The 58955-nt window shown below is 40.5% G+C and overlaps 3 protein-coding genes, 1 long non-coding RNA gene and 2 pseudogenes across 4 annotated transcripts; 4 read left to right on the plus strand and 2 right to left on the minus strand.

Annotated features, from left to right (window-relative positions):
• Positions 1-228: 228 nt before the first annotated feature.
• Positions 229-8150, minus strand: LOC108954246. The gene is made up of 2 exons (XR_005545517.1): positions 7494-8150; positions 229-550 (listed from the first exon to the last, which is right to left on the minus strand). It is a non-coding gene; the product is annotated as an uncharacterized LOC108954246 (long non-coding RNA).
• A 9709-nt stretch (positions 8151-17859) lies between these two features.
• On the plus strand, positions 17860-18702 carry LOC120287163 (annotated as a pseudogene).
• Positions 18703-26126: 7424 nt separating this feature from the next.
• On the plus strand, positions 26127-28079 carry LOC104414098 (L-type lectin-domain containing receptor kinase IX.1). Its single transcript, XM_010025117.2, has one exon. The coding sequence runs from the start codon at positions 26127-26129 to the stop codon at positions 28077-28079; it is 1953 nt and encodes a 650-aa protein (XP_010023419.2).
• Positions 28080-31314: 3235 nt separating this feature from the next.
• On the plus strand, positions 31315-38381 carry LOC120287164 (annotated as a pseudogene).
• Positions 38382-39794: 1413 nt separating this feature from the next.
• Positions 39795-45462, plus strand: LOC104443069. Its single transcript, XM_039299872.1, has 9 exons — positions 39795-40509; positions 40608-40752; positions 41070-41154; positions 41387-41574; positions 41624-42398; positions 42498-42588; positions 42793-42899; positions 44469-44639; positions 45319-45462. The coding sequence occupies exons 1-9, from the start codon at positions 39795-39797 to the stop codon at positions 45460-45462; spliced, it is 2421 nt and encodes an 806-aa protein (XP_039155806.1).
• Positions 45463-48214: 2752 nt separating this feature from the next.
• Positions 48215-50164, minus strand: LOC104416944 (L-type lectin-domain containing receptor kinase IX.1). The gene has a single exon (XM_010028275.2). It carries the CDS (start codon positions 50162-50164, stop codon positions 48215-48217), a length of 1950 nt encoding a protein of 649 aa, XP_010026577.2.
• Positions 50165-58955: the final 8791 nt, after the last annotated feature.

The raw sequence follows: 58955 nt of genomic DNA on the forward strand, positions 1-58955 counted from the left end.
AATATTTCGCGCCTCCGGATGAGTTAGGCACTGCAATTTTTTACCTTGTCATTAAATTTGGTTTCTACATCCTTGCATGCATCGTTTAGATGTGGCTCTCATTTTCCATTGGAGATACCTTCCGAGATCAGATAAATTGTTTGGATAAATTTTAAGTCACCATATAGTTTCTTTGGGGGATCAGGTTTACGAGAGAGAGAGAGAGAGAGAGAGAGAGAGAGAGAGAGAGATGTAAGAGTGTTTCAGGAATTCTTTGATTTTGTAAGTGTTGTAATGCACAACAAAATCTCAATGATCCGGGGAGATCGCTAAGAAGGAAGGTTAAGTTCTAGCCCATCAAGATATTTTGTTGAACAAGAAAGTCTGCTGCCTTCTGTCTTCTTTGGGCGGCTGCTCTCTTCCGAAAGAACCTACAAAGTCGTTCCACAGAGAAGAAAAGTCAAGATGTAAAAATCCTTTCTTTTACTTTTCCTTTCTCTGACTTCTCCTGGATTTACATATATGGAATAAGTGGTCACTTCTTTTCGTATGTATCCGAAAGTGCCTCCCCCTGTACGCAACATAAGGAAAGTCCAATAAGTCAAAGGGTCAAAGATAACCTTCTTCAACGGAAAACAAGGTCAACTTCCGCGCCCAAAGACTCCAGATTTGCGCAGGATTAAAAGACTACACCAGATTTAAAATATAAAATATCCAATCCCCTAAACGTGTTGAGTTTCTTCAAACTCAAAATATAATTTAACAATTAAGGGATAAGTGAATAGAAGTCCTAAAACTTATAACGAAAATGCAATTGAGTCATAAAACTTGTAAAAAATGCAATCAAGTCCCGAAACTTGTCAAATTATTTCAATCGAGTCATAAAGTTAATACTGTCAACCTTTTTAATAGAAAATGTTGACGTGACACGGACGTGACATTTAAAATGAAAATTTATTTAAATGTGGCTTTTTTAAAATTGTTTTTTATTTAAATTAGATTTAAAAACTAAAAAGAAAAGCTAACCATGGCGGTTGCCAGCCCCCTCTGTGATGGGCGGCGGTGAAGGAAGCGCCGGCCATTTTTTTTTTTTAAATTGATTTGTTTCTTAAATAAATTTTAGCTTTTCTTTTATAGTTTTTAAATCTATATTTTTAAAAAAAATTGAATAAAAAATAATTAAAAAGAGCCATGTGGAAAAAGAAAAATTATTTAAAATCCACTTCTGCGCTACGTTAGCATTTTCCGTTAGTAAGTTTGATGGTGTTAACTTTAAGACTCGATTAAAACAATTTGACAAATTTTAGGACTTGATTGCACTTTTTGCAAGTTTTAGGACTCAATTGCATTTTTATAACAAGTTTTAAGACTTCTATTGCACTTATCCCAACAATTAACTATGATATGTCTTCCATATCTCGATTCCAAGAGTTGATTACATTAGATCCTTACTCATTGTCTCGCCCAATCTCTCTTGGTGATTTTTCTCCTAAAAGAATTCATAGAAAGGACAATAGACACTTAAGATGTTACGTGTAATACGAAAAGACAGGCCAATTGGAATGTTTACATGTAAACATCGAACAGATCTTGGCATATCTGGTACTCTGGCACATATGCTAATTGAATCTATTTTTTCTATCCTTAGGTAATATCTTTCCTTAGAGCCTCGAAGTTAAGATGCAGTATTTTCAGATTCCATATTGGCTTTATGTATTTATTTTGTTAGTCTCCGGGTCTTCAATGAAACAAACATTAATTGCATTGTCCACAATTGAGTCTGAGTACATCACTCTTGGTAGATGTTCGCTCCAATTCTTCGGATGAGGTGACAATCAAGGGATTACAAAATTTCAAAATTTCCATAAAATGCAACGATACACGTGCTATAGATTTGATGCTCGATACAACATTTTTGGACCAACCATATCAGAGTTAGACACCATGTCATTGGAGAAAAGATGTCTAAAAAATCTTAAATCTATTACACTTTTATCAATTTAATTTAAAATTTTTTAATTTTATCAATTGAGTCATAAACCATTTCATGTTTTTGCCCATTGAGCCAATTTTAGTCAAAAATAGTCGACGTGAACATGGGTCATTCTATGTGACAAGACTGATGCTAACGTGAAATTTTAATATTTTTTTATTCTTTTTTAATTTTTCCTTTTCTTCTTTACTCTTTTTTTCTTTTTCTCTTTTTCCTTTCGCCAACCACCGCCATGCCTAATCAATGGTGGGCGAAGGTCGCCGACCTCAAGCAAGGAATGCCTAGGCCTAGGTTGGCAGGAGGTGCCCTTGCCTGGGCAAGGGCAAGGGTTGCCCTCACTTGCCTAGGCGTCACCGACCCTCGCCAACCCTGGCCCTAGTGTCCCTCACCCGAGGCCGGTGAGGGCATCCCACGTCCAAGACAAGCAACCTTCGCTGGTTATTAATGAGACTCAATTGGCAAAACGTTAAATGTTTTAAACTAAATTAGCAAAAATGTAATAAGTTTATGGTTTTTTTAGACAATTTTCCCTTTTATTATGGACCATGTGCATAACCATAGTGTGCGCACTGAGTTCGTAAGCATGATCCAGTTTGCCAGTTTTCTCACTAAACCTCTTGGTAATAATAGGCTCTATTTTCCAGGGATGAAATTGGTTTTTGTGATTCCGTTGGTTGATATTTCTTTTCCTATATGCTTTTAATCCCTATGTAGAAGCTTGATAGAAATATGGAAGGTCACTTAGTTTTATCAATTAAGTTCTGCACAAGACCGTTTCTCCATTTGCCACCCAGAGTCGCGGGTTTGCCCCCTTACATCCCGGGTTTCCTTTGTCCTTCGTTTTGGCAAGAACTCAGTCGATTTCCCCATGAACCTCGTTGACAGTGATTGATTAGTATTTTCCTTGTGGGTGTTCACACGATCCAGCTGTTTTCTTACCCACGAAGGGTCAAATCACGCAAAATCAAGAACCCTGAAATCACACGTCTTCCCCTGATCTGTCCCGCGACGATTCTCCTTTACAATAGCCAGCCTTTCAGTCAATTCTAGCATGCCGTCCACTCCATTTCCTCGCCAAAGCTTGAATGGAACAGCCGCGTCTGATTCCAGTCTTAAATCAAACTACGATTCAACCAACCCTCCACGCTTGACCAGATTAGCGTCTCTTACCCATCTCTCAACTCCTTTCACCTCTGAGCAGATGATTGATCTCTGACCCCATGATCAAGGAGACCGAGACCGCCACTCATACAACTCACAGAATAGTATCTAGAAGTCGCAGCGAGAGAGGATTAGAGAGAAGGCGTGAAGTGGCCCGTTGTGAAAATGAAAGTGGGAATTGGGGAGGCTTGAAGAAGAAAAAGGGCAGTGGAGACAGCGAGTTCGATCATCTCCAAGTCCAGAGCCACTCCCAGATGATAATCCTCACGAACATGAAGATTCTTAGGAATACACAGTAGAAGCCCGATATCTTCTTTTGAGAAGATCACTAAAAAGGAGTTCAAATTTGAACTTGTCAACGTATCTAATCGGACCTATTTCACACAAAAATTTAAGTTAATGATTTATAGGTTAATTATGATATATTAACTACTCTATAGCACATTAATTTTTTTACATGAGACTTCTTTCTAACATAACTCATACATACATCCCAACAATCTTCCCCTCATGTGTGAGTTATAGTGTTGAGTATGCTCCCTCTTAATTTAGGTATCTTTTTACATAACTTATCTCAACTTGAATATTTAAGTCATTGCAATGAACAAACAACTAAGCTTAGCAACCAACCAACATGAACTGCTAACTTGGGATTGCATCACCCATGGTTTAGTTTAGGTATCCTTATCTCCAAGTCATTACAATGCACCTGCAACTATGCTTAGCAACCAACCAACATCAGTTGCTAACTTGGGATTGCATCATCCATGGTTTCTATCTCATGTTACTAGACCAATTGTTTCCCCTTCACATGTGAGCTCTAGTGTTGAGTATGCTCCCCTTTAATTTAGGTAATATTCTACATCAACTTATCTCATCACCCATGGTCTTTACCTTGCATTACCAGACCGACTGTCCATGTTCTTTCTCTTGCGTTGCTAGGCTAGACCAATTGTCCATGGTGTCTTTTCTCGCTACACCAACCGTGATGGGAATTTTCACTTGGAACAAGTGTTGATAATAATATTTCCTTTTTGAGATATTTAATAAACATCAGAACATATTCGAGGCCTATCAATTAACCATTGGCTTTGATACCATTTGTTGGGATGACACATCAAAAGTATAATACATTCTTCTAAGGAGATCATTGAGAGGGAACCCAAGTTTGAACTCATTAATATATCCAGTTGGATTCACTTTCACTTAATAAGCCTATGAGTTATGGACCGATTATAATATATTAATTGCTCAACACCACACAAATTCTGTGACGTGGGACTTCTCTTTAGCACAATTTACACGTGTATCCTAACAATAAATGGCTACATGTTTTCTCATGTCTTAGTTAAAAAGGTATTATTTTGACATTATTTCAACATAAATTATGTTGTTTTCCCTAGTGTGTGTCCTTTCATAAGGCTTATTTTCACTTTAAATTTGTTTTTAACTAAATCCTTAAACATTTGCTTATAATCAAGTTATAGATAATTAAATTGTTGGGCCTTAGAAAAGTATTACTTTGACATTATAACAGCGGAAAATATGTTATTTTCCCCCATTGTGTGTCCCTTCATAAGGTTTACTTCATTTTAAATTTGTTTTTAATAAATCCATAAACATTTGCCTATAGTCAAGTTATAAAATAATTAAATTGTTGGGCCTTAGGAAGAAATGTCACCATTCCAATGTTGCCGTCCAAAAATATGGTGTTAATTCTTTTTGCGTCATTTATCACGATCTAAAAAAAAATCTTAAAATGACCTCGCATAAACTTTTTCTCTTATTTGTTAGCTGAAGAAAATGATAACTTAGCCAACATCGCTTGCTATTAAAAAACATGGAAATAACTGGAAAAATGAAAAAGACAGTAAAAAATTGAATGTCATTTGTCAATATCAAAAATTTCTTGTTGACATTTGAATTGGATGACCAAGGTCAAATGCAGCAATAAGAATGCCTTTTGCGATCAATTAAAAGGTCGGGAATCTTCAATTTTCACAAATTCAAAATTAACGTCATGGTCATATTCTCTCGATGTCAAAGTTCGTCGTCTGCATCCATCTCCTTAGATTCGATGACAACCCAAAAATTAACCTATCAGTCACAATAGATTGACAGAGAAACGAAGAAATTGACAAACGGATTTTGCAATGAGTAAGCGATTTCGCCTATGTTTACAAGTGGAGGAGGATTTGTTTACCATAATCCTCAAGATAGGAACTAAAAGAGAATTATTAAAACTCTTTAGACCCAAGTATCAAAGGACAGATCAGAAAGAGGTCAAGTGCTTTCCAAGAACTTATTGTTTAAATATGTTTCTAGTTTAAAATGAAGTGTGCATGGAGAACCAATTATGAATACCAAATGAAGGGTTTGGAGAGAAAGGCTCATTCAATACAAAATATTTCATCTTTGACAGCGATTATTTAGTATTTTAGTAGCGATTCTAATCCCTACTACAGAAGTTAGTAGTAATTTGCATAATGGCTACTATATGCTGGTAAAGTGTTCTATAATCGCTGCTAAAAACTGCAAAGTCATAGCGATGATTGCAACGGCACTAAATATCATTCCTTATAAGAATATATTAAATATCATATATACGATAATACTATCATCATCATCATCATCATCATTGGTTGAGGCTTTTTTCCAACTCGCAAATGGCTAAAGCATAATATTTTAGAGGTGATAGACTGCATAACCCTCTAAATACTAAATAAATTGAGTGTCGCGACCTAACCTTCTCGCGAGAAGGGAGCTTGTTAGGTTTAGGAGTATTGTCAACTTCGGGCTAACGGTTTTTCATTAAGTTGAGCTCTCTCAAGTCCATATCTTTTACAATATTGGGTGTTCAAATTTTTAATTAATTAAGCATATGTAAATTTTGACTAAAGAGTCATCACTAACCTTTTTGTCGGCTAGAAACCAAGTAAAATGTGAGAGGATATCTTACTATTTACGCAATTAGAGATTCTAGACTTAGGGACTTCATTACGTTACCCCTAAGATTAACGCCTTTTCAGTACCTACTTGGTTGTGTGCTAACTAACGTCATGACAGCCTATCAAAGAAGTCTAGGTATTGTCCTAACCATTCTAGATTTGAAAATAGCATTGAGGATATTGAAAAGCGCTATCAAATACAATCACAAAGGAAAGCACACAAATATTCTAATATTCTCCCTAAAAAGAAAAAGCAATTCAGGACAAAGAACCCTATTGTAAAACCCTAAAAAGCTTATCCAAATTCTGGGTTTTAATATTTTTATAGAGTTTTCAATTTTCTAAAATATTATAATTTTTTTTATAATTTTATCAATTTTTAATGATTTTTCTAATTTTTAATTATTTTCTGGATTTTCTGATTTTATTGATTTTCTGAAATTTTTAATGAATTTTTGGAATTTTCTAGATTTTTAGGAATTTTCTTTTTTTAATATTTAAATGTTTTCCAAATTTTCTATTTTTTATGATTTTCTCAGATTTCTAATTTTTCATTGATTTCAAATTTTCTAAAATTTTTATTATTTCCTAAGATTTTTATCAATTTAATTCTTTAATAGTTTTCGATTTTGTAATAAATTTTTTAAAATTTATATCATTATTATATTGGTGGAACGCATTCGGGCCATTTACCCGATCCGAACCATTGACCGGACCCAAACCCAGATCCGACCCAGTCGGATTAAAATAAAATCCATTTTTTAGTTCTTTAAATTTTTTTTTATTTTTCTTTCCTTTTCTCTTTTGGCTTTTTCTTTATTTTGTCCTTTCCCCCACCAACCGTCTACTTCCTTTGGCCTTCTAAGCCGAACATGAACCCCTGCAACTCGTTTTTCCAGAATCATAAGTCCCGACGCTGCAACCCTCCGGCCACCGGCCTCCGTCCTTCGCTGCCACAGAAACACGACCACCTGCTGGTCATCTATTTCGACGGGCGTTGACTACTGCCGGCTGCCTACTCCGGCGGCCACAAAATCTCACAAAAATCCATATCAAAACGAAATTTTAAAACCAACAATCCAACGAACAAACAAGCATGAATACATAAAAATGGGGGAAAATAGCGTAACTAGTGCGGCCTCGAACCGATGGCTTAGGATTCGACGAATGTAAATGCAAATATGAATCGACTTCAAGTTTAGACATGAAAATTTCTGGGTGTTCTTTCGGGATACGCGTTTCGGACAACAAGCTTCAGATTCATGTTCATGGTGAGATGAGTTTCAAATCTCAACACATAAAAACATAAACCAACAATATAGATTATAGATCAATCTTATCACTATATCAAACGTCTATGATCCTTCAAAGAAGCAGGACCGAAAAAATGATGTTTGAGAACGAACTCCTACCTGATTCGTGGTGGAGCTTTTGGGGTCGTACGGTCACCGGCAAAGCTTCGATGGACAAGAAACAACTTCCCTTACAGTGTAGGGATCGAACCTACGGCATGAGCACCTCCGTTCAGCCACGGTCAGCAACGATGTCCGGCGACGGTACGAGGTGTTCTTCCAGCTAGATGAGGACGACTGATCGGAAAGGGCTTCATCTTTAGCAGAGAAGCTTGACAGGACGGCCGGGGCTCTCCTTTTCCTCCGGCGGTCCTTTAAGTCCATTGGAAGATGGCGTTTGAAAGAACCCAGGCGGGTTTTGCTCAAGCTCAACGCTTCACTGCTCTCTTCCTGTCTCTCTTCTCCTCCACCCGCGGATTTATCTCTCGTTCTTCTTCACTCCCGTCAAGCTTCTCCCCTCCCTCTCGAAAACCAGCCCCTCTAGCCCCCGCCGGTTCTCTCTGTCTACCAAAAACCAGCGAGCCCAAGAACCAATTTCCCCCAAAATCGTTGAATCCCCTCTCCTTCGGTGAACTTCGAGCCCCTTCTCCTATGGTCGACCACCTCCTTGCTCGACCTCTCCCCTTCTCTCGGTTTCTCCTCTTCTGCCTTAGGTCGAGCACGGTCGCGTCACTTGCTGTTTCTTTGCTCTCGCTCCTCTATGACCCGGTCAAACGTTCTCCCCACGCTCACAAGTTAAAATAACACTGACACTTGACATGGACATACCATATGATATTACACGACGCTCACATATCATTTTTTTTAAATAAAAAATTTCGATTAGTTAGGACATATTATAAATTAAATGAATATTTTTATTTTTAATTAATTTGATAAATAATAATAAAACCTTAAAATAAACCTACACTAATAATATTAATAAATCTATTCATAAAAAATTCGAAAGACATATTCATAGTTAATGTGTACCCATATTTGAGAACATGTTTCTAAATTTAACAAAAATTATCGATGAAACTAGTGATTTACAAAATATTAGAATCAATTTATTTAAATAAATCTATGATCTTCTATAATGATCAAAATTTATTATTATTTAACATTTAGTATTTTTATTTTTTAAAATCACTTTTTAGCCTCACTTATTTATTTTTTTGACAAAAAGAGCTCATCCACCCAAATGATATTTCTCTCCCTCATTCCATCCCCCAAAATTATTTCCCTTCCTCATTTCTCTCTCAGCCACCCCACTCCAACCCTCCCGCACCCGGGTTTCTTTCCCTTGTTTCTTTCCCCCATTACTTGTCATTTCCCTTGTTTCTCTCCCCACACCACCCCACACCACCCCAACCCCCTCCGCCCTCGGTTTCTTTCCCTCGTTTTCCCCCATCACCTATCATTTCCTTTCTTGAAAATTGAAGTCATCCCCCACCCCACTCCTTCCAAAAAGGAAAAAAAATCACGCCAAGTCCCATCAAAATCCCCATTTAATTTTTTTTTTCTCCAAAGAGGAGAAAATCATGCCAAGTCCCATAAGAATTGCCATTTTAAATTTTTTTATTTACTCTTCTCGCTAAAATCCTAACTCCGACCTCCTCCTCTTTCTCCTCATATGATCCTCTTCCTCTTGATTTTTGCTCTCTCTAGGTCGCCTCATCGCAATCGCTTGCCACCTTGCCTATGGCCCTCCCTCCTTCGCAGCTACTGCCTCACCTTCGACCCTCCATTGTGGCATTGCGGTCGCGGCCCTCTAGGTCACCTCAGTCTTTACTCTTCCTCTAGCCTTCCTTTTAGTCGTGGCCTCACTGTCACACATGGCCTCACCTATGCTCCGTCGCCCTTGCCTCCACCCTCTATCTCCTTCTTCAATAATTCTTTCTCCCTTCGCACTTGCCGACCCACCTAGAAACCACCATGCCTCTCGCAATTCCCGAACACGCATGTCGCAGCTTGTCAAAAAAAGTTGATGCTTGTCAGATTTTCAGACACATCTTGACCGTGTGTTGGAGCAACTAGATTAGTTACGGCAGATATGCTATCCCACACTAGGAAAAATTTATTCAAGTCTTCAATGAACTATCTTTTAGTTGTGAAATACTCATAAGTTTAGTTTAGAGCATAGAGACACTCAAAGATGTCAAGATAGTACGTGTTGGGGTGTCTAACACATACCAAAGCTCCTAGAATGTGTTCGTGCTTCATTTCTCATAGGCGTGAGCTTGTGCAAAAGATGGGAGAGAGGGCTTGGGCTCCTTGCTTGTCTTCTTCGACTCAAGTTGTGAGCTTAAAGAATTAAATAAAAATGGGCCGAAAGAGAGGAAGGGAAATGGGGAAATGGGGAAATAGGTCAAAGGGGTGAGCCGAAAGCTTAGACAAGTGGGCTGACAGCACCACCCCACTCTATTTTTTTCAATTCAATTAAACTTTTGCTCTCTTTTTTTTTCTTTATTTTTTTTCTTGTATTTTTATATTTTTGCAAAAAATGGACACTTAAACGTGTTGACAAAATTCAGGTGTCAACACCGAGTATTTTGATATTAACTGTCTCTCTCTAGTACTACTAGTCACCAAAGTGCCATAAATTTTTTTAAAATCTTCTTGTAGTGCAATGAAATATTGAAATTTGCATAGAAAGTGAAATCAAATAATTCTATCAATTACACCACCTCAAAAATATTTTGACTATCTCCTTAATAAATCCACTTAGTCTCTTACTCCCCCCAAGAAATTGCTTTATCCGTCTCCTATTTATTTTGAGGAGATAACGTCACTAGGGATGAGTCCTTAGTGCTGTCTTGCTCGAGGAGGTGATGATTGGTTTCTCAGCTGCAACTGCCCATTACACTAACGTCACCAACTTAAATCTTGGTCCTTCAGTTTGAACCTCGAAGTCAAGGAAAAGCAACAAAATGCCAAAAGGACCAAGTAAGTTGTTGGCTTAGCGGTTCCACTAGGAGTCCTATCTGCAGCATGGTGGTGATATTAGCAATTCTCTCGAGGAGGAAGAGGAGCGAGGATTGGAGATGGCAAAGTTAATGAGGGAAGGGCCATGGAGGTTTACGTATGCATACCTCGTTTCGCTACCAACAACTTCGCCGAGGAGAGGAAGATGGGTGAAGGTGGGTGCGGGGCGGTCTAGGGGATATCTCGGTTGGCCTTGTTGTGTTTTAGATTCGGGAAACAGTCCCGGAACAGGTAATTCAACACAGTCGAACACAAACGTAGCGGAAGTGAACCCAATAAAATTCATGAATCACCGATCCTAAGTCACGTCACATAAACGAACGTACCTTGTTTCCACAGACTAAACCCCGGTGTTGCGAATCAAAGAGGGATAAACCATGCCGTTCTTCAGAGAATAAACTGTTCTTCGGGAGAGAGCGGTCTGAAAGGACGTAAGTTCTTCTTAGAGAGGACGTGCGTCAAAGAGCGAACGTAAGTCGAGAGCGCGAGAGCGTAATCTTTCTTCATCCTATTAGAATACGTAACCCTTCAATCTCTTATTAACCGCTTCTCTGATTTTTCTTTATTTTTAAATAACTTCCTCCATGGGCCCTTAACTCACGGGCTGGGCCTTTTGGACCCAACATGGGCGGACGGGCCAACTCAGGTCCATCAAAAAGAAAAATCCATCATCTCCCACTCGCACATGGTGGTTCAAAACCAACATGGGCAGACGGGCCCTACTCAGGCCAATCAGAGAAAAATCCATAGACTATCATAGACTCCCACTTTACATGGTGGGCCGAACAAAATCCTCTTTTCCTCACTGCAACATTCATACTAGTGAATAGTCCGTGCGACCAGCATACTTTGAGAGCTTGTTGCCATACATACATTAGGAATATATAGCAGCTCATAATGGGCATCATATCCTGAGTAGATTTAGTATGCAGTACCCTAGATCGATCGATCACATTTATATTTCTTTTGATCTCTTTTAAACAATGATATATATATATTCACAATTATGATTATCACAAAGACAGTCATAATTGGTTAATCAGTGAATACAAAACTACAACGTGATTCTCCAAACTCGATCTTCCTCTTTCCTTCAAACTCTCAATTTCAATTCAGCTTGCTTTTCTAGAAATGTCCCATTAGATCGAATCAACTCATGACCATTGGCAACATTCTAAGATATCAAACACTAAATAGAAATCTTGAGAATAAGTAAAAGTTATGAGGGGACTAAAAATGAGAAACTCTTTTCCTCAAGAGTCTCATACGGCATAAAAGTTGAGATTAAACTTTTGCCACTCTTATTGGTCGTCTCATGCATACGTAATATGAAATACGTATTACAGTATTAACTCATTTCCCATGGAGCGTATGTCTATACCTTCAATACCGTACAAATGATAGTTCAGACATACCCAATGTCTAACTTGAGTTCACATATCTACTCATTCACAAAATTCATCAGAACTCACATCTGGCATCATGGACAGATAAAGTAAAATATGTGGGTTATTTTACTTTCGGATATAGTAAATATTATGTACACTCAGTCAAGGCGACAAATATATTTTAAGCTTAAGCTCTCGATTATCACCTAGATAATAAGCTTAAAAACAGTCTCATCTCTATTTATCACATAGTAAATAGAGGCAATTACCCGTGTGAGTGGGCTAATATTGTATCTGTCCGACATACTTTTTCAACTTAAAGTAATGCACTGAGCATTAAGATGCATAAAGATCAAACAAAGATTCATAGGCATTAATGATGAAAACACAAATTCATCAAATGTGAGCATTTAGGGAAATTACAATATTCAGTACATCGGTCTCTACGCAATCCTAGAGATTTCACATGGCCACAAAACACATATCTAGGTATTGGCTTTGTCATAGGATCTGCTACCATTTTATGCGTAGATATGTACTGTAAATTCACATCCTTTCGTGTAACCATATCTTTGACAAAGTTATACTTGATATCTATATGTTTGGTCTTGGCATGATATTTTGGATCTTCGGTGTACGCTTTTGCTACTTGGGTTATCACAGTTAATTAACAATGAATATGCAGCTTTCTCAATAGCACCTAAATGATCCAAAAAATCTTTTAAGCCAAACACTTTTTTATACTGCTGCTGATAATACCATGAACTCAACTTCCATCGTGGACAAGGCTATACACGTTTGTTTCTTGCTGCTCCAACATATGTCGCCATTATTTAGTAAGAAAACAAATCCAAAGATAGATTTCCTTTTATCTAAATCTCCTCTCCAATCAGCATCAGAATAGCCTTAGAGTCGTAGATCCTTTCCTTGATAACTTAACATATAATCAACGGTTCCCTTTAGATACTTTAGTATTCTTTTAACGGCTTTCAACGTGCTTGACCTGGATTGAATTTGTATATACTCACCATTCCACTGCAAAACATATGTCGGGTCTTGTACACATCATAGCATACATCAAGCTCCCAACAACACTAGCATAAGGAACATGTTTCATTTGTTCATTCTCTTGAGTCATTAGACACAATCTGTGGCTCAATCCTTCACCTTTTCTAATAGGAGTATCTATGGGTCTTCTATCTTGCATACGAAATCGTTCAAGAACCCGATTTTTATATGTTTCTTGCGAAAGAGATAATGATCTCTTCGAATGATTTCTCGAAATCTTAACTCCAAGAATGTATGTAGCATCACCCATGTCTTTCATCTCAAAGTTGGAAGATAACCAACTCTTCACAATATTAACAAACTCCATATTACTTCCGGCTATTAATATATCATCAACATATAATGATATGATCACAAATTGATCTTTGAATCTTTTGATATATATACAATGATCCTCATCTATCATTGTAAAATCATATGCCATTATGACATTATGAAAACGTATATACCATTGTTTTTGACGACTGCTTAAGGCCATATATCGACCTCAAAAGTCGACATACTTTTTCTTCTTGGCCTTCTTTAATGAAACCAGTAGGTTATTCCATATATATTTCTTCATCTAATTCTCCATTGAGGAAAGCAGTCTTTACATCCATTTGATGTAACTCAAGATCCATACTAGCCACTATTGCCAGAATAATGCGAATCGAGGTAAATCTCACTACAGGAGAAAATGTTTCTTCATAATCAATTCCTTCCTGTTGATTATACCCCTTCGCCACAAGACGAGCCTTATGCCTTTCTATCGAGCCATCAGCTTTTTGCTTTATTTTGAGAACCCACTTGTTCCCAATAACTTTGTGTCCTTTTTCCAAACTTGGTTTGATTTCATTGACTCCATCTCCTCTTTCATTGCATAAATCCATTTTTCCTTACTAAGGCAATTTAGAGCCTCATTAATATTTCTTGGCTCATCCTCATCTTGCGGAGCAATCATAAAAGTTTCCCCTTCAATGTCAAAACGTCGACGGGGAATACTTTGGCGACTTGTTCGCCGTATGGGAGATTGTACACTTTGCACATCATTCCCCATTATGCTCCCACTAGGATTAGATAATGATAACGTCGTCTCATCATGTGGTTGCAATTGAGAATGAGTTGAATTTAATTCATTACTTCTCATATTACTCCCACTTGGACGAACTCCACTAATATCATTATCTTGATCCAAGGTTTCAAATAGGGGGTAATCTTCCCCTATTTTGCCTTTCTTAGGAAATTCATCCTCTAAGAATGTGACATCCCGTGATTTAAATTCAGTTATACTCCCACTTTCCTGCTCACCTATGAACACATACCCTTTTAAGTGTTTAGAGTATCTTATGAAAATACTCTTCTTTCCTCTGTGACCATATTTCCCAAATTTGTGAGAGGACTCATGAATATAGGCAACACAACCCATGGCTTAAGAAAACTTAAGTCCGGTTTCTACCTGTCCATAACTCATATGGAGTGGAAATAACTGATTTGGAAGGCATCCGGTTAAGTACATAGGCAGCGTTAACAACGCATTACTCCAAAAAGTGATAGGTAAGTTAGCATGCGCCATCATGTACCTAATCATTTCAGTAGGTTTTGTTTCTTCTCTCCATGCAACACCATTTTGTTGATGAGTATATGTAATAGACAACTGTCTTTCTATTCCTTTTTCATCACATAATTTTCTGAACTCATCAGATAAATATTCTCGACCTTGATCGGATCTAAATACCTTTATTTTCTTATCTAATTGATTTTCTACCAAGTTCATAAACCTTTTGAAACAACTTAATGCTTCAAATTTATGAGAAATCAAATAGACATATCTGAATCGAGTATAATCATCTATAAAAGTGATGAAATAAACAGCCCCATGCCTTCCTCTCGCATTCATTGGACCACAGACGTCAGAATGGATTAAATGCAGAGAAAATTCAGCTCTTTTACCTTTTCCAAATGGTTTCCTTGTCGTTTTCCTTATTAGGCAATGCTCACATCTAGGCAAATCGCCTTTTCAATGTTGTCCAACAAGCCCTCTTTGGCCAGTCTATTCATACGTTGTTGGCCAATATGACCAAGTCTAGCATGCCACACACTCACATCATTATTATATGAAGTAGAAGACGTGAAAAGGGAATAACAAACATTGACATCACCACAGTCAACATTTAGTACAATAAAACCATCCAAAAAATGACCACAGCCATAGTAGTTTGTATCCAAATACAAATCTACACCTCTATTACGGAAGTTCACATTAAAACCAAGTTTAACCAACACCAAAACAGACACTAAATTTTGACGAGTCTTCGGAGCATATAGAACATCATGTGGGAACAAGGTGCGTCCATCACGCATGTTCAATTGGCAGGTGCCAATCCCTTTAACTTCAGCTCTGGAGTTATTTCCCACATAGATTCACTTAGTTCCAGTTGGTATCATTGGAATTCCACGAATGATTCTCTATCCTTCGCTACATGGTCTGCTCTTGAATCTACAGTCCATAAAGGATTGGATTCAGCCAATAATACGAACTTGACACATAAGCAAAGTTCTCAAATGTACAAGAGGTGTTTACCTTTTTCGGCTCACAACAGTTGCGAGCATAGTGACTTTTCATGTCACAATTGTAACACCTCACCTTTGACATTTTCTTCACTTGAGGATGTTTTCCTCTCTTGTGTTAGTTAACTCTTGATTTCTTGCAATAAGGACTTGATCATTTGCATTTCCACATATTGAACGAATCAATATGCTTGTGTTTAGAGCTCAAAGCCCTTTCGAGCTAGAACTAGCATTACAAATATCTATTTTCGGCTCAAATGCCGTTATGCGGTCCTCTACTAGCTCAAGGTGGCGCACGTCATCCTCAAGATCTTCCATAACATGGTCAAGAGCTCCTAGTGCTTCTTACTTTTCCAGCATATATTGAATCTTCATATTCAATATTTCACAATTGTTGCCGTTTATATCAGTAATTACGTTCTTAGTTGCTGAAACCATCGATCTGAACACATCAGACATATATGCACGCATAATTAATGCCTATCATTTATGCATCCATTTTGCACAGACCCATCATATCAATGAACAATTTCAAGTAAGGTTTCAAAATCAAAATGTCACTATGTTTTCAATCATCCTCCAAAAAATCCTAACTTAAAACTATTATTAATATAATTGTCTTATGCAAAATAAGTTCTATGAAGTTACAAAAACTTCTATGAACTATGCATAGCGATCAACAATAATCGAAAGCAAATAATATTTGACATCCAATAGAATAATAATGTTTTCACATAATACAATTATCAATTACACTAAGTAATATACACAGAGGAAAATATCAACATAGAAAGAGATATTTACACCCAAAACATCTCAAACTAATATAAGAAATAAATAGGGAAAGTCCATTCTAATCTATCAGTCAAAATATTTAAGAAATTTGAAGGCACATTTGCCAACTGTGGAAAAACTTTGGAGAGCACTCATGTCACCTTCAAGGCGCATTCACTCTGCGCCATGTGGCGCTCAATCTAAGGGTTGAAGTTTTGGTTAATTCAATCTTATAGTACTCTTTTACAAAAGCTTATACTAGTCTCCTATAACCCGGGACCACGTTGACCTCCCATAGGCAATCTAACACTGCTTGCCATTCAGGTGGAAGAGTGTTCATCAAAGTCGGCACCTTCTCAAAATTCGGCATAAGATAACCATTCCAAATGATTTCCTGTATTATCTGATTGACCCTGACCATATGTGATACTAAATCACCGTCATGCCACCGATAATTAGCCAACTTTGTCATTAACCTTTTAAGTCTTGCTCTTCCTTCGCCTATTCTCGGGAATGCAGGTATCCGTGCATAACACATCATAGTTCTTGCAACAAATGCAGAACTAAAAATGGATTACTTATAATCCATAATGAACATAAGGGAAAATACATAATTTTCCATGATTCATGCAACAAATGCAGAATAAAAAATGGATTACTTATAACCCACACTGACATAATTGAAAAAGAAACAGATTTTTTTTTGTCAACGGTCAAGTCAACGGTCTAGTCAACGAGTTAACGGGTCGGAGTCAACAGGCGGTGGGTCGGGTCGCCGGGTCGTCGGACCGGTTGGGCCGGGTCGGACCGACCGACCGGCGCGTGCCTCGCACGCGCCAGTGACCGCGAACGCGCACGTGCGCGCGTCGGTCGCCCACGTGCGTGCGACGCACGCGCGCCGTGACGCGCTTCGCTCCGGCTGCGCGTGGGGCGCGTCTGGCGACCGTTGACGGCGTTTCGCCACTCGTCGCGATCGTCTTGACAAGCCCTTCTATCCTACGCCATCAGAAATTGATTTTGAATTACAGAAACTCGAAAAAATGGATGAACAGTGCTCGGGTGTTGGGATTTTTCGCTCCGATCCGTGTCGGCCGATTATTTTCACGAAAAATCAATCAAAAATCATTCATAAACATGAAAAGGGTCGGGAAAACATGAATTAGGCTCTGATACCAATGTTGTGTTTTAGATTCGGAAACAGATCCCCATAACGGTAATTCGACACAAAGTCGAACACAAACGTAGCGGAAGCGAACCCAATAAAATTCATGAATCACCGATCCTAAAGCACGTCACATAAACAAACGTACCTTGTTTCCATAGACTAAACCCCGGTGTTGCGAATCAAAGAGGGATAAACCACGCCGTTCTTCAAAGGATAAACTGTTCTTCGGGGGAGAGCAGTCTGAAAGGACATAAGTTCTTCTTAGAGAGGACGTGCGTCAGAGAGCGAACGTAAGTCAGAGAGCGAGAGAGCGTAATCTTTCTTCAGCCTATTAGAATATGTAACCCTTCAATCTCTTATTAACCGCCTCTCTGATTTTTCTTTATTTTTAAATAACTTCCTCCATGGGCCCTCAACTCACGGGCCGGGCCTTTTGGACCCAACATGGGCGGACGGGCCAACTCAAGTCCATCAAAAAGAAAAATCCATCGGCCTGGACGCGGCAGTCACGGTGAAGCAGATATCAAGAGGTTTGAAACAAGGGAACGAGGAGTTCATAACGGAGGTGAAGATGATCAGTAGCTTGGGGCACAGAAATTTAGTGCAACTTATAGGTTGGTGCCACAAGGCCAATGAGTTCCTGCTTGTCTACGAGTTCATGCCGAACGGTAGCCTCCACAGGCACCTCTTCGGCAAGAGGAGGCTTCTAAGTTAGGCTGCCTGGTACAAGATTTCGGTCGGGCTTGCCTTTGCGCTCTTCTATCTCGGGAGTGGGAGCAGTGCGTGATGCACCGGCGCATCAAGTGGAGCAATGTGAAGCTAGACTCGAGGTTCAAAGTCAAGCTTGGAGACTTAGGGCTGGCCCGCCTCATGGACCACGAGCTTGGGCCGCAGACGACCAGGCTAGCCCACAAGTTCAGATACCTGGCCCCGGAGTACATGAGCACAGGGCGAGCGAGCAAGCAGTCCTATGTGTATAGCTTCGGGGCGGTTGCGCTCGAGATTGCTACGGGACGGAGGTCCGTTGATCCAATGGAGCAATCGTCGCAGATGAATTTGGTGGAGTGGGTGTGGGACCTCCATGGGAAAAACCGGGTCGTTAAGGCTGTGGATGAGAGACTCAAAGTGGATTTTTGATGGGAAACAAGTGGAGCGGTTGTTGGTCGTGGGCTTGTGGTGTGCTCATCCTGATAAGGGCTTGAGGCCCTCCATGAGGCAAGCGCTTCAGGCCCTTAATTTTGAGATTCCGGTGCCTGTTCTTCCTTATAAGATGTCACCTGCAGTGTACCCCGTGCAGTTGCCGCCGTCCATCAGCTCCAGCGAGCCTCTCATCGCCGATAGCCTCCGAGAGGGTCGTTGAGCTTGAGGGTGGTTAATTTACTATTGGAAGGATTGAATAAGAATCATGTTGCAAGTGCTCTTAATTTTTCTCAAGCTTCGGAACAATGAAGTTTGTCGTAAACGTTTTTCTCATTTTTAAGTAAATTGAATCTAAGTGAATTCTTGTGTGACAACTCAATTCGATGCTGAAAACTCAACTGGTCCTATCTTGGGGTTTCTAGTATTCACTTGTTCTGAATTCCAGATGTTTAGTTCGTTTTGAAAGATGTGAATTGATGCCGCGGCTAGTAACTGTTTAAAAGCGTCCGTTCATCCACAGGAAACCGTCATTGGATTTCTTTTTTATTTTATAGGTCAAGTCATTAGATTTCATTATTAAGAAAATTAATGAAATTTTCCCAGGAAAAGGACACCAAGTGCCACAACACACGTACGGTACTCGTTTAAAGGTTTTAACTCTTTTTTTTTTTTTCAATCACGTGAGTACCAAAACTTTTTGAATTTTCCACTCTATTACTTTATTGCTGCAAGATGATAGAAATTCTTAATTTATTTTTCTCGATTTTTATCAATTAGAGTCCCCCCCATATTAGATAAGATATGTGGCATTATATCCGGATTTATCCGGTTTGGAGAACGTCACCAAACACCATATATAATAATTTGTTTTCCTATCTAGCTCAAATTGAGACTGCCAAACAAAACCTAAAAATTAAGTCGTTTAATAATTACTTCAGAAATCAGACAATGTTAAGAAACTTAAGTGATGTAATGAGCTCCTGCTGTACTAATTTATCTCTTGGCCTGTCAGTATAATGACCACTGCTTATTTTATGTGATTCATGATAATGAATGAATTGACCTTTCAAACAATGTCTAGGATAGTTTTGCTCAAAAAAAAAAAAAAAAAAACAATGTCTAGGAAAGTAGCCGGGCCATAATTAAGGACTTAAATACAAAACAAAGACTACCTATTTTAAATTTATGAAAGAAGGATGAAGTACCGTAATCTGATACTTACTTTAGCACCAAAACTTTTGATCACTCACTTGGTAACACTTTTGGAAAAAAATAATAATTATTTCATAGTCATCACAAATTTATGTGGCTGGAAATCTCCAATGTGGCTTGCTGGCAAAGTGAAGTAAGCATGATTGGACCTAAACAATGTCGTTTAACACAATATTTACCCTAAATTAACGAATTGATTCTAAATCAGAGGCGTTCTTCAAACCCTAACCCTAAACTAAGGATTTGGGGCAAAGAGGAAGGCGACTTCAAACGAAAGAAGTTGAGGAAGCTATTCCAAACCTCTCGACGTGAACCGCCAAAAAAAGCAGGCGGATTGCAAAGCGGGCGCAAATGGTTCCTGTTGTGGGGTGGCAACTTCCCCTACACAAGCCCTTTGAATCCATACTGGTGGCAACTTGGTTTTCTCAATCAATTATGTATTCAAAATTTAATTTAGTAGTCCCCGCTAACTAATTATGGGTTGGTTAGAAGCCCGAGTAAGGTAAGGGTGGGTTAGAAGCCTGAGTAAGGCAAGGGAGTCTATCTTATTTTTTGTGAACCACAAATTTATGAGTTCAGCAATTTAGTTAAACTAGATGGATCTAAAGTCTTTTCAGTATATTTGCTCTTTTATTGAAACAAAATATTACGTGCAATTTTCATGAGTTTATATTCCTAAGCCACTAACATATAAAAGGTGATCATGCATGATGCAATAAACAAAAAATTATGGAGCAATAAATAAATTACTAGAAGAATTAAAGAACCTGGATCATGTTGAGCGACTCAAACAAAGCTTTGCTATAAAGTCCCAGAGCGCGACCCCTATGAACTATGAATCAAAAAGGTAAAGATTCAATCCTTTAATCTATGCATTACCCAAATGAGATGCCTAAAGCATGTATGATTATGCATAGACTATCGGTCTCGGAGTTAATAATCGTTATGATGAAAGACTGCTATATGCAACCTAATCTTTTTGCTTTTCCTAGTTTTGAGTATCATCATAAATTCGAAATTGTTCCTAAGAAAGCTACACGAACATGACTAATGCAAGCATAATTTAAATCACATAGTGACTTACATAATAAATTCCATGACGCAACAATCAACTAGACATGACATAAATGAGACATTAAGCTAATTTTGGGTTTTGTTGATTAATTAAAAATTAAAATAATAGAAAAAAGGACAATACAAAGGCCATAACTCTCGTATGTCGCTTATTTAAGTGTCATAACAATTTTTTTTCAATAACTTAAATGTCATAACTTATGTACGATGTTCACTTAAGTGAGATGTGATGTAACTTTTTTTCCATTTACTTAAAGTTTCTATAGCTTTAATCAATCATTTAAGTGCCCTAACATTTTTAAAATGTTCACGACAAGGGGCATGCCACATTGGATTTTCGGCACTTTGGGTGAATGTTTTTAAAAAGTTATAGTACATAAGTGATCAATTAAAAATTATGGTACTCAGGTGACCATTTTTTTAGGAGTAACGAAATTCAAGTGGTTAGAAAAAAAAAAAGTTATGATTATCGTGACCTACATTTTCAGTCCAGAGGGGGAAAGACAAAGGTTTAAGGGTATCGCCTAAAAGGCGAACCTATGGTCCTCATTTAGGTGCGAGTTTTTCTAAGCCTATACCTCATGTGACGTTATTTTTCAATTTTAGGTTCAAATTGATGCTATAAAAATTTTCTAATGAAAAGTCGCTACTGGCTTATTGAGGTCTATTAGAATTCAAGTGAGCTATGGAAATATACCTCATTTCCTATGGAATCAAAGAATTTATAGTCAGGGACTTGGTTACACTAATTAATTAACTAATGCTCTTTTAGTACCTAAATTTGTTCATTTTGAGAAAATGTTTGTCAAGCATCTTGAATTGATTTTACACCAATCTACTAACATGTGAGGCAATCATGCGAGTGCATAATCGTTATCTAACACTTGAAAATCAAAAGCATTAAATTGCAAGAAGAAGATGGAATTACTCACCTTAAAGCAACGTAAGTATCACAAGGTTAATTAGAAAAACACATATTCAACCTAGTGATAATTTTTAATTAACACAAAATTTCAACCAACTATTTTTGGGTTTTTGCTTGTTTAATGAAAACTATGCTCCATGCAATATGACCTCACTCTAAATGCAACGACGTAGAAAAATGATGATATTCATCCACGTGTCCTGATTCACTGTGTGGCAACAACAGAGGAACCAATCTTATAGCAGGTGAACTGTAAAATAAACAAGTTCTATCCAGAGCAGAAAGAGGGGAATAGGTGAAAGGAGAAGGGAATCGCTATAAATCTCTATTTTGATATTCTCCATCTCTCTTTCTTTTTTATTGCATTTTTTTTTTTTTGGGTCACTCTTGCTATTACATTCACACCATTTTTAAGAAGATCCAGAGTTTACAGTTTATAAAAGCGTTAATAACTACACTTGCAGAGAAAGAGTTTGCAATCTATAGTTAGTTACATTTCAACCAATTTATCCCTTTTGTTTGTGATATCTGGATCTAATAATAAGCGGTTGTCAAATAGTGGATTCCTAATATTAGTAGCCTTTATTTTCTAGAAAATTACCCAATTAGTCAATTTATGGAAAAAATTCAAATAAGGGCCCAAAATGAATGTGTTTTCTTAAAAGAGGGCTCAAAGTAGACATTCTCTTATATAAGGATGTGAAGTGACCGATTCAGTCTCAAATAAAGATCTCTGATTTTACTGGTTGGCCAAATCTTATCTCTTACCAGGGGCATTTTCATCCAAGTAAATTTTTTTCTTTAATTATATTTTTCCTTCTTCTTTCTCTCTTTCTTTTCTTCTTGTTCTTTCATCTTCCTCATGCTTTAGTTGCCCCTACCTGCGAGCTCAATGAATTACCAGGACCAGGATGAGGACCAGCTAGTCATCTACACCTCCATCTTCCACATTATCATTACTCTATCAGCCCCCCTCTCTCTCTGCCATCTCGTCTCATGACTAGGACTAGCTTTTCTTCAACGCAAGCCATTACAACACAACCTAGCTCATTGAATATTTTAAGTTACATTCCTCAAAATCGTTCATAAAAGATCTCACAAAGCCAAAAGTGACAAGCTTACAATATGATTCTTTTATCCCGACGACCATTACAAGTTTCCAGTTTGAGTTGATTGTCTTTCTTAGAGGCACGCCACGTGCCCAAAGATGTTCGATGAAATGTTTGAATGGGTTTATTTTGTTTTAACAATGGATAATTAGAAACTTCTTCCTTTTTTATCTGAGGGCTTCATTATATCAAATTGCTATGATGTCGAGAAGGTGTTGAGCCAAAAAGGCCCTTGCTAAAGCTGATAAAGAGGTTTATAACTACTAGGAGCTGTAGAACAAGAAGTTTGAGCAAGAAGCTTAGAAGCTGCAGTTTAGGATGAGGAATGAGTTCATTGTGGAGCTCAAGAATAAAAGGGCATGATATTGCGTGAATTAGGAGTGTTTGAGAACATGTTATGAAGCAAAAGTACTATGAGCAAATTGTTAGTGTTGAATTTGCTGACAAAGTTTGAGCACTTTAGGGTTGGCCTCTTATCTAGCTTTTTGCATCTTCGGTTTGTTTGAAACCGTTGCTCTTAATAAAATTGCTTCAGTGTCATCTAGATCTTGATTTATCTTGACCTGTAAATTTGAGCATAAATGTTGCAATCATACAAGTCCTCCGACATCATGTTGAATCAGGTGCGGTGATTTAATAGAGTGCATATCATTTGCCTCAGTATCAAATGCTTTGAAGTTGTTGCGGTGGTGCTACAAATTTGACACAACTTAGATCATATTCTCATGTTATTTTCATCATCAACCATCATAAGTTTTTGCTATTAGTGGAATGAAAAATCCATATATGTTGTGCTGTGATTTCTTTTTCATAGATTACAAATTCAGCCGCACAACTAATATGGGAATGAATTGACATTGTGTTGAATTGAGTTCAATTACACAAGCTTCCACCATTTGTTTTTAGGTTGTTGAGACCATCCTCTTGAATGTCGGAATGAGTTGTACATCTCATTGAGACAATGCAAGATTGTAACTTCTTGAATATTCTCTTATATCTTATGTGTAAAATTTTCTTCAGCGCCAAGTTTATGCAATTGTTTGTCCTTCTATCATCACAGCAGGATTGAACTTTGAACTTTGAACTTTGAGCTTTGAAGCACTCAATAATCATACAAGGAAGATTGCTCAAATTAAGTGATTCTTTCCAAAATTCCTCCAAGCAGACAGCCTACATAAATCCTTAGCATAACTCCTCTTAAGCCTCTGGCTAATATTACCAATTGGTTAATCTTCTTGGCAATACCTTTTTGCTTTTGCCGAGACTCTACAATCGCCGAATTGTCCAAACCAATCCCTTTAGCAACATATGTTCTCTCACCTCGAGAGCACACCAAACTTCACATATTCCACGCCTTGCACCAACCCAGCAACTGCAATTTTTGCACTGATTTTGGTCCTGCTTGCTAACAACAGAAGTAACATTATTCACACGTCGCCAAATCATCTTGTTTGACTGACTTAATTAGGCATCTGTTTCAACCTTGGCAACGTTTTTGCCTCATTAATTTCAAATTCAGACCACATTGCTGCCAATGACAAGTCCTATTCGAGCCCTCAACCTTGTTCGCCACCACCTTTGAGAGAAACTTTAGAACCGTTGTCATCAGATGGAGGTATATCTGAGCCTAGGTCTAGAGAAGGCGACCGATAGCGTATAACTTCAAGCTTGTAGGGGGGGAGACTACAACAAAGGAGGAGGCGTGAGAAAAATGAAAGAAAAGAAAATGAAAAGAAAGAGAGAAAAAAGAAAGAAAGAAAAAATAAAGAAAAAGTCCATGGATGATAATACACCTCACTATAAATAAGATTTCATCATCTAGCGAGTTTAGGCCCTTATTTGAGACTTAATTGGTTACTTGAGACCCTTATTTGATATAATGTCTACTTTAGGTTCTCTTTTAAGAAAACACCTCCACTTTAGTTCTATATTTGAAATTTTCTACAAATTTATTGTATAGATTCCAATTTAATTTTGAACTTTTAATTTTGTCAATTTATTTCTATACATTCATGTGAAATTCTAATGTAATCATTTTGTTCAATTTTTGCAAAAGATCGATAACGTGGTAGTGCGGTCATCGCTAGTCATTCCTACATGGCATACCACTTTGTTAGTGATGTTCGGCGAAAATCAACAGAAATGACTGTATTAGAATTTAGAGCAAAGATTTAAAACTAAATTGATAAATTTAAAAAAATTTAGGACTGAATTGGTATTCGTACTATAGGTTTATGACCGAATTGATAATTTTCCCTTCCTTTCCTATTCTAGCCTTTAATTATGGCCCCACTGCTTTCCTGCACCTTGTTTGAAAGGTCAATTCGTTCATTTTTACGAATCAAATGCTAAAGTATCGTTCATTAGATTAACAGGAGATTAAATTAGTACAAGAGGTCATTAAATCACAAAAGTTTTCTCGGATGAGTGAGAACGGTGGTCGTCGTTGCTTTCGGACAATAACCATCACAAGGTGGCAGTAGATCACAGACAGAGAGAGAGGCCCCAGACCAAGCCACGAGGTTACGAAAAAGTTTGCAAATTGGTACAATCAAGTTGGCGATTTTTCACCTCCAATGAAAAACAGTCCGATCTCCCATTAAAAGGAATTCTTGATTGTCTTTTTGGGACTTCAACTCCTACGCAAAGTTCTTGCTTTGATAATTCAAAAGAATCTTTTTTTCTTATTAATCTATATAAAATAAGAATCATTACATTTCGGATCCATTTTTCTATCAAAGCACCGAGTTTTAATTCTCAATTTCTGGAATTCCTTTGACAGCAAGTTAAATATATATGATGTGTGTGTGTATATATATTAATGGATTCTGCCAGCGTGCAGCCATAAGTGAGAACTAATTTTAGCGAAAAAGACTAATTGCTGTGGGCAGGCCTTTAGATTTCTTCTGTTGAAATCGTCCAACAGTCTTTGTCTTATTCTTATAGCTGCCTCAAGTGCGACCTAACGAGAATTGGTCTTCTCCACGATCTAATCGTACATGCACCTTTCAAATCTGGCTTTATATGTGAATTGAACGAGTCACTCGCAGTTGTTAAGCATTTCCTATGTACCTCGAAAGAATGGTACTGGCGATTGATCGAAGTCAGATGGCTACATGTCTTTGTTTATATTTTCAAGCTCTTGATTTTTCTCTGGTAGATCTTCCCTCTGTTATAGAATATGCCCGAGTCATTGAAACCTAGGCATCATGACAACTAACAAATGATAAAGACATCAAGCTATTTAATCTGAGCGACATTTTCATCTATAGCAACGTCCATTGCACAATCTCAGGTCTCTCTCTGGTCACTCTATGTCCAATAATGTCTTCATCAGTTTCAACACCTCTTTCCCTCCTCTCCTCTTTCCTTCTTGTGTACTCGGTCATTTGCCTTGAATTCAACATCTCTCGCTTCGATCCTGCTGCGAATGATATCCTGTACGAGGGAGATGCGAAGCCTATGGTTGGAGCAGTCGACATGACGAGTCAGCTCTATTTCTGCCATGTGGGCCGAGTCACATACAACGAGAAGGTCCGGTTATGGGACTCCGGTTCGGGGAAGCTCTCCGATTTCACTACCCACTTCCAGTTCACCATCGACACGAACGGCCAGTCTCATGGCCATTACGCTGCGGGATTCGCGTTTTTCATGGCTCCCGTGGGATTTCAAATCCCCGTTAATTCGATAGGCGGGTTTCTGGGGCTGTATAACACCACGAACAGCGACTCGTCCCAAAATCAAATCGTACATGTCGAGTTTGACTCCTTTGCGAACCCGGAATGGGACCCCAATTATGAGCATGTTGGAATCAACACAAAGTCAATTGCTTCAGCCGTTACCACTCCTTGGAATGTCACTTATCACAGCGGAGATACTGTCGACGCATGGATCAATTATAATGCCTCCACAATGAATTTGAGTGCGTCTTGGAGCTTTCAGACTACGCCAAACCCCCAGGAGAACACGAGCCTCTCGTATCAGATCGATCTGAGGACAGTCCTTCCCGAATGGGTCATAATTGGTTTTTCGGCCGCAAGTGGCTATTACATGGAACGACACACACTTGGTTCGTGGGATTTCAAATCAAGTTTAGCTATGGAGGGACCGAATAGTGGTAATTCAAAAAGGGTTGGCCTTATACTTGGGTTGACGATTCCGCTAAGCGTTATGGTAGCTTCTGGTGTAGCAATAGCTATGGGAATCATATGGATGAGGAGGAAGCGAAAGAACACGGAGAAGATAACAGAGACGGCGACGCTGACGTCCATCAATGATGACTTCGAGAGGCGCGCCGGACCGAGGAGATTTTCATACCAAGATCTTGCATCGGCAACCAACAACTTCTCAAGTGATAGAAAGCTTGGTGAAGGAGGATTCGGGGCTGTGTACCGGGGATATTTACTCAACCTAGACACGATGATCGCGGTGAAGAGAATATCGAGGGGCTCCAAGCAAGGGAAAAGAGAGTTTGTCACTGAGGTGAAGGTCATCAGCAGTTTAAGGCACCGGAACCTCGTGCAGCTCATAGGTTGGTGTCACGAAGGGAACGAGTTCATGCTCGTTTATGAGTATATGCCGAATGGGAGTCTTGACTTGCATCTCTTTGGAAAGAAGAGTCCTCTCAATTGGTCCATTAGGTATAGAATCTCGATCGGTTTAGCATCGGCGATCTTCTATTTGCATGAAGAGTGGGAGCAGTGTGTAATACACAGGGACATCAAGTCTAGCAATGTCATGCTAGACTCTAATTTCAATGTGAAATTGGGTGACTTTGGTTTGGCAAGGCTAATGGACCACGAACTTGGTCCACAGACTACTGGTTTAGCCGGTACGTTTGGGTACCTTGCACCTGAGTACATGACCACTGGCCGAGCAAGCAAAGAATCAGATGTGTACAGCTTTGGTGTTGTCGCCCTAGAAATCGCCACGGGAAAGAGAGCTAGGGATCCGAAAAGTCCAGAGTCGGAGATGAGTTTGGTAGAGTGGGTGTGGGCACTTTTCGGAGACAAGAAGCTTCCAGAGGCAGTTGATGAAAGGATGGGCTCAGATTTGGAGGAGACGCAAGTCGAGTGCTTAATAATGGTGGGGTTGTGGTGTGCTCATCCAGATCAGACTTTGAGGCCGTCGATACGGCAAGCGATTCAAGTTTTGAAATTCGAGGCCGATGTCCCTAACCTCCCAGTGAAGATGCCTGTTCCTGTCTATCGTGTGCCTACACCATCGGTCAGTTCCGGCGAACCGCTTTTAACTTCGATCATCGAAGAGGGTCGTTGACCAGGCTTCGTGGTATCTTCACTATCCTAACAACTGTATATTGCCTGCACTAGGCCTCGTTGTAAATTTACAATTCATAATTTACCATGTTGCGTTAGTGGCTACATTACAAGCAAATAATGCCTCTGGGAGGTACCTCTCCTGCAACTGCGTCATCTGAAGGGTATAGGAACATCTCTAATATCTGTTGAGGACAAAAGTAATTTCCGTCTTTCGTTTTTGTCCTTAATCTCCCAAAATCTACTTATATCCATCTTCATGTATCTGTCTGTGTATATAAGCATAGTAATTGAGGTTTCCATCTACGTCTAAAAGGGTGTGCAATTGGCCCTTCTTTTATATATATAAATATATATATATATATATATATATATATATATATAGATGTGTGTGTGTGTGTATGTGTGTGTGTGTGTGTGTGTGTTTTTCTGTTAGTGCTTTAATTTCTTATTTTTATTTTTACATTTTCAACATACTATATTCGCTGCTATCTTTAGAGCGTTTTTATCTCATATAATCTTGAGCTTGTTATCTAAAGTCTAGTTATGTAATGCGCTGATCCTCATAAGAACACCATATATATTGGATCAATGCTTCAGTCGATGGAGTTGCGTGATGAGATCGCAAGAAATTTTTAACTTGAAAAAGAGTTAATGAACTTATTCCCATTTCTCCTGTAGCTGGATCCTTCAAAACCACAAGACAAAATTTTTGTAGGGAGACTCGAGTTATGTTCAATTCTATGTATTTCTCTATTTGTAGAGTATGTTGAAGGTACAGAATTGGCCATCGGGAGTACCCTCATTGATGCTGCCCCATCTTTACTGGTTTTGTTCACGGGAGTGAATGCAAAACCAAGATGTTATTTGTACACAACAACCCATTAATATTACTCTAATATGCAAATTCGCTGTGTCAATTCAACTAAGCTTTAAAAGATTATAAGGCCAAGCTTATAGGCTAATAAGATCAATTACATAGACACGGCGTTGAGTTTCTCAAACCTTTATCTTAAGATTACTTAGTTCTATTTCTTGATGGGAGTGGGGAGGGGATATAACTTCGCGGTAAAGTGTTATCTTAACGTGGTGGAAATCATCAATTCGAGCTTACTTATCCCTAAAAAAAAAATGTGAGCTTTTCTATTTTGAGTTACTCCCCTACCATAATCGAATGAGAATGGATAAAAGACTCACGGGATTGACGTGAAGGGTAGGGATGACTATTATTTTGGGAGCAAACTCTAGTCGAATATGAAGCACATGGATATAGGTTATGCCGTGAAATGAAAGACAATCCCAAATTAGCTTTGTCTACGAACAAGGAAACCTTAGGTAAGGCAACTATAAATCTTATGGAGAGCTCAATAAGTAATGTAACTATGAATCTTATGGAGAGTTCGATCTTGGCTCAAGATGAATGCTAATAATAAGTGCTTTTAAATAAAGAAAAAAAAACTACAAAAATATCAGACTATGCTTATCGTAACACATTTGCCCAAAACTCTTTTTTCGTGACACTAAAAATCCCATACTTGTATTTGTGTGATACGTATACATTTTATTATAGTTCTGTCCAAAATTGCCTAAAAAATCCTACATGAATATAATGTTTCATTGTTGATATTATCTAAGGTCAAGTGGCGCTAATATGGCACCACACAATCGCCGCATAAAAAAAAAAGGTTAAAATGAAAGGAATAAAGCCAAAAGAAAAAAAGATCAAACTAATAAATTTAAGTAGACGAATTTCCCACCTCCGAGGAAACCACTCGGATCTCCTATTAAAAAAGTCTCAAATAACTTCAACTTTTACATAAAAATCTTACTTCGGCAAATTCAAAATAGGAGATGGTCTTTATTATGGATAGGTATTAAAATCATTTATCTTTTGTCCTTTTTATATTAAAGCACCGGTTTCTCTATTCTAATCTTCGGGGTACCTTCTAGAGCTTGTGGAATATTTTTATGGATTCTATCGGTTTGCATGTGCAAGTGGGAACTAGTCTAAGCAAAAATTCGGATACTTATTATTAAACTATTTCCCTCTTCTCCCCTTAGGAGGATATATCTAGTGTACTACAAAGTGCATCTGCAATGTCTTATCCACAAAGCTTTGAGGTAACTTATGCCTGAAAAAATATTGGCCGGTCATTAAATTTCTTCCATTGAAATCATCCACCATTCTGTCACACAGCCAATCGAAGCACAACCTAACGAGAATCGGTTCTTTGCCGCAGTCTAATCGAGGGGTCCTTTGCAATTGTTAAACATATCCTATTTACCTCCAAACAACGGTGCGGTTTATTAGTCGGAGTTGGTTGGCTTCATGTCCTTGTTTATATATTCATGCTCGAATATTCTTCGGTAGGTTCGCAATCCAATTTAAAATATTTGCGAGTACCACCGAAACCTAAGCAACATGACAAACAAGAAAAGATTGAGACATCAAGCTACTTGATCTGAGCGACATTTCCATCTATAGCGACGTCAATTGCACGATCTCAGGTCTCTCTGGTCACTCTATGTCCAACAGTGTCTTTATCAATTTCTACAACTTTGTCTCTCGTCTTCCCTTCCCTTCTTGCATGCTCTGTGATTTGCCTTGAATTTACAATACCATACGAGCATGCGGAGCCTCCTACAGTTGGAAACGTCGACTTTACGAGTCAGATCTACTATTGCCACGTGGCAGAGCCACATACATCAAGAAGGTCCGGCTATGGGACTCCGGTTCAGGGAAGCTCTCCAACTTCACTATTATAAATTAAACCAAATTCATTGGTACCGATAACTGTTCGATACTAGAGTCATAAATACAACGCTATCTTTAATGAGTTTGTTCGTCATTATCTATAATGAGTCTATTTGTTTTTCTAGATGCAGTGATTAATTTTAGAGATATAGTGAAAAATTATGAGATAAGGTGATTGTTTTATTAGTTTCTAGATTTTATTTGGAATGCTAGCTTTATCTATTAGGAAGAGTAAATGTCATGTAACAAGTCTATAAATAGGGGAGTCTTGTAATTGTTTCTTATTAAAGGGAAATAAATTTACAAGCCTATCTATCTTCTTCTCTTTTTTGTGTGAGTTGTGAGCGTTTCACCTTCAAATTACTTCCATTAAAGTGTTATCAAAGCTTTGCGGTTTGTGATCATGGCTTCAACAAACAATCAGCTTCCTCTTTAATACCCTTGTCTTATCAAAGAAAATTATGGTAATTGGATTGTTAGAATGAAAGCTCTACTCAACGCATATGGTGTGTGGGAACTTGTCAATACTGGCTATGATGAGCTAGAGAAAGAAGCTACCTTGAACCAGAACCAGAGAAATGCCTTGGAGAAGGTTTGTTCGAAAGATCAATATGTTCTATCAATCATCTATTAAGTTTTAGATGATTCCATGTTCGAAAATTTTTCGAATGCTACTACTACTACTAAGGAGGCATGGGAGATTCTTCACAATACACATTAAGGAGTACAAAAAGTTCAGAAGATTCACCTTCAAACCTTAAGAGGCGAATTCGAGGTAATTGATATGAAATGATTTGAATCAATTGCTGATTATTTCACAGAGTTTTGGCAATTGTTAACTGGATGAAAAGAAATGGAGAAAATGTTTCAGATGTTTGTGTTTAAGAAAATAGTTAAGTCCTTAGACAAGAAGTATGACCACATTGTTGTTGCAGTTGAAGAATCCAAAGACGTGGATGCCATGATGATTGATGAGCCTATAGGTTCATTACAAGCCTATGAAGAAAGGTTCAAAAGAAGAAAGATTGAACTAGTGGAAGAAGTTCTCCAAACGCGATTGACCATTTGAGATGAGAAGGAACAAAGAAGAGAACCTACACAAACTCGCAGGACAAACCAAGATCGTGATCATGGTCAAGGTCGAGGTCGTTTTCAAGGAAGAAGTTGTGGATGAAGTAGAGGAGATGCTACTTGAAGTGATGGTAGATACTAGTATAAAAGAGGTGTTGGTGGAAAAAGAAAGAACTCGATAGGCTAGTGATATGATAAATAAAAAATTCGATGTTATCATTGTAATAAACTTATCCATTATGCTTCTGACTATTGGAACAAGGAGAGTAGTGGAGCAGATGAAAAGGCAAATTTAGTGAATGACACTGATCAGGTTCTACTATTGGCATTCAAAAAAGATGAAAGAGGTCAAACTGGTACGTGGTATTTGGATATTGGTGCAAGCAATCATATGCGGGAGGAAGGAGATGTTTACCAAGTCAAACAAGACAATTAAGAAAAAGTCTCTTTTAGTGATAGCTCCAAAATTCTTGTTGAAGGCGAAGGTATAATTCTGATTCGCTTGAAGAATTGTGCACGTCAGTTTATTACTCATGTTTATCATATACTGAAAATGTCAAACAATATTTGAGTTTGGGATAGCTTTTGAAGAAAGGCTATACTTTTCATATGAAAGATTTTAATCTTGTACTAAGAGATAGGAATAACAAACTGATTGCGAATGTAAAGATGTCGAATAACAAGATGTTTACTCCCAGTATAAAGAACGATATGTCTCGATATCTGAAGGCGTGCGTTGATAATCCTTCATGGTTGTGGCATTTGAGATTCAGCTATCTCAATTTTGGCAGACTTAATTTGCTTGCTTGCAAGAAGATGGTTTGTGGCTTACCACATATTGATCATCTCGATCAATTATGTGAAGGGTGTGTTATCGGTAAGCATTCCAAAATTAACTTTCCAAAGGAAGTGATTTATTGAGTGAAGAAGCCGCTCGAATTGATTTATTGTAATGTGTGTGGTTCAATTACTCCTCATTCATATGGCAATCATCGTTATTTTGTTACTTTTATTGATATTTTTACTCGGAAAACTTGGGTTTTAATTAAAAAAAAAAAACAGGTTCGATATGTTTAAACAATCCAAGAACTTGGCTAAAAAGGAGAGTAGCTATTTTATCAAAGCTATGAAGACTGATTATGGTGGAGAATTCACCTCAACCATATTCAACAAATTCTGTGAGGATCATGGTATTCGGCATTTCTTGATGGCTCTGTATTCTCCTCAACAAAATGGCATACGAAAAAATAGAACCATTCTTGACATGGTTCGAAGCATGTCGAAGAGCAAAAATTTGCCAAATGAGCTTTCAGCTGAAGCTATTTTGTGTGTAGTCTATCTTTAAAAATAGATATCCCATATATGAACTTGAAGGCGTAACTCCACAAGAAGCATGGACTGGGAGAAGACCAAGTGCTTCACACTTGAGAATTTTCAAAAGTATTGCGTATGCTCATGTGCTGAGCCAGAAAAGATCGAAATTGGAAGACAAGAGCAAAAATATCATCTTTTTTAGGTAAGACTCCTTATCCAAAACCTATCAATCATTTGATCATAACATTTTGAAAGTGTATATAAGCAAAGATGTCAGGTTCGATGAAGATGGCATGTGGAAAGACAATCCAAAAGAGGGAGAATTACCAAAAAGTCCTAAACCTATTGAAATTGTGCCAATTCAGTCCTAAGCTTTTTTTTTTTTTTTTTGCTAACCTTTTATAGTTGTGTCAATTCAATCCATCTGGTCAAAATTGGCTGGCCGCGCTAACGTGGACACCGGCCAGGGACAGCTAGCCGGCGAACGCCAATGTGGTAATTTTAAAATTTTTTTTTTCGAATTTTTAAATTTTTAAATTTTATTTTTCCCCATCTTCTCCTTCCTCTAGCTAGCCGGTGCCGGCCACTAGCGAGGCTCGCCCTGCCAACCACTAGCGAAGGCGAGCCTCGCCCAGCGACGGCGAGGCCGTTGTCGCCACATCTGGCGAGGCTTGGCCTCGCCCAACCATGGCGAGGTTGAGTGGGCGAGGCTGCCGTCGCCAGATCTGGTGAGGCTCGGCCTTGCCTAGCAAGGAGACGGAACCGGCCTTCTTTCTACTGCCATCGTCGACATGGTTTCGAGGGTTTGAGATCGAAGCATTGGATTTGGTCTTGGAGATCTTGGCCATGGCCCAGATTGACTTCTCTCGCTCGGCGCGAAGCTTCTAGATGCTGCCCTCAATGCGACCCTAGAGGCGAGAGGCATTGGAAGTTGAGGCCGCCCATCAACCAGTGAGAGGCCGAGCCTCACCAAATTTGGCGATGGCAGCCTCGTTTGGCGGGGCCTTGCCCAGCCAAGGCAAGGGTCAACCTCGCTGGTGGCCGGTGAGGCTGCTTGCCCGGGGATGGTGAGGTTCGACCTCACCATGGCTAGGTGAGGCCGAGCCTCGCCAAATGTGGTGACGGCGGCCTCGCCGTCGCCGGGTGAGGCTCACCTTCGCCGGTGGTCGGCGAGGCTAATCTCGCCGACCTCGCCTCTAGCCAACGCCGACTGGCCAGAGGAAGGAGAAGATGGGGGAAAAAAGAATAAAAAATTAAAAAAAAATTAAAAAAATTGCCACATCAACGTTTGCTAGCTAGTTGTCCCGGCTACCCGCGTCCACATTAGCGCCGACCGACTAATTTTGGCCAGATGGACTGAATTGGCACAATTGTAAAATGTTTATGACTAAATTGGCCAAAAAAAAAAAGTTTAGGACTAAATTTGCATAATTGCAATAGGTTTAAGACTTTTTTGGTAATTCTCCCTCCAAAAGATGAAGTGAATGCTCATGGCGATACTGATCTAACGGAATTGATAGATCATCCGACACCTTCTTCTACAGTATTTTCTTCAAGTTCATTATCACCATTCTCTTCAAATGGTGTCGATGAACCGCTAATGCTAAAATCAAGGAGATTGTTTGACATTTATGAAGTTATCGACGAGGTTCACCTGGTATCTCTTCTTGCAGATTGTGAGCCACTTGTTTATAATGATGTGGCTAAAAAAGAAAAATGGAGAAAAGCCATGAACGAAGAAATTGAAGCCATTGAGAAGAATCAAACGTGAGAGCTTACTGATCTATCAAAGGACAAGAAATCGATTAGAGTCAAATGGGTGTATAAGGCCAAGAAGAATGACAAAGGAGAGATGATAAGATACAATGCTAGATTAGTTGCGAAGGGGTACAAACAAAAAGCTGGAATCGAGTATGATGAAATTTTTACCCTTGTCATCCGCTTGGAAACAATTAAATCGATTATTTCTATCGCTGCTCAAGGTGATTGACGAATTTATCAAATGGATATCAAATCATTATTTTTGAACGGCATCCTTGAAGAAGATATTTTATTGAACAACCGAAGGGGTTTGTTGTGAAAGCTCATGAAGACAAAGTGCTAAAGTTAAAGAAAGCTCTATATGGACTTAAACAAGCACTGATTGCATGGACCCAGAATTGATATATATTTCAAGGCGAATGGATTTTCTAAATGTCCAAACGAGCATGCACTCTATTTGAAGCAAGAAATAGGTGATGTTCTAATCACCTGTTTATATGTTGATGACCTTATTTTTATAGGAAATAATCTAGCAATGATTGATGCTTTTAAGGCATCGATGGTGAAAGAATTTGAGATGACTAATAATGGTCTCATGAATTATTTCCTTGGGATTGAAGTGAAGCAAAGTGTTGAGAGGATTTTTATTTCCCAAAAAGGATATGCAGAAAATCCCTTGAAAAATTCAACATGAAGAATTGTACTCCGGTCAATACACCAATGGAGTGCAAAACCAAGCTTTCGAAGTTTGATGATGGTGTCAATGTTGATTCAACATATTATAGAAGTTTGATTGGGAGTTTGAGATACTCGACATGCACGAGATCGGACTTTATGTATAGTGTTGGATTTATGAGTTGATATGTGAAGAAACCGAAATCATCTCATCTTAAAGCTGTAAAGAGGATACTTCGGTATATCAAAGGTACTACATCTCATGGCCCATACTATCATCGTGAATCCTTCCAACTTAGAGCTTATTCGGATAGTGATTATGGTGGAGATATCAATGATCGAAAGAGCACTACAAGCTTTGTATTTTTCTTGTCTGACACTACTTTTATGTGCTTATCAAAGAAGCACCTCAATGTTATTCTATCGACATGTGAAGCTGAATATGTAGCTGAATTTTTCATGTGTTTGTCATGCAATTTGGTTGAGAAGATTATTCAAAGATATTCTTATGGAGCATAAGAAAACAACTAAGATTTTTTTTAATAATATTTTTGCTATTGCATTGGCGAAAAATCCACTTTTTCATGAATGAAGCAAACATATCAATATTCGATATCATTGCATTCGAGAACAAGCTAAAGAGAATCAGGTTGAATTGTTACATGTGAAGATTGGAGATCAAGTAGTAGACATTTTTATCAAATCTCTCAAGATCGATGCTTTCCGAAAGTTTAAGAGCTTGCTTGGAATGATCGATGGAAGAAAGTTTGGTTTAAAGGAGAGTGTTAGAAATTAAACCAAATTCATCAATACCAATAACTGTTTGGTATTCACATTGAAGAAGAGTCATAAAAGCGTTATCTTTAATGAGTCTGTTCATATTTCTAGAGGTAGTGATTGTTTTTAGATATATAGTGAAACATGATAAGATAAGGTGATTGTTTTGCTATTTTCTAAATCTTATTTGGAGTGCTAGCTTTATTTAATAGGAAGAGTAAACGTCATGTAACAAGTCTATAAATAGGGAGTCTTGCAATTATTTTTTGTTAAGGTAAAATAAATATGGAAGTTCATCTATTTTCTTCTCTTTCTTGTATGAGTTGTGAGCGGAGGGGTTCGCATTTTTCATGGCTCCTGCAAGATTTCAAATTCCCGTCAGTTCGGCAGGTGGGTTTCTAGGCCTGTTCAACACCATGAACAGCGACTCATCCTAGAATCAAATCATACACGTCAAGTTTGACGCTTTCGCAAACTCAGAATGGGACCCTGCTTAAAAGCATGTCGGAATCAACAAGAACTCGATTTCTACGAATGTTGCCACTCCTTGGAATGTCACTTATCATAGCGTAGATACTATTGACGCATGGATCGATTATAATGCTTCCATGATGAATTTAAGTGTGTCGTGGAGCTTCCACACCGCGCCAAACCCACAAGAACAGAAGCCTATCTTATCAGATCGATCTGAGGACAGTCCTTTCCGAATGGGTCGTGATAGGATTTTCAGCCACGAGCGGCTATACCGCGGAATTACACACCCTTTTTTCTTGGGATTTCAAGTCGAGTTTAGCTGTGGAGGGACCGAATAGTGGTAATCCAAAAAGGGTTGGCCAGAGACTTGGCTTGACGATTCCGCTGAGCATTATGGTAGCTTCTGGTGTAGTTATAGCTATAGGAATCACACGGATGATGAGGAAGCGAAAGAGCGCGGAGAAGATACCAGAGACGGCGACGCTGACGTCTATCAATGATGACTTCGAGAGGCGAGCTGGACCAAGGAGGTTTTCCTACCAGGACCTTGCTTCAGCAACCAACAACTTCTCGGATGACGGAAAGCTTGGTGAAGGAGGATTCGGGGCTGTGTACCGGGGATTTTAACTCAACCTAGATATGACAATTGCGGTCAAGAGAATATCGAGAGGCTCCAAGCAAGGGAAAAGAGAATTTGTCACTGAGGTGAAGATCATTAGTAGTTTAAGGCACCGGAACCTCGGGCACGAGCTCTTGCTCATCTATGAGCATATGCCGAACGGGAGCCTTGACTTGCATCTCTTTGGAAAGAAGGGTCCTCTCAATTCGTTAATTATGTATAGAATCTCGATCGGTTTAATGTCGGCGATCTTCTATTTGCATGAGGAGAGAGAGAGAGAGTAGCGTGTAATATATAGGGACATCAAATCTAGCAATGCCATGCTAGACTCTAATTTCAATGTGAAATTGGGTGACTTCGGTTTGGCAAGGCTGATGGACCACGAACTCGGTCCACAGACTATTGGTTTAGCCTGTACTTTTGGGTACCTTGCACTTGAGTACGTAACCACTGACCGGGCAAGCAAAGAATCAGATGGGTACGGTTTTGGAGTCGTCGCCCTAGAAATTGCCACGGGAAGGAGAGCTAGGGATCCTAGAGATCCGGAGTCGGAGATGAGTCTAGTCGAGTGGGTTTGGGATCGTTACGGAGACGGGAAGCTTCTAGAGGTTGTTGATGAAAGGATGAGCTCAGATTTCGGGAAGAAGTAAGTCGAGTGCTTAATGATGGTGGAGCTGTGGTGTGCTCATCCAGATTGGACCTTGAGGCCGTCCGTACAGCAAGCGATTCAAGTTTTGAAATTCGAGGCGGACGTCCCGAATCTCCCGATGAAGATGCCCGTTCCTGTTTATCGTGCTCCACCACCGGTCAATTCGGGTGAAGTATTTTTAACTTCAATCATCGAAGAGGGTCGGTGACCGCTGAATCTTCACTACCCTAACAAGAGTGTATTGACTGCTGTAGGCCTCGTTATCAATTCTCATTTCACCATGCTGCGTCAGGGGCTAGATCACAAACACAGAATTATGTATTTCTTTTTTATTTTGCGTCATCTAAAGGATGTGGGAACATCTCTAAAATCTATCAAGGACCAAAGTAATTTCGGTATTTCATTGGTTATAGATAATTAGATATTTCTCTAGGACAATTTCCTAAGTTAGATGTATATTGATAATTCTAATGTTTTCTCATATCTTTTAAGATTCCGTGTATATCTTGATTGGTATGTTATCTTAGATAACTATCTGATAAAGCCTATAAATAGAGTCATATTGTTGTTCAAAATATATTAAAATATATAGAAAATTTTATTTCTCTTTTTGTGGTATATTTCTCAACTTGGAACTTTTTGCGCCTCCGACCTTTGATCCATGAAGTGTTAATTTCATGAAGAAACAAGTTTTCATCACATTGCTTTGCTTGATTTCAAACTGACTTCGGTCCATTTGATTCGACTTTGGAGAAATGTCTTTGGGAAAATACAAATACCTTTGGTTTTCCGAAATACAAATAGTGTTTGATAAATTGTAATTTTAACATACATTGGGAAACAACTTCAGCTTAAATACCGTTTGATAAAAACTGCATTTTGTAAAGAACTTTTGCTAATTTTCTTAATAAAAATTTTCTAATAATTTTCAATGGAGCTCGGTTGTTGGCGGTCAAAACAACCACTAGCCAACCGCAGTGGTTGGAAGTTACGGTTGCGCATGGTAAACTTCCCAGCCAAGAATTTCTATTCTTCTCTTCCCCTAACAAAAAAAGAATAGAAACCTGTTTGATAACGGCAAGTTAGTTTTTGTTCCCTGGGAACAAAAAGTTAGCCTAGGAATGGTTTTGGAATAGAAATGAGAAGTAAAAAAAAAGTTGCTTCTTACCCCACAAGCTTTGGCCATTTGCACAAATCCGGAGCACTGTTCACAGGGTTTCTCTCTCGGGCGAACCTGTTCCTGTTTCGTGCATTCTCGTGCTTCTGGCCCAGGGTCTGTTGATCGGTGGTTGCGACCGTTACTCGGTGGAAAGTGGCGCCTTCCACTCCTCTTTGACCCCCTATTTCGTTGACCTTGGTATGTCCTTCCCTCTCAGTTCGCATGGCTTCGTTGGTTAGGGTTTTCACCCACTGATCTACTGCGAGTTTGATGTCTGGGTTGGATTGTGAGGGGGATAACCCCCATGTTGCGGATGAGGGGATGGGTTCCCGTGGGAAATCCCCTTTGATTGGGGATGAAGGCCCCTCTTCGACCTTGCCTTTGGATTCTCGGAATGCCGCTACTGTTCCTTCTGATGGAAAAGTCCAGTGACCATCCCGAGCGTCTGCAGATGTGCGGCCTATGAATAGGGGAAGGTTGAGTTCAAAGAGGCCTACTGGCCGAAGTAATTCAAGGAATCCCCAACAGAAGTCTTGGGTGGCTGTGGCCCAAACGGTTGCAAAGGGCTATGACTCGGTTTATACACCACCTACTTTAGTGAACAATAAGCCTGTCATCGAAATCACAGATCAGGACTTAAAAGCTGTTGATCCAAAGATGCATCAGTGCCTTATGGGTCATTTTATTGGCCATAGGTTACCGTTTAGAGTTGTGGAAGAAGCTCTTAAGAAGCTATGGGGGCCGAACTTGTTCGAAGTTATGTCGAACAGCAAGGGACTGTTTATGTTTCACATTTCGAACAGAGACTTTCGCAGGAATGTCCTCAAAGGTGGCCGTGTCACGGTTGCTAATGTTCCCCTCATCCTCCAGCAGTGGACTCCGGGTCTTGAGTTGAGGAAGGAAAACCATCCCACAGTGCCTGTATGGATTCGACTGTCCAATTTACCTTTCTCCTGTTGGTCAGCTCAATTCATAGGAAAGGTTGCAAGTGCGGTTGGTAAACCTGTTTATGTTGATCAGCGAACTGAACAACTTAAGAGCCTTTCTTTCGCTCGAGTTTGTGTTGAAATTGCAGCGAATCAGACCTTCGATGAGGTGATAGAGACAACTTACAACGGTGAAAAATGTGAGATAGGAGTTGAGTTTGAATGGAAACCTTCGGCTTGCGCTATTTGTGGTGTCTTCGAGCATAATTGTGCAGGAAATTTTCAAAGCCAAGGATTCTCGCCGCGTAGCTCATCCTCGTTGTTGAGGCACTGCCTCGTTCTCGTGTAGAGGGGAGTTCACAACAGATCAATGAGGACCCGAGGTCTTTAGTGGTTGCTGCATATGACCCGTCTGTGGAGGGCAGTAGCTGCGTTTGGTTCAGCATTTCCAAGGGGCTTTCAGGCCTGAAAGGCCCTTGGGGAAATGCTGGACTGTTTGGTTCAACTTTGAAGTCGGCTTTCAGCTTTCAACTTGCCTTCAAAATACTGAAAGCCCAAAGCTGGTAGGGACTAGCTTTGGGCTTTCAGCATTCTGTCAAATGCTGAAATTATTTACCAAACACAATTGCATTACCCAAAGTAGCTTTGGGCTTTCAGCATTTGCATTGGACTCAAAGCCCCTTGCAAATGCTGAACCAAACGCAGTGAGTATAGTGCATGTAAAGGAAACAACCCTGGTTGTGGAGCTTGTGCAACAGGAGGCAGTGGACCCTTGAATCTCAGCTTTGGGGGTGACTTCTGGTGTCTCAAGATCTCATGAAGCTGAAAGCCTACAGGCTGATCCTGATTCTATGTTACCTCTTGTCTCTGATCCTGGAGAGGTCGGCTGGAAACAGGTAAAACCGAAGAAGAAGCAACAGTTCTCAGTAGATGCGGCCTCATTTGAGTTGTCCCTGTCGGGTGATGGGGGGCAATTCCTAAAACCGAAGGAAGCCGGGCCTTCGTAGTACGTAAAGAAAAGAAATACCCCAAAGGACCCTCGAAAGCTGTGGGCAAGGATGGCACCGGCCGTTCCTCACAAGTTGCGGTGATGTTGATCATTCCACTGCTGCTCCTTCTTCCACTCAGGAAGATGAGATTTGTGATTTCTCCCCTAGAGAAGATGCAACTGCGGACAAGTCTGTTAAAGCTCCCTCGGCTCTTGCGAAGGGATCCATCCAAGAGCAGCTATTACAGATTCGCCATGATCCCCCTGACTTGTTGCAACCGGAGACTTCAAAGGCGACTAAGTCAAGTCGCAAAGCCTACAAGCGGAGGTAGGTTCTCTCATTCCTTTTTGATGTTTTTTGGATTATGGAATGTGAGAGGAATCATGGACACTGTGCGAAGGGCCGAAGTTAGGAAGCTTGTTGCTGTAAATAAGTTGAGCCTTATAGGCCTTTTTGAGACGAAAGTCCCGGAACAGCTGTTTGATTCTATTTCATCCTCTATTCTAAGAGGATGGCGTTGGATTGCTAATTATGACTATGCTCCTAGAGGCAGAATCTGGATTGGAAGGAACCCATATTACGTTGATTTTGATGTGATTTCCCTTAATGACCAAGCCATCCATGGTCGTTTAAATATGAGTTCGTCCAACTTCACTTGCTGCGTTTCTGCGATAAATGGTGAGCACACCTTTGTGCATCAGAGGCCTCTTTGGGATGATCTTATCTTTTGTGATGAGCTCTTTCAAGATTATGCTTGGTTAGTTTCGGGAGACTTTAATGCAATCAAAGATCCTTCTGACCGCTTTGGTGGCTCTAATGCTTGGATCCCCTATTTTGATGAGTTCAAACTTTGTCTGGATCAAACGGAACTTGAAGATCTCAAGTACTCAGGCCTCAGATTCACATGGTCAACTTCGGCGGGAGAAGCCAGGAAGATGCGAAAGATTGACAGAGTTCTTGTGAACTCTAAGTGGAGGATGGACTTTTCTTATTCGGAGGCGTCCTTTCTCAACCCTGGAATTTCATATCACACCCCTATGGTTGTTAGGGTTGTTGATCCGCAGCCAAGGAGAAAGCCTTTTAAGTTTTTCGATTTCTGGGCTGATCATCCGGATTTTCGATCTACAATCTCTCATGCATGGAATAGTCAGGTTTGGGGTGTTCCGATGTTTAGACTTGTTTCTAAGCTAAAGTTGGTGAAAGCCCGCCTAAAGGATCTTAATATGGAAGCCTTCTCGGATATCTCATAGAGAACCCTTCAAGCGAGGGAAAACTTGCGTTCTACTGAGATGCTCCTTCAGTCGGATCCTGAAGATATCTCGCTTGCTGAACTTGAAAGAGGTTAGTGGAGTGCGTTTATTGACCTTCGTCATCAAGAAGAATCATTTTACAAACAAAAATCCAGAATTAGATGGTTGAAGGAAGGTGACCGTAACACAAGATTCTTCCACAACTATGTCAAAGCTAGATGCCTCAACAACCGAATTCTCTCGGTTAAGGACTCTGCATGTGTGGTTGTTTCGGATCCTGTTTTGGTGCCTAAAGTTTTCCTATCCTTCTTCATGGATCTCCTTGCCCCTCGGGTCAATGTGGCTAAACCAGATCTTCAAGAGTTGACTTCTCTTATTCCGAGGCCATTGACGGAGGGCCAGGTATGTTCTCTAGCCTCATCGATGTCTGATTTGGAAGTTAAGAATACTTTGTTCTCGCTTGCCAAAGGAAAGGCCCCTGGTCCAGATGGTTTTACAGTAGAATTCTTCAAAAATAACTGGAATATTGTGGGATCCTTAGTTACTGAGGCGGTGCAAGATTTCTTCTCCTCAGGCTTTCTTCTAAAGGAAGTCAATGCGACTATCCTAGCCTTTATCGCTAAGGTGCCGAATGCTTGTGAAGTGAATGACTTTAGACCAATTGCATGCTGCAATACTGTCTACAAACTTATCACTAAAATATTGGCCAATCGAATAGCACCTTGTACTTCAGATCTTATCACCCTACCCCGGAATGCATTCGTTAAAGGAAGAAGAATTAGGGACAATATCTTATTGGCCCAAGAGTTGTTTGCAGGTTTTCACCTTGACCCATATCTTCCAAGATGTGCGGTAAAGGTGGATTTCCGAAGGCATATGATACCGTTGATTGGGATTTCCTAGAGCTCACACTTACTTTTCGGTTTCCTCAGTGGATCATCACTCGGATTATGGCTTGTGTTCGCACACCCAGGTTCTCTATCTCTGTTAATAGGGAGCTTCATGGCTTCTTCCCGGGAGGCAGAGGTCTTAGGCAGGGCGACCCAATGTCACCGTATTTGTTTACTTTGATCTTGGAGATCTTCTCGGGCATTTTGAACCGAAGGTCCTCAGCCAAGGAGTTCAAATACTTCTGGAGATGTAAATCTTCCAAGCTCACGCATCTGTTTTTTGCAGACGATGTGTTTCTTTTTTTGCCAAGCAGATTGGAAGTCGGCTACGATCCTAAAAAGAAGCCTCGACATTTTCTCTTCTTGGAGTGGACTTCTTCCTAACAAAGAAAAGAGTGACATTTTCCTTTCGGGAGGTGATCCTTCTCTACATAGCAAAATCCTCCTAGCCTTCGGATTCCAGGAAGGAAAACTCCCGGTTCGGTACCTTGGAGTGCCGATCATTTCTAAGAGGTTGAGTAAGGGAGATTGTGTTAAGCTAATTGACCACATCATCTCGCGAGTCCGCTCCTGGTCTCACAGATTTCTCTCATTTGTGGGGAGACTCCAGCTTATAAGGTCAGTGCTTCATGCAATTCAATCGTTTTGGGTTAGTGTTTTCACTTTGCCAGCTTCGGTAATCCTGGGGATTGAGAATATTCTACGTAGATTCTTGTGGAAAGGAACTTCTTTGGCCACGGGAGGTGTGAAAGTCGCTTGGGCGGATATTTGTTTGCTTAAAGAGGAAGGGGGGCTAGGTATTCGATCTATTAAGGATTACAACAAGGCCTCAATGCTGAAATATATTTGGATTTTGTTCACTGATAAGGAATTGTTGTGGTGCCGCTGGATTCACTCCAACTTCTTAAACAAGCATAACTTCTGGGTTGCCCAGCAGCCTTCAGTTTGTGCTTGGAGTTGGAAGAAAATTCTTCAATTAAGGGGCCCGTTTAGGCAGTCCTTCAGGTGGGAGGTCAGTAATGGCCGCTCTATTTCCTCGTGGTTTGATAATTGGTTGCCCAGTGGCCCTCTTCATCTACAGGTTCTTGAGCACCTTATGTCTGATTCCGACGTTCCTGCTAGGGCGACTGTGGCGTTTCTCTATTCGTACACTGGCGAGTCGTGCAAACAAATGGTCCGGAGGATCTTGGGTTTTCTTTTCCATCTCTCTCAGCTGGCAATGATCGCTTTGTGTGGCATCAACATGCTTCAGGTTCTTTCTCTGTGGCATCAGCTTGGAATTTTATTAGAATTTCTAAAGCAATAGTTCCATGGACCTCCTTTGTGTGGGACAAGGACTTAGCCCCTCGGTTTTAGTTTCTTTTGTGGCTCACCACTAAGAAACGTTTGCCTACCCAGGCATTTTTGCTCTCTCATGGAAGAATTGACTATTCGGTGTGCACCTTTTGCAATTCTCAGCCGGACTCTATTGACCACTTGTACTTTAGCTGCAATTTTCCAGTGACTTTAGTTTACTTCTGGGCTACCAGATGCAATCTACCATGGAGAAATGGCACTTGGGAACAAAACCTTGATTGGGCCCGGAGGTTCCTTGCTGGTAAGGACTTCTTTCATAGTCTCTCTCGGTATTCCTTTGGTGCTCTGTGCTATCTTATTTGGAAGAAAAGAAATGCCATGATTTTTCGAGGGGATTCTTGGATATTCCCACTTTGAAGAACTGTTTGATTAGGATGGTTAAGGAAAAGGCCCTTACTTATAGAGATGTGCCTGACACTCCAAGGAATCGGTGCTTACAGAGAGGTTGGGGTTTCGACCTAGCCATTTTCGCATAAGATTGCAGGTCTTTTGTTGATCTGTATTGCTTCCTTTTGATCCCTGTCTCGGTCGCTTCTAGCCTTTGTGTTCCTGCCTTGCGCATTTTCCCTCTTCAGCTTCATGGGCGTCCTTGGAGGTTTATGGTTGAAGGTGGTGGATGGGTAGTTCTACATGTCTTGCCTTGTGCTCTCCCCCTCGACTTCCCTGGCGTCCTTGGAGGTTACGTGGCCAAAGTTGTTGGCTGGGCAGTGTTTGTTTAGTTTGTGCTTTTGCCTTTTATGGCTTTTACGTGGTTCCCTTCCACTCTTGTGCTCTTGCATCTAAAGTGTAAGCTTTTGGTGCCGTTTTTTTGTACATTTGTCCAAAGCTATCAATATATTCTTACATTTACCAAAAAAAAAAAAAAGTTGCTTCTTGTTCCCGGAACAAGTTTAAGAAATAAGTGAATTTTTTTTTTTTTATTCTTCTTTTGCTGACCACCATTGATCGTCCTTGACCGTCGACCGCCATTGACCGCCCTTGACTGCCGCCCGCCGTCGCCCGCCGCCGCCGCTGCCGCTGTCGGCTAATCGCCACCATCGTCGACCGTCGCCGCCGGTCACCGCCGGCCGACCGCCGCCGCCGGAGGCCGACCGATCGTCGCCGCCGCCGCCGGTCGACGCCACTGCCACCGAGACGCCACCGCCGCCGCCGGCTGATGGGCCGTGGGATGGCAATTGGCAGCAGCAGTCGGCGGGCTGCGATTGGCCGCGGCGACGTACGGCAGCGGCGGCGACATGTGGCGGCGGCGGCGTCTGGCGGTGGTGGCGGTCTACCGGCAAAAATAAAAAACAAATAAATATAAAAAAGAAACTATTTTTTACTAAACGCATTTCTATTCTTTTTCTATTTCTAGAGTAAAAATTTTGTGTAGTTACCAAACGAGTTTTTTACATAGAAATTGTTCCCTATAATAGAAATAGAAAAGAACTATTTCTGAAAAAAATGGTTCCCCGGCCAAGAAATATTGCCATGCGCAGCCTACGTGACTTGGGCCAATAGTTGCTTGGGTCACGTGACCCACGCGATGCTTGAGGTTGCGCAACCCCTAGAGCGGCAATCACCAAGGCCGTGTTCGGCTCCTCCATGCAAACCATGGAGAAGATGAACAATGAATGAATATTGATCGGGGCTGAAACTTACATTCCAAGAATGCTGCTTTCCGGAGGACCTCTGAACTTGCCTTGGGCTAGAGGCCCTTAAAGCGCTTTGAAAATGCAATTTCATTTACCCAAAGTTGGGCAAAAAATGAATCTAACGCTCTTTGCATTAGTCCAAGGAACTTTAGAGTCCCATAGCCAATTTGAAATCGTGAACTAAACGAGGGTCATCTTGAATTTGAGAGGATGTTAAAAATAATTAGAGAATTCTCTAGAATAATTTCCTATATTAGAATTATTTTGATAATTCTGTTGATTCACCGTATCTCTCAAGATGGCTTGTATATATTGATTGATATGTTATTTTAGATAATTATTTAATAATGTTTCTAGATAGGCTCACGTATTCTTGTTCAGAATATATCAAAATTAATAATAATAATAATAATAATAATAATAATAATAATAATAATAATAACCTTATTTCTCTCTTTTGCATTATATTCCTTAACTTCAGTTTTGTCCCTAAATTTCCAAAAAGCACCTGTATTCATCTACATGTATCTGTCTATCTAGATAAGCATAGTAATTCAAGTATCCATCTACATCTAAAACGGTGTGCAAATGGTCCTTTTCTTTTTCATTTTCGATTTACTTCTGCTGTCTTTAGACCATGTATATCTTATAATCTTGAGCTTGTTATCTAAAGTCATCTGACGGTATGATGATCCTTCATAAGCACACCATATATACACCATATATATTGTGGTTCATGCTTCAGCCGACTAACTTGTGTGATAAGATCACAATATAGTTCTAACTTGACCAACAACAAAAACAAATAATGAACCTATTCCTAGTTCTCCTGTAGTTTGATCTTCAGAACCACAAGACAAAAGTTTTGTAGGGAGACCTGAGTTATGTTCAACTCTATGTATTCCTCTATTCATAAAGTACAATACAGGTACAAAATTGGCCATTAAGAATGTTGGAAGTACACAACAGAAGTCCGACATTTTAACCGAGGATATAGCCAAGAGAGAGTCAAGTTTGAGTCTATCAATATATCCAATTAGACCCACATTTACTTAAAAGTTGAGGCTAATAAGTTATGGGTTAATTATGATATATTAACTGCTCCACACCACATTAATTATCCAATGTGAAATTTCTCTAACACAACTCATTTATACATGCATCCTAACATAGAATACCCTCATGAATGCCGTCCTGACTCCACTAAGATGTTATTTGTAAAGAGCAACCCATTACTACTACAATAATGCAAATTTCCCATATTAATCCAACGAGCTTCGAAAGATCATAAGGGCCAAACTAATAAGATAGATTACATAGCCATATATCCTTATAAATATTTATGTACTTATGCTAATGACGAAGTGGCATAACACTTGTGGTGAAGGACTTTAAGGAGTTATGTCATTCAAGTAGTCAATTGGTAAGTTATATAATGCTATGGGGAAAAAAAGAAATTAGAACACCACGCGAAAATTCTGGCACTCATTGTGTCATTTTCCCAAGAAAGTTGCATTAACTTTCTTAATCATGAAATCCGCTGACTTTCCATGAAGAGACGCTTTTAAGAAGTTATTAGTTGTGGCATCAATTCACATCTTTCGAAAACGAACCAAACATATAGAATCAGGAACAAGCAAAATACAAGTAACCTAGAGATAGGAACATTTGAGTTTACAACATCGAATTGAGTTACAAACAAGAATTTACTTAGATTCAATTTAGTTAAAAATAAGAAAAACGAATGACACAAACTTCATTTTTCCAATGCTTGAAAAACTAAGAACGCACGCAACATAATTCTTATTCCCTCCTTCCAATAGTAAATTAACCACGCTCAACGACCTTCTTGGAGACTATTGGTGACGAAAGGCTTGCTGGAGCTGACGGACGGTGGCGACTGCACGGGGTACACTGCGATCGGCATCTTATTAGGAAGAACCGGCGCCGTGGCCTCGAAATTGAGGACCTGAAGCGCTTGCCTTATGGAGGGCCTCAAGCCCCGGTCGGGATGAGCACACCACAAGCCCACGGCCAACGCGCACTCCACTTGTTTCCCATCAAAATGCGCTTGGAGTCTCTCATCCACGGCCTCAACGACCCGGCCTTTCCCGTAGAGATCCCACACCCACTCCACCAGACTCATCTGCGACGATTGCTCCATCGGATCGACGGACCTACGTCCCGTAGCAATCTCGAGTACAACCACCCCGAAGCTGTACACATCGGACTCCTTACTCGCTCGCCCTGTGCTCACATACTCTGGGGCCATGTATCCAAACGTGCCGGCTAGCCCGGTCGTCTGTGGCCCAAGCTCGTGGTCCATGAGGCGGGCCAGCCCGAAGTCTCCGAGTTTGACGTTGAACCCCGAGTCTAGCATCACGTTGCTCGACTTGATGTCCCGGTGCACCACGCACTGCTCCCACTCCTCATGGAGGTAGAGGAGCGCGGAGGCGAGCCCGACCAAAATCTTGTACCGGGCAGCCCAGCTTAGAGGGCTCTTCTTGCCAAAGAGGTGCCTGTCGAGGCTACCGTTCGGCATGAACTCGTAGACGAGCATGAACTCATTCGCCTCGTGGCACCAACCTATAAGTAGCACCAAATTTCTATGCCTCAAGCTGCTGATCACCTTCACCTCGGTGATGAACTCCTTTTTCCCTTGTTTTGAACCTCTCGATATCCGCTTCACCGCGACTGCCGCATCCAGGCCAACCAGATATCCCCTGTAGACTGCCCCGAACCCGCCCTGGCCCAGCTTCCTCTCCTCAGCGAAGTTGTTGGTAGCAGAAGCAAGGTCCGAATACGCAAACCTACGTGGCCCTGCGCCTCTCTCAAGCTCTTCGTTTATGGACGTCATTGCCATCTCCGATCCCAAGCTCCACCTCTTCCTTCTCCAGAGGATTGCTGATATCGCCACCATGCCGCAGAGTAGGACTCCTAGCGGAACTGCTAAGCCAACGACTAACTTGGTCCCTTTGGCATTTCCTTTCTTTTCCTTGACTCCGAGGTTTGAACTGAAGGTCCAAGATCCAAGTTGGTGACGTTCAACGTAATAGCCAGTCGCAGCGGAGAAACCAATCATCACCTCCTGAGGCAAGACAGCGGTGAGATCAATCAAATACGAAATACTCGTGTTTTCATGCGGGTTTGGTGTAGTCTGGTAGCTCCAAGATACGCTCAAGTTCTTGGTCGTGGAGTTGTACACAATCCACGCGTCGGCGGTGTCGCCACTGTGGAAGCTGGCGTTCCAAGGGGTGGTCACGGCTGAGGCGATCGAGTTTTTGTTGATCCCGACATGCTCATAAGGAGGGTCCCATTCGGGATTGGCGAAGGAGTCGAACTCGACTGTGACGATTTGGTTTGAGGACGAGTCGCTGTTCGTGGTGTTGAACAGCCCCAAGAAGCCGCCAATCGAATTGACCGGGATTTGGAACCCGACTGGGGCGAGGAAGAAGGCCAAGCCCGCCCCATACTCCGACCGGTTCCGTGTGTCAATGGCGAAGGAGAAGTGAGTGGAGAAGTCGGTGAGCCTCCTAGAGGCGGAGTCCCAGAGCCACAGCTTCTCTGCGTAAAATGCCCGGCCGACATGGCTATAGTAAGTGAGGCTATTGAAGTCAATGGTACCAACGTTCGGCCTCGCGTCGCCTTCATAGACCATGTCTGTGGCGTGTGAGTCGAACCGAGATATGTTGAAGGAAAGGGAATTGCCCGATCGAAGCAGCACGTAGAAGGACAGGAAGAGAAGGAAAACGCGCAGAGAGCGCTTCGATTCCGAATAGAGGGCCATAGAGAGAGAGAGAGAGAGAGAGAGAGAGAGAGAGAGAGAGAGAGAGTGAGTTTTTAAGAGATGCAGTGATTCTTTATTATAGAGCGAGGTATGACCTGAATCATGCTGGATGTTCACGTTTCAACCCCAACGATTTGTTGACTTTTTGAAGCTTGATTTGAAGGAACAGCCGGAACAGATAATGTAAAGAACATACCATCTTTCCAGGGTAATTATCATCCCCAACATAGCGGCGAAAATAACGACATGATAGGATTAAATATGATGTTACCGACGAGGGCAGACTTCGATTTATCCTACCTAGGATGGGATCGAACAGGTGATTCTTTCATTTCTTTTTGTAATATCTTTCCTCGTCCGGGATAAATCAATTCAATCGGCCGACCCATCAAGTGAGCTGGGGCTCAGGGAGACTTCGAAACGAAACATTTTCATATTAAATGATCGGGTTCTCAAATGCCGGATGTAGGATGGAGGCTACACGCGAACATGGTGGCATCTAAGTCTTCAATTATTCAATGGAAGTTCATATCGTTCTGTTGAAGTTGACTTCGCGAAATGCGTAGAAGTCGGGCATATGATACTAAAATCCAAAAAAAAAAAACTAGTTAGTAGACTAGGGATTTAAAATTTTTCATTTTTTTAATTAGACATATCTTATATATATTACTGGTTTGGTCCAGGTTAGCAGGCAGATGGTTCCATATTGAAACCGGGAACCAGACCAATACCCACAAATTCTAATAATTTGGAATTGGAAATCGGACCGATTCTTTCAAGAACAATTGGTTCTTGGGCAATCTAATCCAGTTCCAAGTGATTCCCAATTTCTTTGCACACTCTTACCTTGAGTGATCTTTTGGATGAGAATTGGACCATTATTGATGCTACCAGAGTGAGATCTTTTCAATATGGTAGCAAAGGAATTCGACCTACCTCGTCATGATGGGGTAAAGAACACCCCAAGTGCCACAACTTAGTATGGGGGGATATATTAGTACGAAAACTTCCAAAAAGTAGATTGAAGTCACTTTAAAAAAAAAAAAAAAATTGGACAATTAAGTACCAACTCCAGCAAGCTTGCCAAAAATCTGACGTGGCGTTATTTTATTAATAAAACCCGCCTACATTGCAATCTTTGTCTAAAATGACATCATCCTCTATCTTCACTTAAGTGCTAGTTGTGGTTAAAAAATGATTACTTAAGTGTCAAGTAATGGTATAAGCGATCATTTAAGTGCCACTTGTGATTCAAAGTGAATATTTAAGTGAAAGTGATTATTTAAGTGTCAAAACAACGTCATTTAGCATTGTCTTATATTGCCTATGTGGATGGCATGATGTTGTTTGCCTTGTCTATGTGGATAACTTTTTTTTTTAAAGAAATACCACATCATTTAAAATTTTCATTGGAAAAAAGGCACATTAGCTATTTGACCAAAAATTCTTACCATTTGCAATTAAATATTCCTTTCTTCTTTGATTATCTTTTGAAAGTTTTGGTACTTATCTGTCATCTCATGCCAAATTGTGCCACTTAGAGTGTTCTTCTGTCCAAGGAAAAGGCTGATCTTGATTAGCCTATGCTAACAAACTGCTTGTGGTCATATGGGCAGTTGCACGTTGTCTTTTCATACAGCACCAGCTCCATTGCTCTTCACATAGAATTGATTTATAGTGCATAACAGGCGATTTCATGACTCTTGGGCCAAGTTTAAGTAACAGATTTAAACTATGCATTAATAAAGGGATTAAAATACTTAAATATCAAATCACGTCTTTATCAAACATTTTAATTTTTTAGAATTGTTAATAAAGATTTCATAAAATATTCCGAAAGGCAAGAAAGGCTTTTTTTCGAGAACGGGGAGCAAAGTAAGGGCAAGGCAATAAAAAATTGAGGACTTAAAATTTTATTTTGATCAGTTTTTTTTTTTTTTTGACGGAAAAGACTATATTGCTCATTAAGTAGGGAAAGTAGTACAACCCGCAAGTAGGGCTTCATTACAGATTAGATCTAACATCGGAGGAACAGGTGACGAGGCCCAAGATGGGGGAAGGGAACCTCGACCGTGGGCTTTTGCAGCCCAGTCGGCTAGGGCATTTGCTGATCTTCGCAATGAGTCACCTTCGAGTTCGAAAAAGAGGGCAAGATGTCTGCGCATTTGGCGAGAAGAGCACGGCAGTCCCATGGTGGGAGACGCTCGCGATTCGGTACTTCAACCAAAATTAGGCGGTCGGTTTCAATGATCGGTCGATTGATGCTTCCCTTGTTGAAAAAGGTCTTTTAGTATATATAAAAGAGCTTGAATCTCTGTTTCAAGGGCGGAAGATGCTGGAACGCTTTTCGTGAAACCGCCGAGCAATCTGCCTGTGTGGTCCCGAGAGATACTGGAAATCGCACCCAGGTTTTCTGCAATGGGAAAGGCACCATCTATATTAACCTTCATCATACCCTGTACCGGTGGGATCCAGGTAGGGTTAGGGTGCGACGAATGCTTTCCTGTCTTCTGTTGTTGCTGCAATTGGTGTTTCTGAACTGTAATTTGCAGGTGAGTGAGAGCTAGAGCTGATTCCACAATTTGGTCCGGGTGCGTGAAGTGGTGGCGGAAGATGACATGGTTTCTGGCCTTCCAGATTTGCCATAAAAGAGTTGCTATAGTCTCAAACTCCGGTACGTTACCTTGCTGTTGTAATATATCTGCAAGCCAAGCGTCAATGCGATGATTTGCAAAAGTCAGTGACTCGTGATTTGTACATTAGGATGGTTCCAGTTTGTTGTGTCCAAGGGCACTTGCAGAAATAAATGTTCTGTTGTTTCGGGGGAGCGGGTAGAACAGAGAATACAAAATGGATCAGTGGTGATTCGGCGACGGAACAGATTGTACTTTGTAGGAACTGCATTGTGGCTGATAGACCAAAGAAAAATGCGAATTTTAGGGGCCGTCTTGGTTTTCCAAATTTGCTTCCATAGGTGACTGGGGGTAATATAAGATGAGGATGGGCGAGAATCTGTCTGTTTTGCCTCTAATTTCTGTATGAAGTGATATGCACTCTTCACTGTGTATTGTCCATCTAAAGTTTCTGTCCATAAAATTTTATCTTCAGTAGATGCTGGCCATAATCTAATTGCCAGAATTTCTCTCACTATGTGGTCATCAAATGTATGTTTGAGAAGTTGGGTATTCCATTCATTTTGTACTGTGTTGATGTAGTCTGCAACTGTGCTTGGTTCGTCCCTATTATGAGGTCCACATAATGTTCCCATAGGTAGCCATTTGTCTTGTCTCACATTGATTCTCTGGCGATTGCCGACTGACCAACTCAGCTTAGGAATAATTGAATTTCGGCCCAGTAGAAGACTTCTCCAGCCCCAAGAGGGTCGGGATCCCTGTTTTGCATGCCAAAAATCTGTAGATGGAAAATATAAGGCTTTGAATAGTTTGCACCACAAAGATTCAGGATTTTGAAAAAATCTTCATGCCTGCTTTCCCAGAAGGGCTTTATTAAAGGATAATAAGTCTCGAAAACCAACCCCCCTGTACTTTTCCTCTCTTTAGAATATCCCAAAGACTTCCAAAGTGAATTCGACTTAGTGCTAGTGTGTTGCCACCAAAACTTAGCCATCTTTTGTTCAACGACTTGCATATAGAGACAGGAATCTTAAATATTGACATCGCATACCGCGGTAGAGCTTGAATCACGCTTTTAACGTAACCTCCTTCCCTCCTTTAGAAATCAACTGTTCTTTCCACCCCGGCTAATTTAGCATTCACCCTTGTGTGAATCCAAGCAAACATATCTCTCTTTGAGAACCCCAATACCGAGGAATACCTAGATACTTTCCAGTTTATCAAGGATAGGCACTCTTAGTACTCCACCATATTTAACTTGAGGGACATAGGACAGTTTTTGCTAGCAAACAGACCTGATTTATTTCTATTTATCTGCTGTCCTGCAATACAAGATCGGTTTAAAATGCTCGCCAAATTTTGACATTCTAGCGTTTTACCATCTAGAAAAATATCGCATCATCGGCAAAGAATAAATGGGATAAAACAGACAGCTTCGTTAAATTTCAGTCCTCGGAGATGACCCATATTTATAGCATTCGAATAAGAGTGGATAACATATTAGCCACAAGTATGAAGAGGTAGGGTGAAAGAGGATCTCCCTGCCTAATTCCCCTGGTTGGTGTAAAGTAAGGTAGATCTTCGCCATTGATTTTGACACTGAGTGAGGTAGTTTTAACACATTGCATCAGCCAAACCACCCATCGATCATGAAACCCAATCTGACGCATATAGTCCTCCAAGAAGTCCCACTCAACCCTATCATAAGCTTTCGCATATCCGAGTTTAGGAGTGCCTGAAATTTCTTCTTTCTCCGTCAATTCTAAATTGATGTAAGACCTCTTGAACTATTAGAATATTGTCCGTATCTATCTGCCTGACACAAATGCACTTTGTTCTGTGGCAATCAAATCTGGTAGACTGCATTTTAATCGATTTGCTAGGACTTTGGAAATAATTTTGTATAGAAAATTACATAACCGATGGGGTGAAATTGATCTAACCTCTCCGGATTCGGTACTTTGGGAATCGACATATAGAAGTTCATTTTATAGTAGTAGGCAACACTCCAGTAGTGAAAAAATTCTGCACTGTAGTAAACACATCATCCTGTAGAATGTCCCAATGACTATGGTAAAAGAGGCAATTAAAACCATCAGGTCCTAGAGCTTTTGTTGCTCCCAACTGGAAAGTAGCTAGCTGTACTTCCTCTCTTGTGACTTCCGCTATTAAATGATTGTTCATTTCATTTGTCACGATCTTTGGACATTGCAAAAAGTAGGGCTATAGTCTCTATGACCAGCGGTAGAATAAAGGTTATGAAAAAAAGGTTGGTCATGTGCTTCACCTGCCTGGGTCCCGAATCCACTCTCGTTTACATCTTTAAGCATGCTGATTCTCGTTTCTCTTTCCGTCTTTGAATCGTAGTAGCGTGAAAATTTTGTGTTTCGATCCCCCCCCCCTCAACCAGTTGATGCGAGATCGCATTGCCCAGTAGTGTTCCTCCTGTATCCATATTTTCTGAATCTATTCCTGCAGCGATTTAACCCGATTGTTATTATGACTACTAGCAGGTTGATTGATGTGATACTGGAGCTGCTGCTTTAAGAGATATATTTGATGATGAGCAGCAGTAAACTTTATTCTGCTCCAATTTGCCAAAGCTGTAGTTGTCATCTGTAATTTTTTGGAGATGCCAAATGGATGATTTAAGGCTGTTGACCATACATCCGATACCACCCTGTGGCAGTCATCATCTTGAAGCCAAAAGGACTCGAAGGTGAACCTCCTTTGCCTCCTTTTTGATTTGACTTCTGTATTTAAGAGTAGTGGACAATGGTCTGAGCCTATAGCAGGTAAAGCATAAACTTCAGTTTCCGGATAGGTTAATCGCCATTCCATTGTACACACAAACTATCTATTCGCTCCTTTGACTTCCTCACCACTTCTATTGTTCACCCATGTGTAGGTACAACCCTTGGTTTCAAGATCCATCAAAGCACAAAGTGGTCTAATAAGTCTCTAAAAGATTGCAACCGATATTGCCGAGGTAAGCATTTTCCAACTTTCTCCCAAAGTGATTCAAAATTTCATTAAAGTCGCGATGCACATCCAAGGTAGGGTATGTAGATGGCTGAGCTGACGCAAAGTTGTCCATAGTTGTTGCCTCTGTTGAAATACTGCTGGAGCATGCAGAAAAGTAATACCCATGGTTGTCCTTTTAAGAACATCTGAGCAGATAGTATCAATATGATGCTGGTCATGAGAGTGGATAGTTAGATTAACCTGATCATTCCAAAAAATAACCAAACCTCCAGCCAAACCTAGGGGATTGATCACAAAAAGGTTTTCATAATGAAGATTACACTGTAAACGCTTAATGATTGGTTCCTGGTTTTTGGTTTCCATCAAAAAAATAATATCGGGCCGATCATGGACCACTAGGTCCTTAAGAGCTTGAATTGTCGGGGTTGCCCACCCCGACAATTCCAACTTATAATTTTCATTGTTACGGCGGTGGCTGTTTTGGGCAAGCCACCACAGCCCTTGTGTCTACCCCTTTAGCCGCAAAGATCGGGGTATCCATAAGAGTGAATCATCCGAGGTACTTGAACATAGGAGAGAGTCCCATAAGGGTTGTAACGCTTTGATTTTTTATGGGGACTGGCCTTAACCACCATTCTCGGGTTTTTAAGTTTCTTGCTATTCACCACGTTACTGTCAATATCGGTTCGGGTAATGAGAAATTTGCGTGGTCGGCAAAGGATTGCAATGAGGGTTCTTTGTGGTATTAAGCTCCACAAATGGAGGTTGAGCCTTTGTGCTTGAAGGTGCTGCGGAAGTAATAAAGGTGATTGCAATGGAGTTTCGGTATAATTTCTTCAGCTTCATCCCGATCTGGTTGTTTCTCATAGAAAGCTTTCCAGAATGGACTGTGCTCTTTGACCTCGGCCCTCAACCAGGGGCCATAGGATAGCTTGTCTTTCCCTTCCATCTTAGCCTCATCAAAGGGAATATTTTGACATTGTGTTGCATAATGGCCCAATATACCACATGAGTAGCAATAATTAGATAGGCGCTCATATTTAAAATCAATCCATATATTCTGTCCCTCCAATCTGAGTAGCTTGCCAAATTTCAATGGTTCATTAAGATTAATATTCACTCGTACCCGCCCTGTTTTAACAGCTGAGTTCTCTTTTGTTGCTAAGCTCACTTCCGAACTCGGCCAAGATGTCTAGCAGCCTTGGCAAACATACTCGCTGTGCATCTTTCCGAGGGAGTCCAAAGATTTGCACCCGTAGTCGCATGTGGTGAAATCATAGCAGTGAAGAGGCGTATTAGGAAGCCATGGTTTTAGTATCAGAAGATGGTGCCCAAACAGCCAATGGCCACTATGTAAGATTCTTTGTCGTTCAGTATCAGAATTGAATTTAAAGACATATAGACCTTCTTCGGGTTGAGAAATTTGCACACGGTCATTGTACCAGACTCTTGTTAATGTACTCTGCAAAGCTTGAAAATTAACTGTTGGTCCGAGAGAAATTTACCCACTAAGGTTGCCTTGCACTCTTGCAGCTTTTCCGGCGGTATTTCATCATCCCAGACGTCCACGTCTTGCGACCAAAGTCGGCCAAGTCGATACATAAGGCAGCAAGGCGAGCATCTTCCGACCGGTGAGATGTATTCATAGCTGAAACTGTCTAGAGATGGCGTAGAATTCAACATGCAAAGCTCCGATGAGATGAAACGAAGAAAACCCCATCACTTGACTACCGGGAAAGCGAGAAGAAGAGGAACATCCTCAAAACGGAGAAGAGGATTGAGAATTGTAAGAGAAAAGGAAAACTAGATTAGGAAGAGGGTGTAGTCGAGAAGAAGGAAGATGAAGTCGGGATAACCTTAAAAAAACTTCGAAAGACTCGCATGTCGAGAGAGAGACCCTACATATCGAGAGAGCTAGAGATACTCTGGAATTTTTCCTGATTTGGGTTTCAATTAAATACATAATAAAAATGTGTCAATGACCGATTTAAACGGATTTGTCCCTAAATAAGAATTCAAGACAAATCGGGGGCATTCAGGGAAAATGTGCATTGCTACTTGACGAAGAGACAACCTTAAAGGGCATTTTTCTTTAGTTTTAATCGATCTTCACCTTTATTCTATAATCGCAAGGCCTTTGCAACTTAGTCAAGAACTTTGACAAAGTGCTTTCGTACCGCATTTCGACGATCGGGGCACTAGCAATTTAGCTCATAAGTTTTACATGTTTTATAGGGCTGCATGGAAACGCTCCAAAAGTGTTTCGAACACTTTTGTACTTTTTTTGTTCCTGGGAATAAAAAAGAAACAAAACGTGTTTGGTTGCGTTTCTGTTCTTTTTTTGTTTTTTTGTTCCCGGAACAAAATTGGAACAAAAAAAAGAAACACAAAAAAGTTGTTTGGAGAAAAGAAACACTTCTTCAAAGCCAAAAAGAAACGCTTCTCTTCTTTTCTCTCTTCTCTTTTCTTCTTCTTTTCTTCTTCTTTTTTTCTTCTTTTTTTTTCTCGGTCGCGCCGCCGGCCTCGCCATGGCCGCCGACCGTCGTTGAGGGCCGACAACGCCCTCGAGGGTCTCCGACCTCGCCGGAGCGTCGCCGCCCCGGCGAGGCCAAGCCTCGCCCGCGCGCGGCGAGGCCGAGCTCGCCCAACCAAGGCGAGGCTCGGCCTCGCTCGAGGGGAGATCTTCGGCTAGGGTTACGGTGAGGGGCTCCTGAGGACGGTGCGACGGCGGTGCGGCACTAGAGACTTCGGGATTGACACGGGCGACGCGGGCCTCGCCGACGGAGGGCGTCGCGAATGGCGTGGTGAGATCGGGACGGCGTCGAGCTGCGGGCTTCGGGCGCGGGTGCTCGGCTCCGACGGCGGCGGGCGGCGAGGCTCGGCCCGCCCGCACCGGCGACGCCGAGCCTCGCCTTGGCCGGGAGCTCGGGCTCACCCAAATCCGGCGAGGCCGAGCCTCGCCATGGCCGGGCGAGCCGGCGAGGCCGAGCCACACCCAACCACGGCGAGGCTCGGCCTCGCCGTGGCCCGGCGAGGTGACTGGCTGAAAGAAGAAAAAAAAAAAGAAAGGAAAAAATGGAAAATAAAATAAAAATATTAAAAAATTAAAGAAAACAAAAAAAGAATAAAATTTACCAAACGTGTTTATTCATTTTTATTCTAATAAACGTTAC

Source organism: Eucalyptus grandis, chromosome 8, assembly GCF_016545825.1.
Source record: "Eucalyptus grandis isolate ANBG69807.140 chromosome 8, ASM1654582v1, whole genome shotgun sequence".
NCBI lineage: Eukaryota > Viridiplantae > Streptophyta > Magnoliopsida > Myrtales > Myrtaceae > Eucalyptus > Eucalyptus grandis.

Excerpts from the sequence above, each read along its gene's own strand:
- LOC104416944 (XM_010028275.2), bottom strand. The coding sequence starts at position 50,164 with ATGGCCCTCTATTCGGAATCGAAGCGCTCTCTGCGCGTTTTCCTTCTC.
- LOC104414098 (XM_010025117.2), top strand. The coding sequence starts at position 26,127 with ATGTCTTCATCAGTTTCAACACCTCTTTCCCTCCTCTCCTCTTTCCTT.
- LOC104443069 (XM_039299872.1), top strand. The coding sequence starts at position 39,795 with ATGAATAGGGGAAGGTTGAGTTCAAAGAGGCCTACTGGCCGAAGTAAT. Across the intron at positions 41,575-41,623 it reads CGCAAAGCCTACAAGCGGAG|AGGAATCATGGACACTGTGC; the intron begins GTAGGTTCTCTC and ends ATGGAATGTGAG. Across the intron at positions 42,900-44,468 it reads GGCCATTGACGGAGGGCCAG|GTTCTTGAGCACCTTATGTC; the intron begins GTATGTTCTCTA and ends CTTCATCTACAG.